General features: G+C 45.2%; 2 protein-coding genes across 3 annotated transcripts; one reads left to right on the plus strand and one right to left on the minus strand.

Annotated features, from left to right (window-relative positions):
* The first annotated feature begins 965 nt into the window (after positions 1 to 965).
* On the plus strand, positions 966 to 44206 carry Cep41 (centrosomal protein 41). Of its 2 annotated transcripts, XM_057788407.1 has the most exons (11): positions 966 to 1067; positions 13958 to 14021; positions 23602 to 23649; positions 27737 to 27798; positions 28994 to 29063; positions 34078 to 34222; positions 36250 to 36401; positions 36778 to 36845; positions 37643 to 37757; positions 38357 to 38572; positions 39224 to 44206. In XM_057788407.1, the coding sequence occupies exons 1-11, from the start codon at positions 1035 to 1037 to the stop codon at positions 39370 to 39372; spliced, it is 1122 nt and encodes a 373-aa protein (XP_057644390.1). In that variant the 5' UTR covers positions 966 to 1034; the 3' UTR covers positions 39373 to 44206. The 2 variants fall into 2 exon arrangements, with proteins under 2 accessions (XP_057644390.1, XP_057644399.1); XM_057788416.1 differs by lacking the exons at positions 27737 to 27798; positions 28994 to 29063.
* Positions 44207 to 48734: 4528 nt separating this feature from the next.
* Cpa1 (carboxypeptidase A1) lies at positions 48735 to 54603 on the minus strand. The gene is made up of 10 exons (XM_057780526.1): positions 54532 to 54603; positions 54045 to 54126; positions 53390 to 53623; positions 53060 to 53161; positions 52432 to 52533; positions 52175 to 52285; positions 51665 to 51755; positions 50994 to 51193; positions 50428 to 50512; positions 48735 to 48973 (listed from the first exon to the last, which is right to left on the minus strand). The coding sequence occupies exons 1-10, from the start codon at positions 54594 to 54596 to the stop codon at positions 48786 to 48788; spliced, it is 1260 nt and encodes a 419-aa protein (XP_057636509.1). The 5' UTR covers positions 54597 to 54603; the 3' UTR covers positions 48735 to 48785.
* Between the last annotated feature and the right edge of the window lie 3665 nt (positions 54604 to 58268).

A 58268-nucleotide genomic window follows, 5' to 3' on the forward strand; every position in this document is an offset into this window, starting at 1 on the left:
GTCATCTGCACAGACCCGGCCGCGGTTCGCGTGGGCGGTATTATTCACACAGCCAGTCAGTATGAACACCCCAATGTAACCCTTCTCTACTCCCGGGGGGGAAAAAAGACACAGAGCAGAGGACAAAGGGTTACTGTGCTGTTCCCTCCCTGTAAAAGGGAATAATAATTTTGATGGATTCGGTGGGACATTTAGGGGCCGAGTCAAACTGTGTGGGTAATTGTTTTGTAAAGGTGCTAGGACTTAATTTTCAGATCTGAAATGAGAACAGGTGGTGGTTGGTGGCAGGAGTCACAATGGTTTCCATGGCAACGGGATTGGGTTTTAGTCATCTCTCCCATCCTCCACAAAACGTACTGTAGCTTTCCTCATAAGGTGCTTATTAAATACTTGTTAAATGAATGATGAGCCACTGAACGGTGTGTGCTCTTTGCAATTAAGGCTGCCGTTCTTTAGCTAGACTAAAAGCTTTTAAAGCAACAATAATTACTGTGTTTACTCATGATATTTTGCATAATTTGCATAATAACTTTAACCTGAAAATAATAAACTGTGTACTCGTTCCAGTTGAACAACCATGGCTCATATCATGTCCTCTGTCGTAGAAGAAGTAGCCCCGAAGTTTGGTTAAAATGGCTATGCGGGGAAGGGGGACAACCTGGCCTGAATTTGTATTCTCACTTTGGCCTCAGGTCGGGCCCCTCGCCTCAGTTCTGCGCAGGCGCAGCCCCCTCCCCCCCCCCCCCTCCCGCGCGCCCTTCTTCCCGCTTTCAGGCTGGAGCTGGCCGGCAGGCCCCAGCACCGAAAACTGAGCTAGCGGGCGTCCCGCGTTGCCCTTGGCAACCATTGAGCGGCTTCTCGCTCTCCCTCGCCCAGCCGAAACAGTAAACAGAGCTTTTATTGGCTGGCCTGGACAGCCTGGCCAATCGGAAGAGAGGTTACAGGGAGGCGGCTGAGCGGGCTGTGGGGGTAGGAAGCTAGATTAGTAGCAAGACGTGAGGCTAGAACCCCGAGCGTGGTCGGTTGGAGCAGATATGTCTGCCCGGAGGCACATTGGGAATCCTGAGGTGAGGGCCAGGTCCGGACCCGAGAGCCGGAGGGGGCGGGCGCACCGGAAAAGGCGCCACGTGGGCAGGGACGAACAGCCGGCCACTTCCGCCGCCTGGAAGGCGGGAAGTAGCCAGCGTGAGGAGGGGGCCGAGCGCAGGGCCTGGGGCGGGGCAGGCCTAGGCCCTGCGTCTGGAAGCGCCCGAGGTGACAGGCGTGCTCCCCCTGCCCCCCAATGCTGACCTGACAGCAGTGTTGGAGGGTTGGAGGAGCCAAGTTCGTAAAGACACAGCCCCTGCCTTCAAAGAGTTTATAGTCAAGGAATGACACTTGCCAAACAAGTAAAAAATAAAAGACACGCCAGAAACATGCTGAGGGTCGGGATACAAGCTGACCAAGCCGTTGCAAAGGGAGCAAAATGGGATGCTTTCTATTGTACCTTTTACTGTATTCATCTCGTTTACCTTCCGTGCCCTTCTGCATTTATAATGTCACCCAGTATGATTTGACTCTTAGCAAACAAGTTCCAGACCTATAAAGAAAACAACCAAGTTCCACCCTTTTTGAGTTCAATCTAGAGATGGGAACTAAACTGGAATTGAGTATGATGATATTGGGGAAGATGTTAGAGGAAGATAAAACTCAGCTGAGTACGAGGAAGGTTCTGGAGTCGGAAGGGTCCAACACATCAAGGCTGTTCACTAGTCAGGTGAAGAGCTTGCTACTTAGCTCAGCACAAACAAAGCTAAGGAGAAATGAGCTCCCACCAAGCCTTTGTAGGAGTCTGTGGAGGCAAGTTGAGAGAGGCCTTCTGTGCCTTCAGACCAAACACCAGTTGCAGGTCTTTCTTGGCGAATGCCTGGTGTCCAGAGAAACTGTGACGTGTGCATTGGAGCGCCATGATAATAATATCTATTATTTTATGTTTTTGGTTTCTTGAGACGGGGTCTCACATGTAGAGCTGGCTGTCTTGGAACTTGCTCTGTAGACCAGGCTGGCCTCGAACTCACAGAGATCTATGCCTGCCTTTGACTCTCAAATGCTGGAATTAAAGGCGTGCGCCACCACCACTCAGCCTTGATAATAAATACTACACAGTGTCACTTCCGTTTTGGAATATAAAATATAAAATCCAGCTCGTTGAAGAAGAAAGTAGAATTAGCCATCACCAGAAGTTGGGGATGGGGATACAAAGAGATGCATAGACGCTGGTCACAGGATAGCAAGTTAGAACTAAAAATTCTGAGGCCTGTTATACAGCAGGATGGGGTGATGACTGTCTTTACTAACTTGATTTAATAATTCCAGTGTGTGCACATCTGTACTGTGTCCTGTAAATAAATTTAAACGTTGAATGAGAGGCATGTGATGGGGTGGGAGAGGCGGCTGTAGGGTGACAGCGTCCTCCTGCCTGTTGCTCAGAACTCAAGAAACTTTGAAGAAGTTTTGGTAGTGTGGTCAGATTTGCATGTTAGGCACAATCGCAGCCACACCGTGGAGGATGGAGTTAAGAAGGCCAAGGCAAGAAGCAGAGAGACTGAGGAGGTGACTCTGTTGATGTGTGTCTAAACAGGGGCTAGGAAGTAGGGACAGAATTAGGGAGACATATGAGGTGTGAACCCCTCCAGCAGGCATGATCACCCTCGAGAGAGGGCACAGAGGGCTAACTTGGATTCCCAGCTGGGACCACTCGTTGGCTCTCATTAACGAAGTCAGGGATCCAGGAGGAAGAGAATGTTGGGGCGGGGGTACAAACAGTTGCTGGGTTTATGGCCTTCCTTGAGTAGAGGGCAAGTTTCCAGGGATCAAGAAAAAGAATGCATAATTACTTTTGGAGCTAAAATGTAAGGCATGTCTAAAACTGTTTATATTCTACATTCACCTTTTGATTTTTCTTTTTCCTGCTTGAGAGTGTGGCTGAGGATAGAATTCTTGGTTGGAAACGTCAACATCTTGGAAGCACTGCTCAGTGGTCCAGCAGCCAGCGTTTCTGTAGGAACCTCCAAAGCCATCTTGTTGCTTTGTGACCTGTTTCTCCTTTCAGGAAGCCTCCCTTTATTCCCGATGTTAGGACATTTCACGAAAAGATCCTCGCTATGGTCTGTTTTCACTCACTTTGGTAAACACCAGAAACTGGTATCTTTCTAGTCTGTTGTTTTATTCTTGAGTTATTTTATTGTCGACTTCATTTTCTCTGCCCTTTTCTTGTATTCGTTGTTTTGAGATTAGACCCATGGTTCTGATTTTTTTTCACTTTTATCTCCTGTCTCTATATTTTTGTCTTTATGCTTTAAGAAATTTAACTTTATTTTCTAATTCTTATCTTGGTTGTAATGTCTGCTGTGGTGTGTGTGTGGGGGGGTATCTAGGTGTGTCTGTGTGTGTGAGAGAGAATCACTGTGTGTGTGTATGTGAGTTCATGTGTGTGGGTATGTGGGGGGCCCTGTATGTGTATGGGTGTGTGTGTATAGGTCAGCAACCTCAGGTACTCCTCTCAGATGCTGTTCACCTTGGGTTTCTTGCTGTTGTTGTTCTGGTTTGAGACAGTCTCTCCTTGACTTGGGACTCAGCACTGAGCTGGGCTAGTTGGGCAACACATCCCAGGGAATGGAAGCCAGGCCCTCATGCCTGGCCAGCCATCCTTTTAATGACTGAGATGTCTATGTCTCAGACCCCTGTCACTTGTAAGAGCCGGCTTTCACTGTGATGTCCCTTTTCAAAGCTTTGCAGAAAGGTGCTAACATCGTGAGAGAGGTCTGTGCCTTCCGCTGTGCTCCACGAGTACGCGAGAGCTAGAGTAGTCAAGTCCGCACGATTGTGCGTAGTTGTAGGCCGTCTCCGCACAGATGCAGGTCGGCATAGTCTAATGTGTGTCTGTGTAGAGCTGCAGTCACGGGGGAGAACGGTGGTGCCGCTGTAGCCCCTCCCAGTCCTGCCCCTCCCAGTCCTGCCCCTCCCAGTCCTGCCCCTCCCAGTCCTGCCCCTCCCAGTCCTGCCCTCATCCCTGGCAGCCACAAAGCGCTTGTCCATCTCTGTACTTCTGCCATCTTAAGAGTGCTATTTGAATAGAATCGCCCAATAGATAACCTTTCCAGGTGGCTTTTTCTACTTAGGATGATGTCCTTAAGACACATCGGGGTGAGCGTGCGTGCAGTCGATGCCTTAGTGATGAACAGTTCCTGTAGTTTGGATATTCAGTTTGTTCACTCATTAACTCGTTCACTCAACATAAGACGTTGTGGTTGCTTCCATTTTGGGACTATTAGAAATAAAGATACCTGTCTTTGGGTACAGCTTTTTGTGTGGGCATTAATTTTCATTTCTGTGAGATAAGTGGGGACCCAGTGGCTGAGTTGTATGGTAAGCATATGTTTAGTTTTAATAGAAAACACGATTTTCCAGAGAGGCCGTACTGTTTTCCATTCCTGTTACTAGTGAATGAGAGTCTTAGGTTCTGCAAAAACGTTGTTAACATCTGTTATTGTCATTGTTGTTACAGCTGCTCTCAGTAGGTACACAGTGGTATCTCATTGTGGGATTAAAAGAAAACCATTTGTGTGTGGAGTGCTTGTGTGCTATGGTATGTGTGTGGAGGGCAGGGGACAACCTGGAGGACTGGCTCTTCCTCCCACCGTGTGGTTGGCAGGCCTGGCACTGAGTGCCTTTACCTGTTGAGTCATCTCACCAGCCCTCATTGTGGTTTAGTTTGTATCTCCTGAATGGATACAAACTGGCAGTCTTTTCATGTGGTTATGTTATCATCTGTCATCTAGACAACTTCTTCAGCAAAATATCTTCCTGTCTTTTCCTTTTCTTTTCTTTCTTTTTCCTTTTAATTTTAAGATAGGTTCTCACAGCCAGGCAGTGGTGGCACACACCTTAAATCCCAGCATCAGGGAAGCAGAGGCAGGCAGATCTCCGTGAATTCGAGGCCAGCCTGGTGTACAAAGTGAGTTCCAGGACAGCCAGGACTGTTACACAGAGAAACCCTGTCTCAAAAAAACAAAACAAACAAACAAGCAAGCAAACAAACAAAAACAATAAAAAGATCGGGTCTCCCACTGGAGCCTGGACAAAGCTGAACTCACCTCACTTCAGCCTCAGCTTCGTGAGTGCTAGGAGTATAGGCAGGGCCTCTCCATGGGGCTTCCTGCTCTAACACTTGAGCCCTGTGTTTCCTTTTCTTGCCATTGTTGCTGACTGCATAGATACTGCTTTTTTTAGACAGCTGATAATAATTAGAATTTAAATTCCTTCCTGATTTTTGTTTTTCCTGGAGTTTCTGTCTGCCTTTACTTTGAGTCTACACTTCTTATGAATAATGTGTCTACAAATCATTATCGCTGCTTGTAATTGTTACTATCAAATTTTATTTTTAGTCTACTTTATATTTAGGAAAATTTCCTACACCACTATCACTATAATTTTTTTCATAATTATCATTTCCAAAACTTTCTCTCTACACATTTTATGTCGGGCGGCAAGGAGAGATTTATATTGTAATTTTATTTTACATAAATGTTGTATTGTACATATGGTGTTTTGACTTGCTTTTTCCCCCCACTTAACAGTATGTCTTGAAGCTCTGGGTGCCAGCTGATTCCATTTCTGGTGAGGACTGCCTTCACTTATAGATAAGCTACCTTCTTATGATGTCCTCACGGTGTATGTGAGGAAAGAGGCAGTTCCCTGGTGTCTCTTTTTAAAAAGTTGTCTTGTGATTTTTAAAAGTTTACTTGTGAAGTTGGGCATAGTGGCGCACACCTTTAATCCCAGCACTCAGGAGGCACAGGCAAGCAGATTTCTGTGAGTTCGAGGCTAGCTGGGTCCACATAGTGAGTTCCAGGGCAGTCAGGGCTACATAGTGAGACTCTGTCTTTAAAAAAATATTATTTATGGGTGTGGGTGTGGTATGTGAATGTGTACATGTTCATTCCTGTGCATGTGTGGTCAAAACTCGACATTTAGTGTCTTCCTCTGCTGCTTATTTTGTGAGACAGGGTCTCTCACTGACCTGGAGTTCCTGGGACAAGCTCTGCTGGCTGGTCAGTGAGCTCCGGGAATCTGCCTGTCCCCATCCTGTTGCCCAAGTCTCCCACTGCTGGGGCCACAGATACATGCCATCATGCCCAGCCTTTTATGTGAGTGCTAGGGATTGGAGCTCAAGTCTCTGGCTTGCATAGCAAGCACTTTACCACTGAGCCATCTCTTCAGCCACTGGTACTCTCTTTTTATAAGGACACTGATATTCTTAGACAAGGTAAGATGTTTTCAGATTTCTTTTAACCATCAGTTTTCGATTTATGTTTCTGTGTAGGCGATTTTAAAAGGTGATTGAGATATTGAAATTTTTTGTTTTTCATTAAGAGGCCCGCTGATGGGGAGCTACAGATGGTGACATTTACCAAGATGGGCAAGAAATAATTGCCTCTCTCGCGCAGTGGTGTGATGTGTGGGGGTGTGATTTGGAGAGCCAGCTCCCAAGAGCTTTCACCAGGCCTTATTCAGCCGCTCCTTCTAGCCCCACTGTGGGGATGCTGGAGGCGGCCCATTCTCCAGCAGTCCTAAGTCTGTCAAGTCATTTTCATTTGTTGATCTCTAGTGATATATGGAGCCAGCCACCTAATTACTCATTCCCTAGGGTCTGCCTTCTCCGTCACTAGCCTCTCTGTGGGTTTGAGAACTCTGGGGTTTGATTGCTGCCATTTCTCCCACTCTCTGGACTCGGCATTGTTTATATCCTTAAGATAGTTTTTAGTGAAGTCTTACTGAGGTTTTGGGAGGGAGTGAAGTTAGGTGCATCCATCCAGTCTGTTCTCTGTTCCAGTTTATCATCATCTACAATGATTTTATGGACGTGTTTTTCTGACATGCTTGTGAGAGCATAGGAACCTTAAGTCACCTGCACTGCTCTTGTCAGGCATGGTAGTTCACAGATACTTTTGAATAAATGAGTATATGTCTAAAGCTGAAAGGAGAAGCTAAGGGTAAAATTCCATCATTTGGAGATTAGAAGCCTATAAAAGGAAGTCTAAGTCTTTGAGTCACAGGGAGTCTATTGATTGAAGAGGTGGAATCCTGAAAAACACAGTAATTAGGGGGCTGACAGAGGAATGAGTCATGTATCAATGGAACATCAGGGGAGAGAGATATCACTGAAGCCAATTTCCGTAGGAACAAGTGTGCGTGTGCTTCATTATATCCTATCATGTGGTATAAAAGGATTGAGAAAGTTCAAGGAAAAATATCCATTATACTTGGCAAGTAGATTTCTGATGATGGGTAGCGGGCGTGAGAACTACAGTCATGTAGTGTGTGACAGTAAAGTTCAGACAGTGTGGACTTTGGCCATTGTTAGCCCTGAGAGACTTGGCAGAAGACGTAAGGATAGGGCACTACTCCCGGTATATGTTGGTTTGTTATGAATAGTGCCCTTATTTAGTGACTTGACAGGAGCCCTTCTGCCATTATCTCTTCTGGCTCTTAACTCTGCTACATGCTTATCTCATGAAAGTGCATGTGATTTTGCAGACAGCCTGAAGCTTGAGTTTTTTTCAAAAACTCCACTTACATGTATGTCCATCAGTGCTGTCTGTTGACCAGAGCTGATAATCTCCTACCAATGTCCTTTTCCATATGGACTGGACTTTCCCACACTTGGTGGCTGAGTTCTAAGAGCAAGCGGTCAAGAGAACCACTTTAACTATCGCAGCTTAGATGTCATACCCCAGGCTCACCTGAGTCTAGAGATGAGGGAAGGCCTAGGCCCCATCTCTCAGACAGCAGACAGTAAAACCACAGTCAAATGGGATGGGAGATTTTGACTCCATCTTGAAAAATACAGTTTGCCATAGGTAGTAGCTACTGAGAAAGTAGGTATTGTTGTACATGGAGTCTTGGACCAAGATGATTGTTTGATATTAACATAACTGGTCCAATTAAAACACCTATTTTAAAAGTTCCTCTTTGAAAAACCTATTTTAATATGTGATTACCTCAAACCAGTATTCACCCCCCTCCATTTGTGAATATAAAAGTAGGGTGGATCTGAACAAAATGTACAGTGTCTTTTAAAAAAAAATGAAGTGTGCCAAACAGCATGTGAGTCCTGTTTTGAGAGATGGGAAATCAGAAAAGCACCTGTGGTCCAGACAGTTTGCTGCTGCTAGTGTGTTTTGTTCAGTTGTAGTGTTACTTCAGAAAGATGCCATTGCGAACATCTCGTTAATCTTTCTTCTCCCACATTCATATCTTCACAAATCTGTATGTCGGGATGCAAAGAAGAAAACTGCTAAAATTCTGTCGTGATTGTGTGCCTCACACCTCGGTATCTTCACTGTGACCCATTGTTGAAAGGGCTAGTCCTCACTCCTAATCTATAGTCAGGCTTCTCCATTTGAAGCCTCACTCAAAAGCGTTACCTATGGCCCAGGATCCCACATCCTGATGGTTATTGAGGTTTTGGGGATTACATACTCCTTTGGAAACTTGGTGGATACCCAGGACCCTGGCAGAGACAATGCACACACACAGAATGTTTCACAGAGCTTCCTGGATTCATGGAAACTTACCAGTGAGCTCATGTGAAGACCCTGGCAGGAGTTCAGAGTCACAGTGGCTGATCGTTAAATGAGACGAAGTAGATAAAATGCTTAGTCAGATGTCAAACAACATAGGACGTGCTCACTAAATGAGAGGAGCGGTTGTCATTCTGCTGAGTTTCCACTTTCTTCAGCAAATAGGAACAGTTTGTTTTTCAAACATTCCCTTAAAATGGCTTTGCTATTAGAATTTATTTCCACTTGGAATACTTTTTCCATCCCTGTTATCTAGTACTCATTCTTCCAGGAAGTCTGCCTCTTCAATCCAGTGTCTGGGCTATCTTTTTTTCAGACTTCTAAGAGTCTTGAATGTTGAACTACTCTTATGGTACCAGAGTGTGCTTGGGCCTTCATGTTTGTGGGGTTTTTTTGTTTTGTTTTGGTTTTTGTATGTATGTATGTATGCATGTGTGTATTGAGTTGGGTTCCTACAGAGTGTGCATGGGCCCTCATGTATGTTTGGTTGGTTTTGTTTTTGTATGTGTGTTAGCATGTGTGTATTGAGTTGGATTCTTACAAGTTGTCCTAGAACTCACATCCTCCCCCCAACCCTCCAAAGGAGCTGGGTTGCAGGTGTCTGCCACTGTGCCCAGTTTCAGTGTATCTGGCAAACACTTCCTGCTGCTTTGTTGCACAAGGTTCTCTGACAGGTCCTGAATGGTGTTCAGGGTAGAGCCTCTTTCCCAAGATGGACTATTCAGGACATGGAGCCAAATGAAGCCTTCCCTCGTGGGGTTGCTCTGTGGTCATGGTGTTCGTCAGAGCCACAGGAAAGTGACTAAGATAATGCACCTTAAAGTGTCTTGGACACAGCTGCTCATTTCCAAAAGGCTGTAGTAATTTACAAACACTGACTTTCTCAACTTCCTGCCCACTCATGATGAGCTTTATTAAATCTTTATTTTAAATATGTATCAAAAACTGCCCCTTCCACCTGAACTCTGGGCCTCTGCCCATTTGTCTGTACACATCCTTAAATCTCTCCTTTAACCCCTCCCCCTCCCCCAAAATACATAAAAACAGCACCACAGAGAGGAGAGAGGCAGGGAGAGGAAAAGGGAAAGGAAAGAGAGTTCACCAGGACAAGCCTCCTTCCCCACCCCCATACGTTTACCTGCTGTTTCTGCTGCCGCCCCTCTTACTCTCCTATAATTGCTTCCATCTAGCCCCGTCAACAATGTCCTGATTTGTAAATCCAAATTTACTTTTCTGTTCTGTTAATTGACCTGGATTCTTGTTTGTCTGTTCTTGCTTGGCCTCTTGTTCTTGGATTTGACAGCTTTGTTCCATGTTGACTCCTTCCTTCTTCCTGTAAATCTTTTCTCCTAGTTTTTGTAATCCCCTTCCTTTGGCCTCTCCTGCATCCCAGCCAGGGCTCTTCCCCACCTGACTGTCAAGGTTGGGAAATGTCTTCCTAGTGCACACTGCTTCTAGAATGATTTTAGACAGTCCCCCTGGCTCCATAGCCTATATATGAATAATTCCCAAATTGTTTTTTAACCTAGTTTTCTCCTGATCTCGATGTCCATATAGTCAGCTGGACACTTCTATTTTTGATAACCTACAAACATCCCTGCTTAATATGTCCCCAAACTTCCTACATAATGTTTTTCCATATATGCTTCTCCTTTCACTACTTTTTCTAGGGGTTATGATGCTACTGCCCTCTTTTTATGGTGGTCCATAAGTAGCCATGTTGATTTTACATGTTAAAGATGGAGGGGCAGGCACTAGGCAGAGCTACAACCCCAGCTTCACATTGCAAAGATTTCTCGAAACCTTCTTCTTCTCTGTGCTGCCACTTTTATAAGGCTTTCTGTCCCCTCAGCTGAGCTTCTCAGCTGATTTTTGTGCCTCTTCTCTTGACTATGATCATATTCTCAATATTGTGCAGATAGATCATCCCAAAATGTAAATAAGCTCCACCACGCCTCCCTAAACCTTCAGTGACTCCCAGTCCTCTCCTCTTGGGCTTCTCAAGCTCCATACTATCGACATCTGGGCTGGCTCTTGTCATAGGATGTTACCCAGTCTCTCTTGCCTTTTCCTAGGAAACACCAGCAACACACCACCACCACCACCACGACTCAGTTGTAACAACCCAGATGTCTCCAGACCTTGATAAATGTCCCTGGGCACAGAGCTGGCAAAATCACACCTATTGGAAACCACTGATTGACAGGAGGCAAAATGCCTTAGGTTTTCTCGATAGAAGGTCCTCTGTGATCTGCCCACTCCCTGCCTCTCCAGTGCCGTTTTGTTCTCTCAGAGTCCCCAGTGCTTTCTTGAGATGTCACCTACACTTTGTCCTCACGTTTCACCTGGGCTTCTCTATTATTGGGGCCTCGTAGTGCCCACACGCCACTGTTTTCGCTACCCCGCCATGACCCTCAGAATTCAGCTCTCTCGGCAGCAGTTCTTGACTCTTGGCCTTGTTAAGGTACTAATCTCATGTGTCCCCATCCCCCTCCGTTCCCTCTCCTTGTCACATCGACACCAAATAGCCGCAGGGAGCAAGGGGTGATGGCCAGGCCTGTTTTTACCTCTGCATTCCTCAGAGGGACCTGCGTCTGCCAGGCCCTCAGTAGTAAATGTCCGTGGAATGAATGGCACTAAGTGTTTGTAGAAGGAATGAACAGTCTCTCTTGAACCGGCTTCTTGTCACAGGCCTTCCACTTCCCACCATTCCAGCCTGTGGATATCATGGAAACAAAGCCAGTTGGTCAGTAGGTCAAGAGGCAGCCATCCCCAAAGCAGGAGTTTTCAGATCCTAAGGCACTCCGCTGGCAATGTAGCACACAGAGCTTACTGTCCATGTAGGTCCTAGAAAGGACTAAGAAACTGGACAGAAATGAGAACTTGGGAAAGAAATCTGACATTTTTCTCCAGCGGCATATGGATTTCTCATTAGTCCATGTAAGGGAAAACCGGGGGTGGGGAGGCCTCCGCAGCTGCCCCTGTCCACACTCCCTCCCTCATCATTCTGCTGCCGCCACACCTGGTCCCCTGAGGCGCCCTCACGGCTCAGCTATGTGGCCGAGGGATGGACAAATATCCATGGTTCGGCAGAGACTAGCCTGGAATTTTTCAAAAGAAGCTTTGCTAGGAAACAAAACAAAAGTAAAAACAGGAAATAGGGTATAGAAATGATAAAAATATAGACTAGGGGGAAAAGTCCCTCAACTGAAGCTGAAGATAAGTGAAACGTGTGTGTGTGTGTGTGTGTGTGTTTGTGTGTGTGTGCTGGACTTGCTTCCCTGTTTAATTTTTCATGATATTGTCTGCCTCTGGGAACTTGGCCTCCTGTTTCTCTCTGTGTCTGTGTGCTGTTCTTTCTCTTAAGAACTGTCTCCATCTTCATCTAGGGAAGGTGTTGGAGCTGGCCTTGTTCCTTGCTCTTCTAGGCAGCCATCACTGGTCACAACAGGAAGCCAGTTTTCCACCATATTTCTGAGGCTCAGTCAGCTCAGTGATTGCAAACACTAGCAGCGGATCCGTGCTCAGTGTTCATAATAAAGGTTTTACTTGCCTGGTGTGAAATGAAAAACACAGACAACGTCATTGGCTTTTTAATAACATGAAGGAACTGACCTTTTTACCCTGAGGGCTTTTTTTTTTTAACCTTTTAGGTAATTGAAATAGCAGATGGTGGGGCTGGCGTATAGTGGTATAGTTTGGTTGCCTAGCATATGAGAGGCCCTGGGTTTGATCCTCAGTGTTAAAAAAAATAGCAGATAGATTATGTGTTATGCCATTTAAAAATTAATTAAAAAACAAATATACTTACCTAAAAAATAAAATGGCAAGTGGAAGTTGTCAGGATTTTGTGTACTTACTTGGCAAAATTTTAAAAACTTAAAAATGGATAATTCTCTGTAGGTACCCCCAGTTTTGTTTTTTTTTGTTTGTTTTGTTTTGTTTTTTAATTTCACTGTGTATGTGCACAAATGCGTGCATGTAGTGTTAAGGCCATAGGACAACCTTCCGGAGTTGGTCCTCTCCTGCCATGTGGGTCTTAGGGATGAATGCAGGTTATCGGGGTTGGTAGAAAGCACCTTTACCCACCAAGTCATCTCCTTGGTCATACTGCCCTCAGTTTTTAAAAATTCTTCTTGGGCTCTGATTGCATAAATCATAGGAATGCTAGGCTGTTTCTGTGCTTGTAGGCCATTCTGAAAGGTGTGATTTATTTCACAGTCTCCCCCCTCCCCCAACAGCATGCTTGTCCCTCGCTGTTAGCTAAGGCAAGTGATCCAGTCTTTCTAAGTTGGACATTCTCCCTTAGGAGCTAGGTAGTATAGTTCAGTCCTCAGACAAATAATCAGCGACTTAGCATGTACTGGGTCCCACAGACATGAGCAACGCATTGTCCCTGTCTTCAAGAAAATCCCGAACTAGAGGAAAAGATCTAATTGTGGAGGATGGGATGGGGTTCCATAATCTGCAGGCCAGGAGGAGAGTGTCTCTCTGCCGCAGGCAGCTTCACAGTGGACAAAAGTTTTGCCAAAGAGAAGTTGAGGAAAAGCACTCTTGGCAGTTATCTGCCTGAGCTGGTGACGTTAGGAGGGACAGTCCCTACCCATGTAACATGGGATAGTGTGCAGGAGGATGAAGGTCGGAAGGTCCCTGTCCCGAACACATGCTTTTCATATCCGTAGACTAGAAACAGGTCAGTGTAGACGCTCTTTATTCTGAGCTTGCCCTTCCTTACTGGCTTCTGCGTTCACCTCAGGGATTTTCTATGGGGGATTGTCTGCACTTGGATTCCAAGGGTTAACTACCAGAACATAGCACAACACACGGCAAATCTGACATAGACATCTCTGCCGACCGTAAGCTCACCCCGAGCCCACATGAGCCTCAGCTGCCACAGAGCAGATGCCATGGCAGTGACATCTGTGGAGCCCCAGAGAGCCTGCCAGCATCTGGAGCATCTGGATCCCGCCTGCCACACTGTAGGGAGCTGTGGTTAAGACCTAGGAGTGTCCAGAGGAGAAGGCCCTGAAGCCATCATAAAAAGAATGGCATTAAAAAGAGAACAGCATAGCTACTTCATTGGAAGATAACCTTCCTAAGTTTTTTTTTCTTAGTACACAGCACTCTGAGATTATTTTGATAAAATGTGGAAATGTTTTAATAGGAACAAGGTAACTACCTCCACTGGAGGAAATGTACTGCAAGCCCTTTCTGTAAGGGCTCTGACCCTCTGAACCTCGTTTGTCACTAGAACCTGAAATGTCAGCGTGTGTTCCTCTTCCCACCACAACCCTCACGGTAACCCCTTCCTTGTGAATTGTCTTCTGTTGTAGTACCTGACCAGACGGATACCACAGAACCCAAGGTATCAACATATCAAGTCAAGACTGGATACTGGTAAGTCACAATCAGAAACAAAATTGTAAAAATCTAATAGCTATTGATAGACAGGAAAGAGCCCATCAAACTGGGGTCAACCATAGCTGGAAGTTTCTTATTGTCTTGCCTGATGTTTTTGAAAGCTGTTTTTCTTGTTGCCAGTAAAATTTCACACTCACGTAATTTTAGTTATTGTTGCTTACCCCATTAAAATCATCTAAATCAAGAAAAGGAAATCATCGGAATTGAAGCCTTTGTTGAATAAGTTATAGGCCTTATGCTGAGTAAATACCAGGAGGTCACAGTCCATTTTGGAGCACCTTAAGTGTACTCCATCAAACTGACAGCAATAGATTATACATGTGCGTGTTTGTTCATTCCCGTGTTTGCACAGTGCTGACTGCATGTAAAAGTGTGGACTCCGCTAGATAGGAGGATGGCTGTGGGTTGTGGCTTTTGCAATTAGAGCACCGAGACTCAGGTGGAGGCTGACTGGCTTGAGAGAAACTAAAATGCCAGCGGAGAGTGAATTAGAGCTGCCCCTAGGTGAAAGCAGTTGCAAGAGAACCTTGCTAATTTCCATACTGTCCGAATCTCTCCCGAGTTCTGCTGATGCTGATGCCCAGATCTCAGTGGCTCTGCAGTCTTGTGAGGTTTGAGTTGCTTGTTTCTGTTCTCTTCAGCCTTTTCCTCGCAGTTCAGAATTTCTCTGCGGTGTCTGAAGCCACCTGAGGAGAGTGAAGGGGAGGGTCCCCTCCGTCTAAATCATCTTCCCTTTCTCCAGTCGCCTTCAGAATCATGCTCTTCCATTCTGCATTTCCTAACTAGCATAGATACAAATGTTTTCAGTACCAGATTTGCATGTACTATTTCTTTGAAGCATCTCCATGCTACACGGATATTTATTATTGCACATATTTTGTGTGATAGGCAAATGAAAATATTACTACTGTTCCAGAGGAGAAAATCATGACCTGGAGATTTTGTAATTTACTCAGATTTCAGTGAAGGAGATAAAAGCTAGGTCTTTGACAGGGTGAGGAAGTCAACACTGGAGAGTGGGTCCCAAGCCTGATGCTCTGGCTCTTAGACCTATTGTCCTGTGTACATCCCCCCCCCCCAGTGTTTCTTCTGCCACAGTATCCTCAACAACTCCAGCTTCACCTCAATAGCAAGTCATCCATCTTTCTGGAAGACTCACAGTGCTATAGTGTTGTAAGGGGCTCGTCTCTTTTGTTAAAAACCACTGTAAATAAATGAATTTCAGTCAAAATCTTTTTACCTCTGTACGTTTTTGTGCTACGGATCCCTAAGTGTCTTGGAATGGGCCATGTAGATCAGACGAGCCTTGAACTCACAGCGGTCTACCTATTACTGGAAATTAAAATTTTGTCTTTTAAAGGAATGGGAGTATAGCTCAGTGGTAGAGTGCAGGTCTAGCATTTGCTAGGCCTTGGGTTCTATTTCTTGTACCACAATAAACAAGCAAAATTTAAGAGCCCAGGTTTATTTCAGATATCTAGATTTATCTATACCTTCATAAAGTTTTTCTCATGGAAATAAGTAGGAATTTGTGCCACCCCTGTCTATCTCTTCAGTTTAATCCATAACAAAAATTTGACTTAATAATGGCATCTGAAATTAATTTTAATTTTTAATGTAATACATAGCATCTGATTTTGTAGTGCATATTAAATGCCAGAATCCTTTTATATCCCATGAGTTTTAAATTGCTTTTTGTTAATTAAGCTTCTTTATTTTGAAATAATTGTGGATGCAGATGCATTTGTAAGAAACAAGATGGAAATTCTGCATACTCTTTGCTAGTTTCTCCCCGCCTGCACTATTGCTATGGTGATAACAGCATCGACATGTGCAGCCAGGCTATGGGCTACTGCCGTCCTCACAAAGATTCCCATGTGGTCCTTTAGTAGCCCTGCCTCCTTTCCACTCCCATCCCTCTCTAATCTTCACAACTGCTGATTTTTCCAGTCTGTCATCCTGTCATTGTCTCTTCTGAGCGCCACATCTGTGGAGCTGTACCGCTTGCAGCATTGCGGATTGTGCTCTGCTGGTCTTCTGTTTCTTCTCCTTGCTTTTATCCGTGTGTATCCCTGGCGGGGGGAGGGAGAGTAAACACAGGGCCTTAAACTTGCTAGACTGCTGCTCTACCACAGAGCCATGCTGCCCAGCCTGGGTGGCTATTTTTCACTGGGCAGAATTCTCTGGAGCTTCAAGTTTGTTGTGGGCAGCAGCAGTGTGTTCTTTGTGTTATTGCCTAGTATTCCCTGGTATGGCTGTACTTGGCTTAATCACTTGCTAGTTGAAGGAAATTAGCACTGTTTCCAATTGGGGGATAGTTATAAAACAAAAGTAAAATAAAAAATAAAGTGTTGTAGGCATTCGTTTACAGATTATTTTTGTGTATGAGCAAGTCTTAGTGATTTTTTTTTTTTTTTTTTTTTTTTTTTTTTTGCCTAGAGGCAATTGCTAGGTCATAGTTTGTAGTTTGGTTTGATTCGGTTTGTTTTGTCTCTTTTTGAGACAGAGTCTCATGTGGCCCAGACTAGCCGCAGACTCCTTTTATAGATGGGCCTTGAACTCCTGATTTTCCTGCCTTTGCCTCCTGGTTGTAAGAGACTGTCAAACTATTTCCCAAAGTGGCTGTACCATTTCACACTCCCACCAGTAGGAGACGCGACCATTTTCTCCACATCTTCACTTGTATTTGGCGGCGGCGCCATCTTTTACTTTTCCCGCACTGATAAGGTTCGTAGTGGTAGTATAGCATTACAGTTAGACTCACCGCTAGCAAATGAGGACTCTCTGTTTGCATGTGCTTCTTTTCTGTCTGTCTGCTTTGCTGAAATGCCTATGCTGACCAGGTCACTTGCATTTTTGCCATTGAATTTCCAGTTTCTTCTAGATTCTAGACACTCACCCTTTGCGAGAGGCATGGTTTATAAGTATCCTTCCTCCATCTGTAGCTTGTCTTTTCCTCCTCCTGGCAATCTTTGAAGAAAAAAAAAAACCTTTTTATCTTGATGAGGTTCGCTTTTATCTGTTTCCTTTTAGTAATCATATTTCCAATCATCCACTTTAAGAACTCCCGACCTAAACTATATCCCAGAGACACTGTCACAATTTTTTTTCCTTAAAGTTTTTAGGTTTTACATTTAAGTCCATGATACATTTTGAACTGCTTTCATGTAGAGAGGGCTGACTGAGATGAAGATTAGCTTCCTAATTTAGGATCTCTGACTGCTCTGGCATCTTCATCTGTGTCAGCAGTCAGGAGAATATCTATACGGGTTTATTTACAGGTCCGTGTTTTGTCCCCGTGATCTGTCTGTGTAGCCTTTTGCCAATGCCACAGTCTTGATTAATGTGGCTGCATAGTAAACTGGATACCTAGAATTGATTAGCCTCATTATTCCCATTCTGTTTTTCTTTACAAAATTATATTAACTAGTTGAATTTCTTTGCTTTTCCATATAAATTTTAGAATAATTTTCTTTACATTTGTAAAAGGGCTGATTTTTGTTTTGTTTTGTTTTGGGTTTTTTGAGACAGAGTTTCTCTGTGTAACAGCTCTAGCTGTTCTGCAACACTTTGTAGACCAGGCTTTCCTCGAATACAGAGATCCACCTGCCTCTGCCTGCCGGGTGCTGGGATTAAAGGCGTGCACCACCACACTCTGCAAAAAGGCTGGTTTTTAATAGGAATTATTTATCAATTTGTAGAGAACATCTTGACTATGTTGAGAACTACTGGTCTTTTTCTGTTTCTGTGAATATGCCTATTCTGACCATTCATGTACATGGAGTTGTATGTGGCCTGTTGTGTCTGTCCCCTTCAACATAGTGTAATGTATCAAGGTTTATCCATGCCACAGCGTATGTCAGTACTTCGTTCCTTCTTATTGCCAAGGAATGGTCCATTGTACAGGTGTTCTGTTTGCTTCTCTGCTCAGCAGTTGATGGACATTTAGATTACTTATACTCTTTGGGCATGGTATGTCTAAGAACATTACATATGCAAGTTTTTCTGTACATATGTTTCTAGTTCTCTTGGATATTGAGGACTTGAATTACTGGTCATACGATACTTTTTTTTTTCTGAGAATATGCCAAACTTTTCTAACCAAACCACACCAGTTTACCTTGCCATCAGTAATTCAAGAGGGCTTTATCCCCTCCACATTTTCACCATTGCTTTGTCCACCATCATGGGCATGAAGTATCTTCTTGTGATTTTAATTTGTGTGTTTCTAATGACTAATGATGATGAACGCCTTTTTTGTGCACTTATTAGCACTTGTTTATTTTCTATGGAAAAATGTCTATTCGGATCATTTGTTCATTTTAAAACTGGTTATTTTTCCACATTTTAAGTTCTTTTGTTTATTCTGGATACTAGACTCTTAACAGAAATATGATCTTCAGATGTATGTTCCTATGCTGTGGTTTGTCTGGGGTTTTTGTGGGACTTAGCTGGAGGAATAAATTACATCTACCCATCTTTCCTAGAAGCAAAAGTCTCTCAAACTAGTTTTATAATAGCTTTTGGAAGAACCAACCGTGCCTTATTGCTTCAAACTCCCAAGTACTTTATAGTCAGTGTGGGAGAAAAATCCTATTCTAGCATTTGGTTTGTGTGTGTGTTTCACATTTAGCCATCAATCAACTTCAGGGAGAAATCTTTAATGTTTACATTTCCATGTATTTTTGTGACTTAACTCCCTGGTGTTCAAACCCTGTGGGTTATAGGCTAAGATGTACAGCCTGTCAGCTTTTGGGGGCTATCAAGGTCTATGGGAGCCCTAAACACATCATTTTGCCCAAAGGTTAGCATTGCCGTAGGTGAAAACGTTGAGGAGTCCTGCTTAAAAAAACACTAGAGGAACCTTAGAGCCCAAGCTGCAGGGAGAAGGTCTCACTGAGCACAGGGAGAAGGGCTCACTGAGCACAGGGAGAAGGACTCACTGAGCACAGGGAGAAGGGCTCACTGAGCACAGGGAGAAGGGCTCACTGAGCACAGGGTATGTTTAAGCTCTGTAGCCACAGCTGTGGAAATGGGCAGACTGAGTGGGCAGCTCCCATGTCCAGGCTAAATAGGTGAGCCTTTATTCTTTTCTTATCTTCTGGAGTCTGACCTCTTCCTCCTGAAGGAGGCTGTTTGGTCTCTGCTCCTGACTCCAGTTCTCGAGGAGACCTGCGCCCTGCAGTACAGCTGTGGCTGACAGCAGGGCTATGCTGAACTTCCAGTATTTCCTTTGTTTCAGAGGTGCCTAGGTATATCTCTTCAGCCCCTCCCATTGCCAGAATCTGCCTGGAGTGGGCTGGCTTCTGAGTTACTTTGCTCAGTCCCAGCTGCAGGACTCTGTTGCAAGCACCCTCTCTGGGTTTCTGTTCTGCAGCTCTGCTTCCTTAGGGGCCACTCTAAACCTCCCGCTCTTCCTGGGCTCGTCTCAGCTCTCCTGGTCGCTGCATTGTTGCCTCCCTTCTATTTTCACTGGAACTCTCGTTTCTTTAGCTTCCCTCTTCGACTTAGTCTTTTCTAGCATGATTTCTTTATTTTTGTGAATGTCACCTTCCTTTTGTTACATCTCAGAACTAATCACTCCCTTTTCTCTCTCTTAGTCACTCCTTTCGCTGATGATTCACTAATAGTTTTGATCTTAAGCACTCAAGCTCATTACAGGCTACGTGCGCTTCATTTTCATTTGGTATTTGATTTGTCTCTTACGTCAAAGGAAGGAATGTATGTGAAAGGCTTACAAACCAGAAAGCTGTAGGCCCACGTGTAACTGATCTGGGCTAACAAAGGATCACTGTGCCTCTTTTCATGCTTCCTGCCCCTTCTGAGCCAAAAGAACTTCTCCATAGAGGAGGGAGATACTGAAGAAAAACATAAAGCCGTGGAGCTGTCTCTTAGCAACTGAATTCCTGCCTTATAAATCTTGCCCTCTCTAGATTACTGCTGCTCAGAATCATTTGCTTTTGTTACATGCTCAGTACAAATAACGTTATTAAATTATAGGAACACAATGGAGGAAAAAATCAAAGCAGTGAGTCACTCCGTGAATCGATTGTACTCTGTCTTTGCACGGGGCTACTGATAGAATTGAGTTGTTTCTTTCTCTTGATTCAAATTGTAGAACTCTTGTTAGATATCTTTCATTGCAACTTCAGTGGTAAACAAGGTAGAAGCTAAATATCACCTTAGGCATTTTTAGGCTGCCTGAGTCGATGGCTCATATGTGTACTCTGTTGCGTAATTGTGTATCATTCAAGTTGCATGTCATCTAAAGGAAATCAGGAGATCGGACATATATGAAACGCAAGGCAAATCAGGGTGTGATGATTTACATTACAAAATAACTTTCTCTAAGGACTTTTCAAATGATAGAGTTTTGTAGTATGTTTATCCAGCTAATGTCTTTTTAGTGTCTCCTACACTAGAACAGAGGAATAAAGATTTTATGTGTGGATATGCACAGATAAATAGCCCTGGGCTTTCTGTAGAAGACGGTAGATAAGGCAGTCTAGTCAGTGATGTATGCTTTGTTAGAGGCAAGCCGCTTGCTGTAGGAGTGAGGGGAGGGAAAGGCCACACTTCCTGCGAGGAAGCCAGTGCAGGGACTAGAAAATGAAGGCTAGCAGAGCTCAAGGTTAGCCATGAAGACCGCCGCGCTGAAAGTCAGCAAGCTGCTGGCATCTTCCCTCCTAGAGCTGGGAACTCAAATCCAGTATTGGGCAGTGGACAGCCGCTCAGCTTTTATTTTGCTTCATTTGGCTTTTTAATTAATTAGTCTTATTTAGGAAAATTTGGCAACAATACTGGATTTCAAAAAGTCTTAAAAGATTGGCTCTCTGATAGCTTTTCAGGCTCCTTTGGTATAAAAAGACATGCTTATAAATAAATGGCCTATGGAGTTTGTCCATTTCCAGTCATTTTGTTGCAATTAGATGTATTAAGACAAAGCCCCTATTTGACACACCACTATAAAATGCATGATAAAATGCCACTTTTCATACTTATTCAAACCATTTACAAGGGGCCAGTGGAGTCTTCCTACTGTCTCTGTCTGCAGCTGAAGCAGAATAGAAACCCTCTGCTCTTTCTCCTCCATACCGGGGGAAGAGTGGATGCCTATAAAGAAAACAGCCTTTTGTTACTTGTCCTCTTAGATTTGGTCATAATTTTGTCAAGTATTTGTAGAAACAAACGCAAGAGGTTTTTGGTTTTCTGGCTTCAGTATGAAAAGCAAAGGTGGTGAAGCCCTTGCTCTGCCGGAGGCTCTGCCGGAGCCTGCTGCGTAAGACGAGGTGGCTGTGCAAACCCGCAGGAAGTGTGGGTAGTGCAGAGATTAATTTTCAGGGCGGGCTATCGCTTAGTGGTAGAGCACTTACTTAGTACATCTGTGGCCGTAGATTCAATCTCCAGCACTGCAGAAATTTAAAAAAAATACATACATTCATATATAAATTTTAGATACTTTGTTAATATAAACAGTATTAGTTGTGACTACAATATTTTAATAAGAAATTAAATCAATGGAGCTAGCTGTTGTTTTCCATTCCTCAAGAAATTTGTAGCATCAAAATGATCCTGTGCTCAAAGAAGGAACACAAGTTATAATGCATTTCAAACCGCAGGAGGACTTGATTGTCACTTAAGGTAGACTCCTTGCCTAGCATGCAGGAAGCCTGGGGCTCAATCTCCACTACCAGTTACAATAAAACAGCAGTGGAAAAGCCAGGTGGTTCTGTGAATCGTACTAGAAACTGGGAGGGTGGGAATGCTAATCCTCGAATAATTGGTGAGTTGCTGCATTGCTGGGCACATTGATGAGGGTTTTTTTTTTTTCCTCCCAGTCTTCTGACTAAATCGCCTGAAGCTCCCCCTAAACCTAAAGAAACCTAAAGAAACTGTGGCTCCAACCACACACGGTGTAGGAGACACAGGAAGGGACCCATCACTGGGGCTCTTGTGTGGAGTGTTTTAAGGATCAAGTCTATAAGATGCTGAACAGCAAACTAATTGGCGTTTTCTTCAAAACCTCGGTGTGTTGACTGGCAAGTCCACACTTGCGCTCAGAGCTGCAGTAGGGAAGAGGGTGGGGACCCAGAGGAATTGATGGTCTATGCTGTGGAATTCCTGGGTCAGTTTGCAGGTCAAAGGCTTGTTTTAGACATTTAAGGAGTATTGGCTCTTTCTTTCTCTCCCTCTGTGTATCCTCCCCACAAAAGAAGGAAGAAAGCTTTGACCCAAGAAAGAAAAACCCAAAGCTCTTAAAACACATTGTATTTGGCTCTTGTCTGGTTCTTGGGGACTTGGGAGGGTCTTCTGAAACATAGTCAGGGCCCCTTGAGCTGGCTTCAAGCCTCCTTAACAGCCCCGATTTCTCCCTGAGATTCTGGAAGGATACCATCTGAGTTTAGGGGTGCACTGCACCCTTCCTATCCTGATAGTGTGTGTCCTAAGATAAAAACAGACAAAAGTAACAATAATAACTAAAAATAAACCTAAAGTAGTGAGTGTTTATTCTATGCTGAATTCATGGTAAATTTTTGATAACAAATTAAGTATGGTGTTATTTTGAAAATACATTTGGGGGTTTAAAAAGGGACTTTTTTTTTCTCTCAGTCTCTGACCCAGACATGAAGAAAGTTCAGAATTAATGTCATTCATTAAAAGCGTTACTTTTATCTGAAGTTAGGCTGAATCTCAAGGTCTAAAGAGGAACAAAACTGTAGAAATGAGAAATTATTTTTAATGTTTTTCATTTACCATCTTTAGGTGTAAGATAGAACTTGCCATGTTGAATCAAATCAAATTGCAGCACACTCGGTTTAAAGAATAATAATAGCCCTGGCTGGAAAGCTAGAATTTAATTCATTTGGAAACCAAATGATCATGGACTGGCTTTAAAGCCTGAAAATGCTCCAAACCACCTTGGCTAGGGCTGAGTACTGTAGAACCAGACCATAAAACACGAGGGCCGGGCGTGCTCCGTGGCGCACACCAGCACACCAAGTCCGTGGTGGATACTAGTGCCCAGATTGTGTGGTCTGGTTCAGGCTGCAGCGTCAGCATGAATACTGGAATACACGGTGCGGGGAGGGGAAGCCACAGAGACAAAGTGGAGTGGAAAGAGTCGCTTGGGCAGCCACAGAGGCAGATTTTAGACATTCAACAATGATTGCTTCTTTCTTGTTTTCCTCTGTATATCTAACCACAAATGGCTTTGGGGGATATGAGGAGGAAGAAACCTCTGACTCTAAAAGGGTAATGCAAGGGAATGAAGGCTGTAAACGGTCATCTGTGTTGCCTGAGACTGGGCACTGGTTGGGACAGTACACCTGGACCAGAGCAATAAACACCCTGGACCAGAGTATTTCCCTGGTTCGTTTCTTTAGCTGATGCCGCATAATCTACAAGGCTGTTTACCACGTGTGGCTCATTTGCCTGTTGTCCCGTGTTCTCTGATAACAGGACAGAGGAACTGGGGGGTGCTCACTCTCAGCCTGATTCACGATGATACCCATTTCCCAACAGTAAAGCATATCTAAGATGTGTCTTCTCTTTCTAGGTAACAGTATGACCAAATACATTGAGAAGCTAGAAGAGATTAAAAAAAGTGAGTACCACTCTTGATGGCTTGGGAGAAATGATGGAACTCTGTAGGCATCTGTCAGCTGGCCGCCACACTCTACAGCTGCCATGCATGGAGGCTGTGGGGGTCAGGTGAGCCTGCTGGTGCTTGGAGACACCAGGCACCCCCCTGTCTGCTCAAAGTCCATCCTGTAGGGAATTTTCATGTTAGAACCCAGGCTTCTGGTTCCGTCATACTACAGTGGTTCTGGTCTTTTATTCTAGTGCTCGGTCTTCTTATTTGGTCCATATCTGAGATAGGGTAATAACAGCTCTATTCATAATGGTCTTATAAGTATTCATTGGCGAATGTTCGTGAAGGACTAGGAGGTCTGAGGAAGCCGACTTGTCCTCAGTGCTCCACATTAGCCATTCATTGCAGTCTGTTTTTTTTTTTTTTTTAATTAAAAACCATATTTCATGCAGATCCCTTTAGAAGCTAATCTTCTGCAGAGCTATCTGGCTGGTAACTGAATGCATTGCCCTCACACAGAATCGTTGTTTTTTAATCTGTATCCAAAAACCAGTCGATAGGAAATGTACATGCTGAGGCCAGAATTAAAGAAGATGTTTTCTAAGATGGATTCTCTTGTGTTAAGTAGGAGAAGTCAGGGCCAGGGTATTTGGCTGATAGGAAGAGGCTCATGCATCTTCTTGGGAGAGAAATTACAATTCTGAAATACATCAGAACTGGTTTTTTTTTTTTTTTGGTTTTTTTGTTTGTTTGTTTGTTTATTTTTGACACAACAGATCTTTTTAAGTTAAAAAGATGGTGTCCCATTTGAATTGTGCAGTATAGGGAAACCCACAGTAGATGTGGCCATGGGCAGCTTTCTACCCTCTTTATTTGCTGCAGTTGACTAGAAGACCCAGGTCTATAGACATCCTATATATTCAATATTATTATTGAGTATATAGTCAATATTAAATAATAAATACAATATCACCAGATCATTCTTTCTCATTTTACATGATGTCAGTTATCTATCTTAATATATACATGCTAAATTTCTGAACTATGAACGAAATCTTGTTCACTCACCGATACTGCTGTCGTTCTCAGCACACGGCCTGCTTCAGTTGGGGTCTGTGGCCTCTTTCAGCTCCCTTCCATTTGAAGCGAGTTGTCAGCTCACATGTCCATACCAGGATCTAGTCTGCTCAGATCATCTAAACCTTGCTTTAAAACATTTATTAAGAGTACAATGTGGCTTCCAGAGCCTCTGAACTTTAATAGAGACCGCACAGAACCGTTCTTGGAACTGAACCCTTGAACATACTCCTTCCTTCCTTCCTTAGAAGTCGTGGGCTTCCTCTCCTCTCCATCTGATGCTTTGTGCTCATCCCCAAAGAAACACTTTAGACTCTGGTTTGGCGCCTGCATTTCAGAAGCTGCCCCACCCCACTTTCTGTTGCAAGTGTTCTCTTGGTCTGCGTGGAGGAGAACGCTGCCTTGTCCCTTGTCATCCTAGACCCAGCTCTCTGCCGGCCTCACCTCAGATGCCGCGTCTGTCTGTGAAGTCACAAACCTTGTTCTGTTACTTTCTTTTATTTGTCTTCCTCTGTGAGTTCAACCTCCTTTTCTTTGCTAATAGCACATTTTAACAGAACCCTGGAAATGCAGAAGGCCTTTGTAACCTGAACATTCTTTGCGCCGTACCTGGGGAAAGCGATGCTCTCTGCTATTGACCATTGACAAAGCCTATTCTTGGGGCCCGGTGGTCAGATGGCACTAGCTGGGCCTAGTGTGAGACATCCTAGATAGTCGGCTCTCTGTCCTTCCAGTGGCTCAAGTGTGAGACATCCTAGATAGTCGGCTCTCTGTCCTTCAGTGACTCAAGAGAGGCCAGCTCGGCCCCTGGACTCACTGGAGAAGCCGAGCCTGATAGTGTGTCTGAGCTGGGATAGTCTGTCTCCTGCAGAGTCCGAGAGGAGCCCAAGTAGTAGAAGCTCCATTCTTAAAGCTGTGCTCGCTCTTGCGAGGACAGACGGACAGAGTTGTCCAAGTCGTCTTTTTTTATACAGCTTAAAACTCCACATAAGACTTTGGCTTGATCTTTTATCTCTGAGCAATAATGTCAGAAAGTCCTGTGGATGGCTCTCCTCCTAAACCAGAACCAGGTATGTCGTGCCCAGGCTGCAGTATGTGGTGGGTTCTGAGGGCTTATCCAAAAGATATTCTACATGCTACGGCAAAGCTTGCTATTTGTGTGGTACCATCTCTGTTTAGCCACAGGGGATTTTAGTGTGCACATGTTTTACTTACAGGTATTTCAAGCTATGTAACAATACCAAAGAAATACCAATGGATAGATGTCAAAATACAAGCTCTTTGAAAGCTATTGGCTTTTTTATTGTCTAATTTATCGCTATTTTAGTTTACAAAAAATTTCTTTAGGTGGGCAGGCTGGTGTTGAGGGCACTACTATAGCAGTTCCCTTGTTCTTGGGAGGACTCTACTAAGCCTGCTGGGGTGTGCAACCAGGCACATTTATTAGCTTACTTTATTCAGTAGAAGCTACTCTAAGAACTTTCTAGAAATAATAGTTTACTTGCCAAATTGCTCTCTTCAAGACATTTTTAAAAAGAGAAGTTTTAATTCCCTGAAAGAAAGAGCTGTAATATATTTAACAGATGGTTAGTTTTTAAGGTATTATTATTTCCTGACTCTAATTATTAAAATATTTGGTAAATCAAGCTTAGATTAACCTCCAAAGTAACCATCCAGTTTGTGCTGAGTTTTTTGGGGAATTCATGGAACTGATTAGTAACACCAAGTAAATAATCTTAAACACCTTTAATCCTTTCCTTTGTTGCTAGGAGTCTTGATGTATGAGACATTCTGTGAAGGCCTTGGCAATTATCCAGCTAACCTTTAGTAATTCTTAAATAATGAGGCAGTCTTTAAGGAGCCCTGGGCACCAGTGTAAAAACCATGAACAGGAAGGAAGGATAAAGGCGGGCAGAGTTCAACAATGCAAGCTTTAAAATTAGCATCATTGTTAGAAAATTTTCAGGAAGTGAGCTTCTGGGGAGAATCTTCAGAGCAGATATTGGAAAGTGAGATTCTCTGGTTTTTAATGTTTGTCCGATGTGTTCTGAAGATATCTTTTTCTTTGTGTGAAGACAAGATCTTGCTATTCTTTCAGGCTGGTCTTGAACTTGGGAACTCCTGTCTCTGCCTCCCAGTTGCTGGGATTACAGAATGTTCTAGCATGCCTGACTCACACAAAGAGCTATTGATGGTCAGTGGTGGTGCACGTCTTCAGTACCAGCACTCACAAGGCAAAAGCAGGCAGATCTCTGAGTTCGAGGCCAGCCTGGTCTACAGAATGAGTTCCAGGACAGCCAGGGCTACACAGAGAAACCCTGTCTCGAAAAACAAAAACCAAAACAACAACAGCAAACCAAAAATAGCAAAGAGCCATTGCTGTAACTGTAGAAGCACCCCCCACCATTTGAGTTATATTTCAAAACTATAAAGATGATGCTGAGTAAATACAGATTATTTAGTTTGGTTTTTATTTGATTTTATTTTCATTTTGGTAAAAACATAATTTACCACCAAGCCGTTTTTAAGTGCGCAGTTTCTACAGTTGTGCTGTGTGTCCTGTTGTGCAGCAGACTCCAGAACTGTCCTTGTACAAAACTGGCTGACTTGAGTCTTTAAAGAAACACTAAGTCATGCAGCCCAATCATCACCTCGCACCCAGCACCCGCCTCACCAGTTGTGTGGCCCGAGGCAACTCGGAGTCTTCATCATAGTCTGTTAAATGTGGACGGTTATCCCTTCCTTTGTTCTAAAAAGGACTTGAGGCAGCTGCCACGAATGCACACCACATAATATGGCCGTAGTGGAGACAACTTAGTGGAAGGAGAGCTCTCCAGGTGGCCAAGCACAGGGGTGCGCTGAAAACCCCACCTTGCCTCCCTGAGCACCCTTCGAAGATCAGATCTTGTAAGAAAGTACACTCAGAACTTGAAAGTGACACCATAGAACTTGATAACTAGAACGAATAGCCCAGAGCCCACAGTGAACCCTCACAAGTGCGTGTCGTATTCTGCTTTTTCAGATTATAGATACAAAAAAGATGAACTTTTCAAGAGACTGAAAGTTACCACCTTTGCCCAGCTGGTAAGTTTGTTGATCTTTTATTGGACTAAAGGCGAGTCTGTACTGTTCTATATGAGCATTCTGGGCATCTCGGGGTCTTCTTGCAAGGAGAAGCTTCTGGCCCTTCCTATTTCACCATAAGGGGATGAATTGGTGTCTATGGGGGTGATGTTCACAAAAGGATGGCATGAAATTTTTCTCTTTAATAGGGGTTCCATGAAATAAATACATCTGCATTCTATTTTTAATGATCAGAGTTGTGATTTAAGTTTTTATTATACTTTGTACACTTAACATTTAGAATCTAACATTTTCAATTCTAGATTGTTTGAATTTTTTTTTAAATAAATGACTCCCTTTTTGTGTCTCTGAATTTTCTGAACTGCTCTGCTGTGAGCTATTTCTTTACTTCAAGCAAGGCATTTTCTCCCTTCACTGAAAAATAATGGACAAGGTGTCTCTGTGACCCCCAAACAAGAGGTTTGTTGATGCAAGTTAGATTTCGGGCTCTATGGACAATGCTTTAAAAATCGTCACTGTGTTAAGACAGACAATCTGTAATCAGCATATTCATAATTCCTTTTATTTCCCAATTGTATGTTGTTATAAGTCAGTATCATGTTTTCAAGTAACACTATGCTGTGCTGACTCTGTCTCTATACATGTAAACTCTTTTTTGTTTTTTTTGTTTTTTTTTTTTTTTGGATTTTTCGAGACAGGGTTTCTCCGTAGCTTTTGGTTCCTGTCCTGGAACTACCTCTTGTAGACCAGGCTGGCCTCGAACTCACAGAGATCCGCCTGCCTCTGCCTCCCTAGTGCTGGGATTAAAGGCGTGCGCCGCCGCCACCACTACCCGGCACACGTAAACTCTTATCATGTCTCCCATCTGAACTGATCCCTTGGAGTTTCTGTATTGATACTATGACGCATCTTGTTTGTTTCTTGTGTCGTTTGTGTGTAAAGTTTTGAGTGAGTTTCTGTTTTTTGGTTTTTGGGTTTTTTTTTGTTTCTTCTGGAACATTCATTCATGGTGTAATTAGCACCCTGATGATTAAGAGGCCTGAAATCAGTAAGATTTGCCAGTCAGGACACTACAGCTGCTTCAAACAAGATGGCTTTGATGTTTGGAGTTGCCCAGTCTTTTTTAAAAGACAGAACCACCTGTGTTTAAAGCAAAACTATGTGCACATCAACACATTTCGTTCTTTTCTATCAGGTCATTCAAGTTGCTTCCCTGTCAGATCAAACACTGGAAGTGACAGCTGAGGAGATTCAAAGGCTTGAAGGTAATAAGAATTGAGGATGTCAGAAACTAGCAGGTTGGCCCGAGGTGAAAGTCCTCACCCTGTACGTGTATCGGTGTGTTTACAGGGAATTGGGCCATTGATACAGCTGTTTGCAGTCAGTTACTCACAGAGAAATGCTATCTGGTGCCCTAATTATTCTCATTTCTTTAAAAAACAAACAAACAAACAAAAAAGTTTTTTCTGACACACAATTTCAATGTTTTAGATGTTTGAATACACGACTTCCTTTTTTTCCAGAAACTATTTCTAATGTCTTGTGCATATGCACAGGTTACAGAAGTCAGTGGTAAGAGACTAGAAAGCTGAGAAAACACCTCTGCTCCCATGGGGTTTGTAGCTGTGCGTGGACACACAGAAGTGTGTGTGTGTGTGTGTGTGTGTGGTGTGTGTGTGATGGAAGAATGCTGCGGTGCTGAAAGTTACGTGTGGTAGGAGTCATTGCGGAAGGCAGCAACCATTTGTTACACACGAATTTTATTGTTTAATATTCTCAAAAATGGGAAGGAAGGAAGGTACATTTCAGAGATAAGAAGCCTGAGCATCAGGAGATACGCCCCGATGGCATGTCTAGTAAAGAGTGGACCTGGGATTCCACTCTAAATCTCCAGTAGTGTTCTTCTCATTGTACCACCAAGGGACTCTGCAGAGTTCCTTTGAAGATACGTGAGATGCCACGGGAGTTCTCAGGAAGGAAGGATGTTTTCCAGTTAGACAGAACCAGGCTTCCTGAAGGTATCTGAACTAGGTAGGCCTCAAAGGGGCAGGCACAGTTATGGGGGAGAGGAGCCTAAGCAAGGCATGGACATGAAAGGACAGTGTGAATGCCAGGAATCTGGTAATCCAGGCTGGTTTTGGTCTTCGGGGACGAGTAGACACTGGGTGGAAGATAAGGCCAGAAAGATAAGCAGGCTCCAGATTTCCTTGCTTAAATACCAACTGGAAAACAAAACCCGTTTAGTTGTACACTCATGAAAGGAATACACAGACTTCGGGTCTTGATTTTATCCTGAAGTACCCTGCAATCAATGCGTGCCTGTTTACTAAAGAGGAATGTGTTTGTTAAGGTTGATGTAGGCCAGGAATTTAACTTCTGATTTCAAGACAAGGTTCTCAGGAAGTCTGAGCACACTGGTTTTGTGCAACTCAACTGTCATTTTACTGGGCTGGTTTTTGTTAGGGAGGATAAAGAGAATCTGAAAACGACAGGATTTATCTTTGACAGATGCCTCTCACCCAGCAGAGAAATAAGGGTTCATTGTAACCGAGGTAATTGAGTCTCCTCATACAAGCGCTCCCAATTTTAACCAGGTTATAGGAGCACCTAGATTCGGCCTTTAATTCATTGTTGAGATTGCCGCACCAGAACATAAGCGCACATGCAATTTTCTCCTCTGAGATGAATTTGCACAGCAAAATAGGCTCTGGTAAAATAGGACGCCATAATGTGTGAGTAACATTAGTGTTTTTCTAGAGCTCTACACGGATAATAGCTCAGTCAGGAGTGCCTACATAACAAGCTGTGTCTGAATATTTGTTGGTTACCTTTGAAGAATGCAAAACCCTCCTTTTACAATGTTAATGCTTTTTCCTGACTTAAAAATGTTTCAGGATGGCAAAAATATATAAAAAAAAAATGATAATAATGAGTGTCAATATTTGGGTCCATTTTTCTGCATCTTCCTCCTTACAGTGCATGCTCTCTGTGTGTAGCTTTGCTCTGTGCAGCTCTAAATTAACTTTTTTTTCATGCATATTTTCCAATGTCATTAAACAGACTTCAAAAACATGACTTTAAAAATTCTGTTCCTGTATATATCTATCTTTGGGACATACCTTAACTATCCTACTGTTGAGCATGGCGGTTTTTATGTGCTGTGTCACTGTGATGAAATGACACCACATTGTACATGTAAACAGGCATGTGAGTCTCATTGTTCCTTGCGGTTGAGTCACTACAGATGGTCGAAGGTGAAACCACTCCCACACCATCGCAGTGTGGCTGTGACCTACATGCATTCCTGTCAGGAGTGAATGGGAACACCTTGCCGCTAAAATGGAATAAATACCCCTTAGAAACTACTTGCTCGTGCAGTGGATAAAAAAATTGTATCTAATCATTTTATTTTTTAATTTCTTTGTTAATGAAATTGAGCTGTGTATATATGCATGTGCATGTCCCCACATACATTCATTTACTGGGCCTCTGCCTTTTAAAAATATTTTTGTATGTTGTTTCCTATTTTATTTTTCTAAAACAATGCCCATCATTTTTATTGATTTGGTGAGCACTATGGATAATTTATATCTTTATATAACAGTAACAAATATAATACTGAAAATGATGAGAAAGAACTCCTTGCTTATTTATAATTAATTAATGAGACCAGAATTAAGGACTGACATGTTTGGCTGGGGGGTAGTCAATCAGGAACATGCCAGAAGTGGTACCTCTTCGTTGAGGGCTTCATTGAGACCCAGAATAAAATTTTGCATGAGACTAAGGGGCCTAAAAGGTTTGAATAGATCTTTATAGTTGTAGTTATATTTCTAAGGGAATGTTTAATCACTGCAGTTATTCCATGTTTTCTAATCAGTGTATAAGAAAGATGTTCTATGTGGTTATTAGCATTTAAATCATAACCTCAGATTATTGTTTGTCCATGTCATTCTAGTATTTGTTTGAAGTTTCTAGGCATATTATATCATATACAAATTAAATTTTAGTCTTTTTTAGTAGTTAAGCCTCTTCTATTTCTTCCTTCACTGTATTTGTTAGAACAGAAAATCCTCTAATGTCATTGTCTCATTCCCATTCTATATTCTTAGAGATTATTGAAGGCCCAGAGAGCTTTGGTATATGGGAACTGTATTTATTCAAATTTAGTATATTAAAAACCAATTTTGTTTGTTTTTCAAGAAAGGGTTTCTCTGTGTTGCCATGGCTGTCCCGGAACTCTCTCTGTAGATCAGGCTGACCTCGAACTCACAGAGTTCCGCCTGCCTCTACCTCCTGAGTGCTGGGATTAAAGGCGTGCGCTGCCACTACCCAGCCAGGTATGTTTAAATTTTAACCTGAGAATTTAAGTAATATTTATTGCCAAATATAAAAATATCAATCTTAATCCCGTCACACGGGCTCACACCCAGGGCTGTGTGCATACTAAACACATGCTCTTCCACTGGGTTTTATCCCCGACCCATAAAAACATACTTTTATATTTTAAAAAAAGTCATTAAATTTCCAACCCAGAATTTTACCAAGTGGCTTTAAGTATTTTGTGTCTTTCATGTCTGTTTTAATAGACAACAGCTGATTCTGATATCTGCTTTTTGCTTTCAGTCAGTGCAATGTGCTGTTTGGATTGAAGTCTGTGAAGCAAATCTGACTCACATGGACCTGTAGTTAGTTGGCAGAGGGAGGGGTATTTCACTAACCCTTTCAGTCAGCTGTTTCTACTTCTTTTGATACTACATAAAACCCATCAGCTGGTTCATCCTCTCTCCCTCTTTCCCTTTCTTCCTTCTCTCTGCTCCCCCTGTCCTTCCTTATTCTCCATCCTTTCCCTTCTTTCTAGCCTAGCTTCAAACTCCCAGTCCTCCTGCTGATCACAGGCACGGCCAGCCTGCTTGGCCAGTTGTTTCTTAAGGGTTTGCTGCATCTGACTTCTGACCCACTTCAGTGGACTGGTATGCTCTGTTGTGTTAAAGCCCTTTGGTCGGCCTCTCCTGCCTGTGCACAGCCTCACGCCGTGCACTGCTTGTTTGTCCAATGTCATTTCACTGACATGGAAATCAGATGTGTCCAATGTGTGTTGGAGGGCTCTTCATGCTTCACCTCCAGGTGCCAAACACAGATTCCAAAAGTCTGGGTTTTCTTCAAAATTTAGCCACTGACAAGAAATACCATCAACTGTTTTCTTTAAAAGAATTCTCCCTCAATTCATCATTGAGACAATGTCTCCAAATGCACAAGTAAGGACTCAGATTTTCTTGCAAAGAAAAGATGCCTGCAACAAAAATATCTGGCTCAGCTACAGCCTAGCAAGCATTCTAATCCTTACCCCTGACATTTCCTCATACATGGGTATCTAGAAAACCCCCCTGGCATCACACAGACTACTCAAAGGCAAACACCTACACTAGAATCAGTTTGCTCTTCTTTCTGAGCTGGGGTCTTACCCTGTAGCTCTGGCTGGCCTGGGACTCACTGGCTCAGACATTTCAGTCTTCTCGCCTCAGCCTCCCAAGCGCTAAGATTGCAGCCGTGAGTCACCACACCGGTTCAAGGTGAGAGGTAATGGGAATGATTAATCATTGTTTTATGAGGGACACGCTTTAGTATTTACTGCGAGAGCATGTGCAACAGGGACAACTGTGCCTGCTAATAAGTGTGGAGCCGCTTCCTGATGTTTCCCGAGTGCTGGAGTTTTCACTGTCCTCTTTGTGCCAGCAGAGCAAACATAAATACAGCCAAAAAGTGACAGGGGCTTTGAACTTAGCTCAGCTGGTAAAACACTTGCCTACCAAGTTCAGGGCACTGGGTTCTGTCCTCAACTGAGGTGGGGGTGGGGACAGGTGACATCTTAGGAAATAGCTTTCACTTAGTATTCAATATGAAAGGGTCTTGAGGAACTCCTGGGGTTTATTTCACTGCATTTTGAGAGCTCCCCGTGTTACAACTTTTAGAATAACTCATCAATAGTGATACAGTTGTTTTTTGCTTTGTATCAATGGAGATACCTAATAAGTAAATTCCAATACTGAGATTGCATTTGGTTACTTCTTTTTAAATTTTTTAAAGATCTTCATTTATTTGTGGGTGTGCGTGAGTGGGCACACGCGTGCAGCAGTGCACATGTGGAGGTAATTATTGAGTCTCTCCTTTCACTGTGTGGTTTCCAGGGATCAAACTCATGTCATCAGACTTGATGGCAAGCGTCTACACCCACTGAGTTGTTTAACCCGCCCTGTATTTCTTCATTGCAAATTTTAGACAATGATTCTACAACTTCAGAGGCTGATGCTGAAATTGCTGCCAAGACCAATGGAAAAGGGAGCCCTGGGGAGCAGTCACCCAGTCCTGTCCAGTTCATCAACAGCACTGGAGCAGGGGACTCCAGCCGCTCCACTCTCCAGAGGTACCTGTGTTGGATCCGAGCATTTACTCTGTGTTCTTCTGGCCCATTTCAGTGATTGGCGTATCTGAAACAGAACTGGCAGCAGTGACGTCCTACATTTTAATCCCAGCCCTTTACATTCTTCCTTTTTAACTAAGTGTTACCTGAGCCCTTTTCACTTCTTACTGGACTCATGTGAGAGAGGATTAATAGGTGTGTATTATCTTTCACTTCTTGGTTCCATTCTTCTCATCCCTTCTACATGTGGGCTAGTTAGGGACTATCTTTTTCAGGTGTTATGTTTCTATTCTGAGTATGAATTTTGCCCTGTCTACTGAAGCTTATATTGTCCTATATAGAATAACAAAGACTCAGTGCCACAAAATGCCCTGGCATGGAACAAGCATAGAGGAGAATGACAATAGCCACTGGAGTTTATTCTGAAACTGCCCCTGGCTCATCGTTTTTGTTTACAAGGACCTTACTCCATGCATTACTTCTCACAAATATTAGCTGTGGATTGTGAGACTGGTGCTGGTTTTCAGCATGTATCCATCCCATCTCCTCACAAAACACTTCTGCCAGGGAAATTTCTAGCAAAAGAAGTGCCATCGTTGGTTGTTGTCATTTCATAGCTGTATTTGTGAAAGGGCTATATAAAAATGCACTCATTTTTATAGCTATAGAAAGAAGATATAGGTGGGGCTGGAGAGATGGCTCAGCAGTTAAGAGCACTTGTTGCTCTTGAAGAGGACCTGGGTTCAGCTCCCAGTATCCGTATTGCAGCTCAAAACCAAATTCTGACCTCTGAGAGCTCCTGCAAACATAAGGTGTGCACACACGCAAACACACACACATACCCAGGTGCACAGAGATTGAAAAAGAAGAGATATGGGCCACCAGTGCTTCCTCAGAGCATGCAGGTTGGTATCAAATAGGTTTTCTTCTCCTTTGCCTCATTGAAGTATGCACTGTAGAGCCACAGTGTTTACTGGATATAAATGCAGATAGTGAAGTCCTGCGATGGTAGAGGAGCTAGGCAACATGCTGATCTCTGACTGAGCGGCTCCTTACCATGTCCTGCCTGCATCTTCTTACTTCCTTACAGATCCTTGGCCGTTTTGTTCGTGGTCCCTGGTCTTCTTAGTCCTCTGCTGTCCTGCCATGTTTTCCTTATGACATTAAGATGGCAGCTCAGCCCGTGTTTAATGACCGTGGAAGCAGCACTGTCAGTGACGAACCCCTTATTTCAATCCCGTCTCTTCCCTTGTCTCATTATATGAATGCCACTAGCTCTAAAAGCCTCTTCAGGCTCATCATCATCCTGTATAAATTGGAAGTAAGTGCAGATAACTATTGAAAATAGGGTTCAGTGTCCACATTGGGTAGGCCGATGTGTAAGGACATCCACGCATCACTTAATGATAGGACGTTCCGAGAAATGTGTCATTAGGTGATTTTTCCATGGTGGAGCATCAGGAGTGTACTTTAACAAACTGAAATGGCTCCCCATCACTCTGCAGAGTCATCTTATGGGGCTGCTATTATATTCTGCCCACGTTTGACTGGAATGTCTTCACATGGTCCCAGACATAAAACAATATTGGTACTTTATATTGTACTTAATATACATAAAAATATTTTGCATTTCTGTTGTCCTGCAAGCCATTTTCTCTGTCCATGTATTCTGCTTTCTTAATCCTTACTCTGATCCTGTTAGATAGCTGTCGCCTCTTTCTGTGTGTGTCTCCTTTGCAGCTGAAGGCAGCATGTGCCCTACACTTTCTACCCCTCTGCCTCTAGCATTCTCTGCGGGTAATGGTGAATCCACACCAGCCCCTTCTTGGGGTCCAGTGTTGTAGAGTAGCATCCGCACAGCCCTGCTGCCTTCTGGAAAGAACTGAGGCGCTCTGCCCATTTGGTTTTTCTTGGGGGTACCCGTTGAGAAGACAAGGAACCCTCATCTCCCCATTCTGAAGAGACACATTTGACTTTTCAACCTCTGACCCCTGACTAGTTTCTGATGACCTATTGTTTTCCGCTTACAGCGTCATCAGTGGCGTTGGGGAACTGGATGTAGACAAAGGGCTAGTGAAAAAAGAAGCGCCCAGTGGGAAAGACAAGCCTTATCCGGACTGCCCCTTCCTGCTGCTAGACGTGCGTGACAGAGACGCTTATCAGCACTGCCACATCGTCGGGGGTAAGAAGAGGGGTGGTGGAGCCCCTCCGTCCCAGGAGCAGGGCCCAGCCTCGTTCCAGTGGAAGTGGGACGCTAGCACAGGTCAGCTGTCAGGGAAACCCTTGGAGTGAGCACCACATGTCCTCTGAGAGAGGCTGACCGTGTTCTCTGGGGCTCACAGGCCCAGCGCACAGTGCACTGAGCAGGGAAGCCGTTCCTCCTTTGTTCATGGCGCCCTTTCTCTCTCCATGTCTTTCGTGGAGTACTTAGGTATATTTAGGTTTATGGCTCACTGACTTTGAAATATATATTCACCTCTTAGGCTGTACGTCAGCTGGGAAGTAGGGCCAGATTGTAAGAGAGCTCTAGGCTTCCTAATCTTGTTCTTCTCTTGTAGCTTACAGTTACCCAATTGCAACTCTGTCCAGGACAATGAACCCCTATTCAAACGATATACTTGAGTATGTATCCTTTGCTGCATTTTAAGGAGATGGTTGTTATCGGGATTTTAAGACTCAAACTTATCATGAACCATGTTCTTAGTGTGAAAACTGCAAAGGACCCTTGACTCTCACCAGGTCAGCACGTTTTAGATTTCAGATTCCTAGCCGCTACTGGGTGTCCTAACTATTAAGACAGATTCTTTGCAGTTATGCCTCCGTGTGCCAGAAGCCACTAGGTTCAGGGTGTCCTAAGACTCTGCCTCCTCTAGAAAGCTGCCCACATTGAACTTAAGAGTAAATATGTTTATATTTTCGTTTTTCTTTTAAAATTTTTAATTTTTTTCAGTCATAAAAATCATACAAGTAGAAAATACTGAAAATGTTAAAAAAAAAAAGAAAAGAAAAGAAAATATCCTATTATCAGATAATTGAGTAGCAACTCTTGTCACAATGCTGGGATATTTTGTTCTATTTTCTATATGTGTATGTGAAATTTGTCTTCACAAAATTGAAGTCAAACTGTACCAGATGTCATTCACATCTGTAATTTCCCATGCTAATGGAAGCTGTTGGTAAGCTCCATTTTTGACAGTATGTAATATCTCCTTGTCAGATCTACTTCCTAAACTGCCCCTTTATTGTGGGCTTTCGGTGGTTCTATTGTGTCATGGTGAGGAAGCCTTCGGTGGATGTGTTGGACATAGAAATCTCAAGTGGAAGCTGTAATCTTTCCTCTCCAGTATTGTAAGGTGAAAAGTGTGCGGCTCGTGCTGTCAGGACTAGGTCATGCTAGTTCCAAAACCTTAACTCACCTCACGGAAAAATGCTCACGGCAAGATCATCATTATGTACGATGACGACGAGAGGCTGGCGAGCCAGGCGGCCACCACCATGTGTGAACGCGGCTTTGAAAACCTCTTCATGCTCTCTGGGGGTGAGCAAAGCTTCAGTCTCCTCTCACATCCCGCCCTGCACTCAGCAGCCCTTCGGGCCCACACTGTTGCCTTCCAGTGCTCAGTGATGAGAGGGACCTTAGCCTGGGAAGACAGAAAGCCGCGCTGTCTGAAGGAGCCAGGGGTCATGTGAAGCATCCTCTGCTTCTGTCAGCACGTCTGTGTGGGTTTGTTTCGGGGGTGGGGGCTGGGGGCTTCATTTTCTTCACTGTAGGTTTTGTTGATTTGAAGCTTTGATGGTTTTTGAGACAGGGTCTTGCTCCATAGACCAGGCTCGCCTCAAACTCTTAATCTTCCTGCATCAGCATCCTGACTGCTAGGATTACAGGCATGGCCTCCAGGCCTAGCTAGCACATGGTTTTAATTCCTGAGATAACAGCATTATTGCAGGGTTCTGTAAGAATGCTAAACCCGAGCAGATGATTTCCTATGGAATTCTCAGCTGACATTTCTAGTTTATGTGTTGACCCAGCAGTGAAGGACTCGGTGATGAAGGGCTGGAAGACACACAGGCCTCTCTAGCGTTGCTGGGGCCTCACTATGTTAATCCTGCTTTTTCTTATGTTCTCCTGCATCTTAGGTCTGAAAGTCTTAGCTCAGAAATTCCCAGAAGGACTGGTCACTGGTTCCCTGCCAGCTTCTTGCCAGCAGGCCCTCCCTCTTGGTTCTGCCCGGAAGCGATCCAACCCCAAAATGCCACCCCTGCCAGCTGAGAACAAGTGGAGATTTACCCCAGAAGACTTAAAAAAGATAGAATGTTATCTGGAAGCGGACCAGGGGCTGACAGGCAATCACAGTAAGAGATTCTGACCTCTGTTTTTGGTGGAGCTTGACTTGTGCACCTTTGACTGTCCCCTCATCACAGAAAAAGCAGCACCATTATATCCCTGCTTTTAAAGCACTTGAGGTTCTGTGTGTGATACAGGTACTAGTAGGGGTCACCGGGGATGGCAAAGATTCGGCATTGAGGACAAATGTGGAGAGTCAGCCGCAGAACGTGTATCTGAGGCATAGTATGGGCGTCGAGATTCCTTCTTTGGAGGTCTGTCCTTCCTTCTCTGCTTCTGGGTTTGCTTAAAGGCCTACCCAAAGATGCCTGCTCTGTCTTCTGCCTTTGCCTGCTGTTTCCTCTTCCCTCTCCACAATTCCCCTCACCCTGTATACCCATCTTTACCAAGGAAGGAGTGAGAAACAGTCCAGATTTGTGGAGGATAGTGAAGGGGAAAAAAATAGACTGTGTGGCTTCTCTCCACCCCTCCCCCTTCCCCAACATCAAGTTGATCTCAGGGATGAGAAATAGATCATCACTGGCCCACAGTAGATTCTGTGGAGGCTTCATTAGCATAAAAGTGGTCATAGACTAAGCATCATTAGCTTAAAAGTGTTCTTGGCCCATTGTCCCTGGAACCCCTCTTGCATCTCTGTCCCTCTTTTTTGCTCCTTTCAGGCCGAATGAACCAGAATAACTCTGCCGGAAGAGACTTGAAGGTGCCTGCTGGCCGCAGTGGTCAGAACCTGCCTACCGGGGGTCCTGCTAGCCACTCAAACCCCCGCACACTCAACAGTGGTCACCTGCAAGGCAAACCCTGGAAGTGAAGACCTTGTGCCGTTTAGTCAAATAAATGTCCCCTCCTTTTGGAACCCCCAGCACTCCCAACTCGGTCATTTCAGAACTGCTATAGAGAAAAGCCACACTACCTGGGCCAGACCAGGCCCACCTCTTCCTGTCTGCAGCTTCCCCTTCCTTCACTCAGGAAGGATTTTGACAGATGACCACAAAAACCAGAGGCTTGACCGGCTCTAGTGCACTCCCCATTGTTTACAGGATATTCATGTCTTTTGAAATTGAATAGGAAAAAAGAAAGATACTGTCTGTTAAATAAGGTCCAGCCTGTTTGGTCTGTAAGCAGTGTTGTTTTGTAAATAATTTAGTCACATCTGCTGGCTTCCAGGCCAGCATTTTCATTCTCTGTTGATTTCATGAAAGATTCTCCAGGTGGGCCTGCCCTTGGCGCCTGTCCCCCCGGGGCGGGGGGGGGGTGGTGCAGATGAGTTTCGGTGCCTGCAGCCCACAGGCCCCACACTGGGCCAGGTGGCTGGCTGAGTCACTTCATCTACTTGCTGCAGGCTCTGTGCCCTGCAGGCTCTGTGTGTGCTGCAGGCTCTGCTGGGAATTTGAGGCTGAGGGGTCTGTGAGCAAAGTTCCATCTTACTGGTTTATCAGAGAGGCTCTGTCAAAATGATCCCCTTGTTAAATGGTTTCTGAGACCGGGAAGGTGTGTGTTCAGTTGTCCTCACACCAGAAGGAGGCCCTAGTAGACGGAGGTCCCAGCATCCTACAGGGCTGTGCTAAGAGCCCTGGGAGGCCACCACAGCAGGCCCCCTCCATTGTGAGCCTTATTTCAATTAAAATTTCCCATTGTCTAATTTGAGTCCAGCTGTGTTAGATGGATAGCAATCACAGTCATGTGAGAGCATCAGCTCCTCTCAGACAAGGGGAACACACAGGTGAGGAGGACGCAGGAGTCCTTTGTCAGAGCTGACAACCCCTCAAGGCCTTGCTTAAAAATACAGTATTAGTCTAATTGAGTAATTAGTGCAATTTCCTGCTTGCTTTTCATTCTCACGACTGAGCTGTGATTAGGAGGCTGTGATTATAGATTCTGGTTCTGGCCGGAATTTTGAATTGGCATTAATTGAATTGCTAGCTGACTGACATCCATTCTCTTTAATTGCGGGAACAAAAGACCTCAGGTAAGGATGAGGCGCATGAAGTCACGGGAAGAAGAGCCCTGTTAATTTTTATGGTCTGTGATCGGAGCTGTGATAAGGGACTAAGGAATAAATTGTGCTCTTTGTCATGGCAACCAGCTTCTGAAAAGCCAACTGAAAATTGCCTATGCTTAGGTGGTTACAGCTGCTGGTAAGATTTGCCTTAACAGTACTATTTTCTAACCACTAAAGAAAAAAAGAAAAAAGGAAAAGAGGAAAAGGCCCACAGTATTTCTAGCATGAGGCCTGTGTTTGTAAGAGAAATAAACGTAATAAATATCTCATGGAGACATATGGAAAAATAACTCAGTCAGCCCAGCTCTGTTTCAGAATGTGTTTATTCTTCTCTACTTGATTTCCAAAGTGCAACGTTTTCCAATGCTTTAGAAATCAAACAAACCAGGGATATTGTTCAGATGTCAAGCCGTGCCCAATTTTCCACAAGATTCGAGAATCTTGAACAAAACTCAGCCAACGTACACATAGCTTTAATGAGAAGCCTGTCATGTTTCCCCATAAATTTATTGCCTGAGAACTTAGTTCAGCCTTTTGCTAATGCCAAAATGCACTGGCTTTTTATTTTCTTTGCAGAATAGATAGAAAAATGCAATTTTTTCCACATTCGACTTTCCCCTAGCATGGACAAGAGTTTCAGTCATCTTTGACATTCCTAAGGAAGTATTTTCCTCGGCGGCAAAGTTCTGGTTTGCCGCTTTACACGGGCTAGTCAGGAGGGCAGACCTCCTGACCCAATTCCGATTTGAAAGTAAAGGGCAGTTTCCTCTCGTTCCTCTCCTGCATTCCCACCAATGGACGGTAGTGTTGGGAAGTATTGTGTGGCCGTGCAAAGCTGGCTTAGCTGGCTTAGTCAGCCTCGCTGCATTCGCTGGCGTGGTCCATGTGCTTCTTCTCCACAGCACTTTGCCCCATTGGCAGAGCCCGATCTGAATCTGCACTCAGTGTTACTCTCCGACGCTGTTGCTTCCTGACATTCTGCTTTACCAGTTTCTTCATTAGATTATTTGACATGTATTATTTAAATGATCATTGATACTTTGTGCAATTATGAATGTTGAAGATTAAAGAACGTAGTTACTAATTTGTCGTTTGCTATTAATGTGCTGAAACCTGCCAACTTCTCTCTTCCTCTGTCAGAATGATTTGGGGGAGCCCCAAGAGACTAGAGTGATTTGAAAGCGTACCTCTTTTTACTGCATTTCCCAGAAAGGCGTATGCTCTTTGCATCAATGAATCTGGAAATCATTCCAGTTTAGAGCAAGAGAGCATAGCTTTCTAGTCAGGAGCCTGTGTTTTTCCTGGAACTCGGGCAGGGACAGATTGCTACCTTGGACGACTGTCTTACGGCTTTCGTGCCGTTGTGTTGGGGGCTGGCTTGTTCCCCTGTCTGGAGGTTTGTGCACTTCGTGAGGAAGCTCCTTGATAATGTATGATGGCCTTCCCTCTACCCAGTATCTCAGAGGGGATATGGATTTAAGAAAGAGAGGCCATTAAGGGGTACTTATTTAAGAGGCCAGGCAGGAAGGAAGCCAGGAAACAAAGGAGGGAAGATAGAAAAGAGGCAGGAAGTGGCCTGAGAGCGAGGAAGGAAAAAGCTACACTGTTCATTCAAAAGCGGGAACATCCTGGGCTGTAACATCAGGCTGGGTCTATTGAAATCTGTGGCATGAGTAAATAGCCTAAAAGTAATTTTCTTTTTCTCTTTCTCTCTCTCTCTGTGGTGGAAAGCCAAAGCCGACAGTCATATTGGACTTGATATAAACAGGAATTAGAATAAATAATGTCCGTTAGTTCCTCAGGGAGTTTTTCCTGTGGTGCTGTTTAAATTATACAGAACTTAAGACATTAAGCTACTCAAAAGCAAACAGAACAAAACAAAACCCCCCTCTTCTCTGATTCCCTTGTGGGGTATAAGTTGTCAGAATCCTGGGCTGGAAGAAGTATGTCAGTGATTTTTCATGTTGCTTTTCATTCCTGCCAGCTTGTTTACTGGCTGAGAATCTGTCTTTTCTGTTGTCTGACATGTTTAAGGGAATAACTAATTTCAGTCCACCTGGACGTAAATCCACGATGACCTCTTCCAGCTCAAGCCTGAAGGTAAGCAGCCATTAAGAACATTTGACACACTGTTGAATGTCTTTAGTGTGCATGTATGGTCTTCACAATTCTTTCAAATATCCAAGTCCCGTAACGTCTCTCTCCAAAACAAACCCAGAACCATGTGGATTATAATTCATCAATTAAATTATGTGAACATGTTGAGTACTTATACGTAATTCAATTATTTTTTTATAAACAAGGATATTTCTCATGGAAAAAGCAATGAACAAGGCCCAATGTGCTTCCCAATGTTCAAAATAAATTTGGGTGGTTGAATTTTTCTAAACTTGTAGTAATTATTGAAATCAGGGGCTGGGGATGGTTCACTGGGTAAACATGAGAATCTGAGCTGAGATCCCTAGTACCTACATAAAAGGCAGAAACAGAAGGATCCCAGGGACTTGCCAAGTCACTGAGGTCCAGGTTTGGTGGGAGACCCCATCTCATAAAGTAAGGGAGAGAACAACTAAGGAAGATCTCTAGCCTGCATGCACACACATGAACACATCTGCACGGACATGTTTACATACATACACCACAAACAAAAATTACTGACATTATTATGGCGTCCTTAAGTTGGACCCCAAGTCAGATACAGCATTTTAAAAATGTACCAGTAAAAGTTTATCTAGCCTGAATTCTTTTGTTTTATTTTATTTTTTTTCTGAGCTATATATTTTCCTCCACTCCCATCCCTTCCTCCCCCCTCCCTTTCTACCCTCTCCCATGGTCCCCACACTCCTAATTTACTCAGGAGATCTTGTCTTTTTCTACTTCCCATGTAGATTAGATCCATGTATGTCTCTCTTAGGGTCCTCATTGTTGTCTAGGTTCTCTGGGGTTGTGAATTGTAGACTGGTTTTTCTTTGCTTTATGTCTAAAAGCCACTTATGAGTGAGTAGATATGATATTTGTCTTTCTGGGTCTGGGCTACCTCACTCAATATGATGTTTTCTAGATCCATCCATTTGCCACCCAGCCTGAATTCTTGAAAGAACAGGATTCATCACACAGTTTATGTGAGTTCACAAACCTCTTCATGGGTTCCACTGGTCCCCTCATGGCCTCATTCTGGTGCTGATGTAGAAGCCCAAGTCCCTTCACCTGTACAGCGTCCTGACTCCTGGTAAATTGTATCATAAACAGAGGTCACTTACTTAGGGGCCATTGATGGCTGGACCACATTTTTACAAGAAAATCAACATGACTTCCCTTTGAAATTTAGACAAGAAGCTCTCCCAGGGTCTGCTTCACCGACTCTGTGGCAGTGGTCCTTAAGTAAATAAACTCTCAGGACTGTGCCTGGTTGGGGCGTGGTGGCCACTCTGCTCTTCTGGAGACCCAGAGAGCTCATTATGTCTTGTCTCCTGTGCAGCTTCCTCTTCTCCAGGCATTTGCAGCCACGGCTTTTCTCCCCTCTCCAGAAGGTACCCAGAGAGCCGGCCTGTGAGCTATTTTGCCTGTTTTCACTGTTCTTTTAGTAGCCTTCACAATTCATCATTACAGGTAACCTGCACTGCCTCCACCTAAAGGGTTGTTTCCCCTTGTGTTTCAAAACTGAGAAATCCCAGATAATGCCAGCTGTTCTTTGTTAGGCAGCACACATGGGTTTCTCTGGTGTGTTTTGACGTGTTCTGTATTCCCAGCAGTCCAGTGCGGTGGCACCCCCACTGTCAGAAGAGGAGACGGGGGTTGGACAGCTAACACTGTAATACTGACTGGATGAGAAGCTGGGACCCGACGCAAGAGTCACAGCTCCCAAGCAAAACCCGTGGGTTCTCGCTTTGGCTTCTCAGGACAGACTCAGCCGTGCTCTTTCTTCCTGGGTGATTCCTCAGTTTACCCATGGAAATGTAACTTCTACTTGGCTTTTGGCTGCCCTTCCCCTTCATCAGTGTAGTGTACCCTTGTTCTGAAAACTGCCTTCTACCTATGCAAGACTCAACGGAGCTCATGTAATAGCGGCTCCCGGGAACAGTTTCTCATCTCCACTGCCCGTGTCCTGTCTCCGATAACAGCGTCTTTGGAGGTTTTTTGTTTGCTTGTTTATTTGTTCACAGACATGTCATGAGCTTTCACTTACGGAATGAGAGTTACAAAACTTGAACCAACTGTAGAAGGGGAATGTAGGCAATGCCCCTCACAGACTGAACTGTTCCCATAATAAAGCCTGCTGATATGATTGGCGTCTGATCTCTCCTTCTTTGATAATATTTCTGGTTTAGGCTGACACAGGTCTCAAGAACTGGCCAGTGGCCCCAGGCCTATGTTTCATGGGGAAACAGAGACACAGCTCCTTGCTGCAGCCCGAGTCAGCAGAAGCCTGACTTCACCGTGTTCTTCTCAAGCTGCTGTGCTTAAGAGGGGACTTTTAATTTTCTCCTTTTACTTTGGCAATAAACACTTGGCTGTCTCCATCTCTGGGGTTTTTAGATGATGCTCACAGTTTGAGTTGCCAAATGAATGCGGATCCTGAAAGCTTTGGGGAAGAATTCATTACTCTTTGACGGGTTCTCAGGTTTGATGATGCTCCGTGCTTTTCCCAGAGCTCTTCTTGGCCCGGACACTGCAAACACTGTGGCTGTTCATCACAAGTTCCTCCAGGCAACATCTGGGGCTTAGCATGTTCACAAAATGATGTTTCCCCAGCCCTCCAAGCGGGAGCCCCTGAGTACCTTCCAATCCACCCAGTCCCTCTTGCTCCTGCAGAACGGTTGCCAGGTGATGAATAACTGCACTGGGGAGGGATAGGTGAAGTCATTTCTGGACTGTAGTCAATAACACTTTAGCTTCAGGCCGAAGCCAGAAAACTAAATACCCCTATCTAAGTGTTAATTCAAAAGACTACCTGAAGAGTTCTCGTGAAGAAGCAATGGCCCCTGGGCTTCACTGAGAACCACCTGTAATGGCCTAAGAGAGACATGAAATGAGTTCACTTGAAATAAAGCCCTAAGAGGAGCCCTGGAGACTTGACATTAACATAATACAATCCCAAGATTGCGATGGGAACTGAATGTGAGCAGAAAGAGCTGTTGGGAGTCTCCGCCAGAGCTACAGCGAAGGACTTAAAATATGTCCCAACTGGGACCCTGTATAGTCCCAGCCTTGTTTGTAACACAGGTATCCGGAATATAAATCTAAATATAAACCAGGGAAAGTTAGTGAAATGTGATACTCTTGGCCCAGAGGGTTGGAGTTTAGACAAATTACCTAAAAAGAGCTGAGCAAAGACTAAGGTGGCCATTCTAATGTTTGATGCTGGTAAGTTGGCGTTAAGTAACTTCACATAGAGGTTTCTCACCTGGTGCGCTTCAGCTAGCCCTCCCTCGCCACCCATTGCAGGAAACTGGAAAGTATAGAGAAGAACCACCACCTCTACCCAGGGCACCACAGTTGTTCCTGGGGGTGTGTCCTGTGTGTGTGTGTGTGTGTGTGTGTGTGTGTGTGCGTGTGTGTGTTTTAGACAAAATGATATTTCTAACGTACTATTTTGTAGCTAACTTTGTACAGAAACAACTATTGGTATATAAATCATATATCCTGCAACTCAGCTCTTTGAAGAATGCAACCATTTTAGTAAATTTACAGAACTATTCAACCGTCAACATGATCCAGTTTTAAACATTTCCACCTTGTAGCCAACCTCTTCCCCTTAATGCGCGGCGAACAGTGTCTCCAGGTGAACACAGACCTGTGTGGTCTCATGACACCCTGCCGTGTGGCTGTGGCACACCAGTACCAACACCGATCCTTATGAAGGCTCCTTTTGACGCACTTGGCTCCTTTGCTGTTCCAATCTTGAGATACAGTCCAAATATTTTCATAAATTCCTCCAAATGGATTTGCCCCGTCAAAGAGGTACTATATTTAACTCTAAAAGTCAAATTGCCAAATGCACAGACAGTTCTCTTCCCCCCAGCAGCACAGGGTTGTGTTTATTTCCTCATGCCCTTGATAGTGCTACGTGGCCAGTCTTTGTTGTCCAGCTATCTGATGAAAGAAATATGTTTTCCTTTAATATACAAGAATTCACTGAGGATCAGTATCTTTCATGTTTTATTGGCTTTTTTTTATCTCTTCTTTGAGGAGATAGCTGCTTGTCTTTTGAAATGTTAGTTCTTTTCCTTCAGTCTTTTTGATTTACTTTTATGCCCTCAAGGTTATTAACACTTATCTTCATTTAAGATGTACTAGTTTCTAAAATTGTTATAGTTTTATAAGTTTATATAATTTGTACCTATGGATTTGTAACTCAGTGAATAGCATAAAGCTCTTCTCACATCTGAATATCTTTAAGTGTTAATAAGTGCCATAGCTTGCCGGGAGATGGTGGCACACGCCTTTAGTCCAAGCACTCAGGAAGCAGAGACAGGTGTATCTCTGTGAGTTCGAGGCCACCCTGGTATGCAAAGCAAGTTCTAGGACAGCCAGGGCTACACAGAGAGTCAATATTTATCTGTCTGTCCCTTCTCCTCCTCCTCCTCCTCCTCCTCCTCCTCCTCTTCCTCCTCCTCCTCCTCCTTCTTCCTCCCTCTCTCTCTTTCTCTCTCTCTCTCTCCCTCCCTCCCTCCCTCCCTCAATAAAAGTAAGAGCTCTCTGAACAATTACTAGGTACCTGTATTCTAAACTCTGTGGATGTTGGAGATAGAAAGCCCCTTACTAGCAGGGAGGACATGGTTTATTTTAAATTAAGGAGTTATTTTAAAATAAGTCATCGTCCTAACCCAATATTATTTTTAACTAGTCTTTATTAAGCTGGTGACCAAACTCGCCATTACAGTACAGCTCTGGCTCGTCTACAGTCTTGTCACATGGCTGAAAGGGAAATACTTTTCAAAAGATAAAGAGTCTTACCAAATCTTCAGTCCAAAATACCTTTTTATTGTTGTTTGAGACAGGGTCTTTCTAAGTAGCCTGAGGCTGGGTCCAAACTCAAATCCCCCTGCCTCTGCCTCCCTTGTGCTGGAATTGCAGGACTGTGCCACCGTGCCTGGCTGGGACGACCTTGTCACCTTGTCTCCCAGTCTCTTAGTACGCAGACATTTATGTGTAATCAGCGTTGTTCTAATTTTTAGAATATTTGGTAGGAAAAAAAACAGTATTAAAATAGAACTCTAAGATAAAAGGCTTTTTGACCTTCAAGCCATTTTCTGTGGAAAAGACAAGACTTGACTCTGGTGCTCGAAGCATCTTGAAATCTAAGTGACAGGAAGAGGGACAAGACCCCGGCCTCGCCCCAGCCTGTCTACCTGCACCCTTTGGTATCACACTAAGGTCCACAGAGGAAACCAAGGTCAAGTCCTGCTTTACAGAAGGTGGGTAAGTCCCTGTATTGTGACGCCAGCCAGTAAATGTGCCGCCACAGGCCTGAGGGTCTCCATGCCGAGGGAGGTCAGCTTTTTGGTGAGGGGTAGGACAGGAAAATGGGCAGGTGGGGGACAGAAACAAGAGGCAGCAGAGGTGGCACGCTGGGGACCTCATGGAGGGTTTGGCAAACAAAATATCAGCTGCCTTCCATCCTTCCAGGCAGTGTCCCCGTACACGGCAGCTGATAAGTGTCCTGGGCTGGGCATTCAATCTTTATCTTCAGTAAATTATTTCATTTCTCCTCAATGTTTTCTTCCAATGTAATTCTGTAGTGAGAGGTCTACAGTTTGCTTCTAGTAATCTCTTTGACTCACCTGCAACATCACCTTTGGACAGCTGTGGCCACCAGGACTATTCTATTCCATACTCTGGGCTACTGCTTTTGAACATGAATGGCTACCATCAGCTAGACTGTTGCACATGCTAAATTCCTCTTCACCACGGGGTGCCAGGCATTTGGTTAGCAAGCTGGGGTTGTTGCCTGTACTATGCTAGGAACAGACCACCCCACTGCTCTTGAATGCAACTTCGTGGGACTCTGGAATGCAGACGAATTTAGGGGTCATGAGTTCATCCACCTACAACATTTCCCTCCAGACCGGCAGGAACTAAATCACTTTTGCCTCAGCTAAAAAAGCGATCCCTCCATGTGCATCCCACACTGCAAGGTTCTTTTTCTTGTACAATCCAACTTTATTGGGTTGCCCGGAAGGGGCTAGGGAGAGAGGAGAGGCTGGGGGTAAAGGGCTACTTTAGTAGAGGTGTTTTGAGGTGTGGTCAATGATGGTCAGAAGGGCCAGCCACGTCTCCTCAGCTGTGGGGATGATCTGGGAGGCAGGCAGCAAGAAGCCTCTGAGCCCAGTGTCCCGCAGCTCAAAGGTGAAAGAATACTTGATGCCCTGGTTGTAGGCCCAGTCGATAGTGTTCCCACTGGCTTGATCTGGGGCAGGAACAAAGACAAGAGGTGAGTGTAAGGGTTGATCAGCCTTACAGGTATCTACATGGACTGGGTTAGTACCCAAAGTACAGGCCTTTTGTGATGCCAAATAGAGTCTGTGTCTTCTGGGGACTGTAACTGACACACAGTGAGGCTTCCAGGAAACCCCTGCTGGGTCTAAACCCAAGAGACCAACATCCAGCAGTAGTTGTCCTGTTCACTGGGGGGCTGCCAAAAGTCTGTGTAATCACAAAAGCCTATCTGAAAACTATCTTCACCCAACAGTCACCTCAGTGACACCTCTAAATATTACAGAGCCCCATGCGTGGGTGACCAGGAATTGATCTCCTGGGACTCTGGCCTGCAGAGGAAAGTGCAAAGAGTCTTCGGCAAGGCAAAGCCTCCTGTCTGTCTGTCTTCTGCAGGGAGAATCTCCCAGGTTTGCAGTATACACTGGCTGACAAAACTGCTTTTGTTGAACTGGGCTGTGGGAAAGGGAGGCGGGCTGCAAATCAGAATTTCACCGCAGAACACTAAATGCAGCAAAACCGTTGGACGCAGATTAGAAACCATCTCCAAAGAAAGCCTGAGATCCCAAACAAGTTCTGCTTTGGGTAAGATTGCAGCCCATTCCCCACCTAAGACCTGGGCCCCCTGGCGAGAGCGCATGCGGAGCGGGTGGAGCCGGTGTGCAGCTCTCTCACCTTGGCACCTGGGTCCCGCTTTGCTTGCCAGGCAAAAATTTTGATGCACAAAACTCCCCAAACACCCCACCCCACATCACACAGCACAGCCTTTACTCTAGAAAGTTCTTCTGCCTGAAGGCCTATTACCTAGACAGATGGCCTGTCCTGGCTTTTCTTCATTTCCTTCGCCACCAGCCCAAATTCCTCACTGTCTACAAGTCTGCCCCTTACCCTGGTATTCGGCCTCCACCCTAGTACTCCTGATGCCCCAGGGCTGCTCGCACTGTCTTCCTGCTTCTCTCACCAAATCCACTGTGGCTTCTAAGCACAGGGCCAGTCTCCCTGCCTAGAATGTGTTTGCTCCCCTTATTCGCAGCCATACTCCAAGCACGCAGACAAGGCCTGGGGCAGAGCAGGTGCTGAGTAAACACACTGACTGTATTCCCAGTGTGCGTAGCAAAAACCCTCCCGGGGGCACCTCGTGTATTGTGGAAGGAAGGGGTGGAAAGGCGTTTCTTAAACAGAATTTTATGGTGGCCTATAAATCCCATCAGAATTCCACCTCATCCGTGCAGGGATCCAGATGGAACCTTGAGATAAGAGGACAATGTGCTCAGAGGAGCTTACTAAACAGTGTCAGGAAAGACGGGGTTCATAGCAAGAGACTGCACTGCCCACCCTCCGGAAGGGTTCAGCCAGCAACTCCCAGATCTGAGTACCCTAGGCAAGAGGAGCCAGCTCCTGCTGGTTCCTGGGCCACCAGTAACTTACAGATTGTATCAATGACGCTGCCATACTTGTACTTGGTCCCATACAGAGATGTCAAGGCCGTCACGGCAGACTTAGCTAGCTCATCCTGGAAAAAAGATCCAGCAGTGCCAGTCAGGGCCAGGCTAGCCCAAGTTACTGTCAGGGTGACCCAGGAATGGGTACCAGCATAATCAGGCCCCTGACGGAGGACATGGAGCCTGCCCCTCAGGTCAGCCCTAGAATATGACAGCAGTGTGATCCCCCTGTCTCCACTCCAGTCACACCACAGCTCCAGGTGGAGTCCACAGGTTCAGGGTCCAGCCTTGCCTCTTGCTCAGTCATGTGACAGAAGTGACAACCACACCGTGCTTCTGTTTCCCAGCAAACGAAGCAGGTCTACCTTGCCCGTCAACACAAACCATCCTGCCAGACGTCCCAAATCATCAGGAGACTATGGGGAAAGTGGGGGGCACTGGGTACATTGGTAGGCCCTTATCCCTTCATCACTCTGAGGGGTGAAACCCAGGTTCCTAAAAGTGAGGGCACGGAAGGAGCCCGGACAAAAGGCAATCGGGGTTATCACCCACCAGCTCATCCTTGTCGGCTGCTGAGTCCGATTTGTAGCCATAAGGATAGAGAAGGAGCTGGGAGTAGCTGTGGATGGAGATGAAGGCCTTGATTTTTCCATGGCTTTTCACAAAGTCCACGATGGACTTGACCTCTACCTCAGAGTTGGCGGACTTGCCGTGGTAAGTGTCTGAGCAGGGGTTGCTGCTTGCTCCGGACACTGTGGGAGGGCAGAGGGCACCGCTTCAGGACCAAGTGGCAAGGCCTCCGCTACGGCCATGGCTTCCGGTACATTTCATGGAGTTATGTTCAAGTGGGGTGCAGGGAGGCCCCCCTGGCTTGAGGAACAACCAGCCTTCAGGTCATCTGGGGCCCCACCTCCTTTACTACCCAGGTATGGGTAAAGCAGAAACCAGTTTATACAGGGGCATGGCCAAGGAGATCAAGAGTTGATACTAAGTTCTCGTCTCCAAGAGAAGCTCTCAGACCCAAATTCCATCTAGAAGGAACTTTCTCCCTACAAACAAGGGCCCAAGTCACTGAGTGCCACCTCCAACCCAGAGAACCCTCAGCAGAGCTAAGAGCCCACACGCTTCTTCACTGCTAGGTCAAGGAAGAGGTAGGGAACCAACCAGAAAAAAGAGAGCAAGAAGCCATGTCTGTCCCATCCCCTGCCCCACAGAAGTCTTACACCCGAAGCCAGCATCCCAGTTCCTGTTGGGGTCCGCCCCAACGCAGAGGGAGCCCTGTATGCGTGATCGAGTCTTGCGCCACATGCGGTTCTGAGGAAGGAAAGAGGATGAGCCAGGGGTCAGCAATGCTACGACGCTGGCTGTGACATCTACCACAGAATAAAAGCTGCTGTGGAAATCGAGACCAGGGCTGGGGCAAGGGTCTATGCCGAGGACAGCATTGGCTTCCCCATACATTTGACAGTGTCGAGAGGTGTTCTGTGTTGCTGGGACTGAAGGAGAGTTGCAGTGGAAGTAAAGAGGCTATTCAATACCTGCCACACACAGATAGTCCCAACAGCAAAGAGTCATCAATCTAAGATGACAATCGTGCCCTAGACTGACGGTTCCAGTTCTATGAGGGCAAGCCTGATTGCCCTTCCTCCATGGGGGTAGGGGTGGGGGGGTGGTCTACTCATGGGGCTCAAAGGTACATCCTGCTGTCCTAGGGAACAAGAGGTAGTCTGTACCGTTTTGTGGGTATATACAAAACCATCAGGGTTGGTGACAATCTCCAGGAAGATGTCCATTTTTTCAAGAATGGCCTTGAGGGTTGCATCCTTTTCATAGTCTGTAGTGATCTGGTGGGAGGAGGAGGTAGAGGTCGGCCATGTTGGTACAATGGACACATTCCCTGGCCTCCCTTTGTGGTCATTGCTTCTGAGGTGCAGTCTCCTATGGTCTGTGAACACCAGTTCCCCAGCAAGCAAGAGCCCCCAAGACTTACCTTTTTGGCGAACCAGACCCCACTAGCCTGGGTGACCCATTCCCGGGAGTGGATGCCGGTGTCAATCCAGGCGGCTGGCTGATCGGCTCCTCCAGTGCTGAACTGAAGAGGAGGCAGGGAAATGGGCAAAAGGCAACTTTCCATCCAGGCCTCAGTTCATCCCCTGCAAAGGAACCCGCCTGGACCCGAAGCCACCATCTCTCTGTATACCTAACGTTGAGGGAGGCTGTCTTGGGGACCATCCATTATGGATTTATAGGGTCAGGGGCCAGACAGCGACCCTACAGAGCTTGGCTTCCTGACTTCCAAGCCCTGACCCTATCCCGATGCTCCGACAGTCCACTGTGGAAGATCACCAGGGAAACACTTTATCAGCCCAGACACCACAATACTTCTCATATGGCAACACTTGATTGGTAACACTCTGGTGACCTCAAACTTTGTCTATGTGCATGACCACCTAGGCCGGCATGGACGCTCAGACCTTCCCAAGTGTCTGCACAGGGATTGTGTAGAGCAACATTCCATTACATGTCTAGGAGACTTGATCTACACCCTTATATGGAGGTTCACAGGGTAGGGGGCGTTTTTACATGTGTGCCCTTGTCTACATGGGGGCCTCTCTTACCTTCAGGACATAAATGGGGCGGCCTTCATAAGTGTTGCCAATATGGATCTTGCTTACAAGCTGTGGGTTCTCTGTCACCAGCTGATCTATGAATTCATAGATCTGAGGTGGGAAAGAAGAAAAAGAGAGACAGAGGGACTTAATGGCTTCTGGGAACCCAGACGCCTCCCTCAGCAGCCCCGTCAGGCTGTGTTGTCATAACTGACCACAGTGGCCACACAGAAACACTAGGGGTTACCCACAGCAGACCAGCCTTGACTTTGGCCTGCATTCTGCCACCATGAAGAAAAGTATGGAGCTATGGATAGAATCGTCCAGAGCGGTCTTCACCTCATCCAGTGTGTGGTAGGTGGCGTAGTTGAAGGTATCGGTCGTCAGGGCCCTGGTCCGGAAGGCAGACATCTGCTTCTGTTCCTCATCCAGCAGTGACTGAACATCTTCAATCATGATTTCATAGCTAATATCATGAGACTCCAAGAAGACTTTGACAGACTGGACGCTGGGGAAGGGCACTCGGACATCGATGGGGAGTCCAGGCCGGGCAGGGTCCCGCCAGAAGTCCAACTAGGAAGGACAGGAGCCAGTACTGTTAGAGTGGGCTGGAGGCACCAACCAGGGCCTTAGAGTGGGAGATCTGGAGAAGGAACGTTGACACGAGGAGCTCCACGTAGCTGGGGGTGACGCATGGGCACTGGGAGCAGAAAAAGAATGGGGAAGCTTGGGAAGTGGACAAAGTCCAGTGTGGTCAGGAAATGGTCAGAATGGAGAGGCTTTGAGGGAACAAGGCAGACAGAGGAAGTGGGAAAGGGGTCTTGGAATGTCATCAGATTCTCAAGGGCACCAAGATCTGGATCTGGGCTCTGAAGTCATTTCTCAACAGGCCTGTCTCATGGCTCTTTACTGGGAGGCTAGACAGACATGGGAAGCAGTGGGGACCCGAGGTGCTCCTGTGGATTCCCAGGGAGCCCCGCACGGCATCTCTAACCTGCAAATGCTCCAAGCTCTCCAGCTCCTTCACTTTCTGCACCTGGGCTTCATCAGCTGCAGAGATCCGGAGAACCTGGTGCCTGGGTAGAGCAGAAGGGGCCCTGAGAACTGGAGGTACCCCAACACTTCCCAGGCTGGGCTCATAGAGACAAAGGGAGGTCTGAGCAATAGGAGACCTGAACTTCCTCGCGTCTTTTCTCCCTGTCTTTGAAAGCTGCTAGACGTCTGTGCTGGCCCCATCACAATTTAGACTGGTTTCCCAACCAGACCTCTCCCACCTAAAAATTCCTTCTCAGCGCTCAACTTCTTTCAGGACCCAGAAGAAGCTGGGCTCTTCTGAGCCCTGCCCTCCCCATCAGGTCTCAGACTCAGGGTGCTGTCAGTCTGTCTTCTCTGGCTGTGTGTCTGTCTGCCCCTTCCAGACACCGACTTGGGGAGCCCTTTCATCACCCTCCAAGACACCGCCTTCCTCCCCACATCCCTACCCCACAAAGATCTCAGTGCCAAAAACTGCCTCCAGCAGCACACTCAAAATCAGTAGCCTCCGCATGTTGAGAAGGTCGGGCGGGCTGAGGCCCGGCCTGAGGTCAGAGGCCTTTTAAACGCTGACAGAGGTCCCTGCAGACTGTCCCTCACACCTGGACCCAGTCCCACGGGGAGGGAGAAGTGGGAGTTCCAAACCGTGCTGCCTAATCGCTCTTCCTGATAATGTGGCAGGGAACAAGGCAGGTGGAGTGATAAGCTCAGCTTCCACCCTTGACCGTGAGGGTCAGCTGGGCCTGAAGTCTCCAGCTGGGACTACTCGTCCAGCTTCCAACAGCCCCAGATACCTTATTGTTAGCACACTCCATCAAAAACAAGAACAGACATATTTGCATTTTTCCACAGGATTTATTGGATAGCAATAAATGCCCAGGTTGCATCATTGGCTTCAATTTACCAACTATGGATTTCACTTGATATTCACGGCCATTGGCAAACACAGAGTCTTCCTGGTTGCTGATATTAGCTCTGTGATCACACATTACATTTCACACGATACTAGAGAGATTCCCCCAAAGAGTTAAAGGGCTTCTGGATCCAGAGGGGCCTTAGTAAAGGCAGGATCGGATGCAGGTGGTGAGATAAGATATTGACGTAGCTAACACTGTTACAGAGCTGTTCAGGCAAAGGGCTGCCAAGCGCTGAGCTGCATCAAGGTCCTGAGCTAGCTCTAAGCTTTCTGAGTCTAAATGATGAAAGGGAGGTTGGCCGTGTCAAGCAAGGAGATCACATTGAACAGGAAATCCAGAAAGAGACTCAATAGTTTGTTTCCTGCCCATACCATATCGCATGTCCGTGATGATCAGGTAATGGCCATGAGTACCATCCCCACCCACCCCCCAGTATTTGGTGTCCATCTTTATGCATGGCCCAGGTGAAGGGGTTGTATCGTTCGCTGTTGTGTTTGATAAGTTCATAATCCCGTTTTTGTTGGGGTTTTTTTTTTCTGATAGCTTTGAAATACCCATGAGGCCAGCTGTTCCTGATTTAAGTTGGTAAAGTTCTAGGTGGTGATATTTTGTGTAAATAAGTTATTTTTCAGCCTGCGTCTTATGACTTGTGACAGACAGGTGAAGGCTGCGTACAGATACGAACAAAATGCCAACGCATCCTGCCTCATAATGGGCACCTTGCTGGGTTTGGGTCGGTTGTATGTTTGTGCCTGCGGAGGCCCGAGTATCATCTCAGTGCTGTACCTTAGGGCACACCTTTGCTCATTATTTTTAATCTGTTTATATTCTTTTTCCTCCCTCAAAGGTTGGAGCTCAGCTGGGCCTAGTTCCAGGGAGGGCCAACTAATTCCGTTTTTTTTCCCCATTCGAGATTTAAGTTGCTTTTCTGCTACCTACGACCAAAATGAAAATACTTCAAAGGAGTTCTCTAACTTCAGAAGAGAAAAAAATGCCCGGGAGGGTGTGCCCACTGAGTGGGTGACCATGATGATCTCTGTGGGCCCTCTAGTTGGGACAGGGAAAAACTCCAGGACTCCTGGATTTCTTTTTCACTTTAAAATCAAGCCATGGAAACATGCTTAGGAATGGTGAAGAGAACTCTGTCAGGACCGTGGGGCAGTCAGAAGTCACTAAGGGTGGCCAGGGCAGTGTAGGTTGGGGCCACACATTTTCCTAAGGCTTTGATGTAGCTTGACCTTGTGTGGGAGTTTGGGATAAGGTCCCATCCACACCCTGCTTCAGTTTTGCCTTAAACTGCTCTGTGAAGCCCATGTGTTACCAAGCTGTCCCTGTACAATGGCTAGTGGCATGTATTTCTTTAAGTGAGGACAGACCTTATGTCTGGAGTAAGGGCCCTCTGAAGGGAGACATTCCAATGTCTAGGGGTCTTTAGGGAATGTCACATCAAAGCCCAAATTTTTGCTTATGACAAAGAAATAGGTAGGGGTGCACTCCCATGAAAAGTTGGGGTGACAGAGTGCTTCTACTGAGTCTAAAGGAGGGTCAGGGACTCTTGTCCCCAGCATCAGAAGCTCAGAGAGAGCAGATGTGATGTGTTTCCTCATGAAGGACTGGAACGTCAACACCACATCCGGCTTTCCTGTTTTCTATAGTGTACTTCCCGTTTGCATCCCAAGTCCAGTTTTATGAACATTTCCCCTGTGGTCTTCCCTCTGCTTCAGGAAGTCGAGGGAGGTGGGCTAGGGGATGGGGAAAAGGATGAGAACCACAGAGCCTAGCTATGCTTGGTAAAACAGAAGGCCAATTGCAGACCAGGGCAAAAAGCTAGCAAGATGCTGACCCAGACCAAGGGTTTTGAGGCTGTACCATTATTTCTGAGGGCAGTGGCTAATACTCACTTTGGAAGGCTGAGTAGGTTTGAGTTGTTCACTATTAGCCTGTCTCTCGTGCTGAAGATGGGGCAGGCCTGGCCCAATTCAGTCAGTTTATGGGTGTGGGAAGGCAAGGAAAAAAGAGGCTGGCAGTGTGGCACTAACCAGGGACCCTTGGAAAAGAGGGACGGTTGGTGGCAGATCTCATCATGGCTGTAGCCTAGGAAATGGATGTCGCCTGGGGACATTTTACAGGCACCACCTCAACCCTTGTTCCAACAATCCTGGGACCACGCTGGGATCAGAAGTGGCGTGACGGCAGAGAAAGTTCTACTGGGAAAATGGAGAATGGATGTGGTGTACAGATCTGTACAGTTGTCTGCCTCTCTGGTTCTCAGACTCAGAGTCTTTGGGACAATTTTCAGACAATGGTAACATGTTCCATGGCTCCATGTGGTCTGGCCTGCCTGTGGCATGCCTCTCTTCCTGTTCTGCACAGACCCCCTGGTTTTTCTCGATGGCCCCTCCAGGCTGACTCAGAAGCACTTCAAGGCCCAGTGTTCCCTGGACTCCCTCGCGCCTGCCCCTTCTGATGGCCCCAGCCTTCCTGCTTTTCTAAAGGAGTATTTGAAATCTTAGCTTTTTTTTCTGTAGTCGGTTTCTCTGCATTCCTGTCTCTCTGGAATGGTCAGAGGGGAGAGGAAGAGGCTGGGAATGGAAACAGCACCTGGCAGCCCTCCTGAATAGGGGGCTTTGGCCCTTCACCCTGGGCCTCTGCCACTGGCCAGCCTCACACGAGCCGCGCACATTCCAAACTGAAGGGCGGGTTTGTTTTCTTAAGAAAGCAATAACTGTGCACATTCACTGTGGTTCTTATGGTTTTCCATATATATAATCGCTCTTTCTCCTTCAGTTTTTTCAATTTTTTTCACTTTCAAATAAATGCTCATAAATTTTATGGGTGAAAAGGACGAAAAAACATACCTAAAAGGAATAGCTTGTTGGAAAAAGGAAGAAAGGGAGGGAAAGATGTAGAAAAACCAAGGTTCTGTTTAGCTTTACATAGTCAAGAAAACGGGAGGGGGGCATTTCAGGTTTAAGAGAAATCTTAAGAGAATTTTTCTAGCCCCATAGCGTCTGAGTCTTAAGCTCTTGGTCAATGCACTTAGGCCCTGGCCATTACCTCCCTGATCTTGCTGGGACCTGGTGGGACCTCAGTCCTAGGCAAAGCAACCACCAGCTGACACCACACCACCTCCTGGAGTTAATCGTCTCTCAGCCATGAGGGTCATGTGACCCTTGTGCAAACCTCATGATGCAGAAGCTTCAGTCTTCGTGAAGTCTATGAAGCCCCAGGATGAAGGGGATGGGTTAGAACATCTGGAAACTTCTAGG

The sequence above is a fragment of the Chionomys nivalis genome, chromosome 1 (assembly GCF_950005125.1).
Source record: "Chionomys nivalis chromosome 1, mChiNiv1.1, whole genome shotgun sequence".
Taxonomy (NCBI): Eukaryota; Metazoa; Chordata; class Mammalia; order Rodentia; family Cricetidae; genus Chionomys; species Chionomys nivalis.

Coding starts and splice junctions, on each gene's coding strand:
- Cep41 (XM_057788407.1), top strand. CDS start 1,035: ATGTCTGCCCGGAGGCACATTGGGAATCCTGAG. Junction 1,068..13,957: donor GGCACATTGGGAATCCTGAG/GTGAGGGCCAGG, acceptor CTTCTGTTGTAG/TACCTGACCAGACGGATACC. Junction 37,758..38,356: donor CCTCTTCATGCTCTCTGGGG/GTGAGCAAAGCT, acceptor CCTGCATCTTAG/GTCTGAAAGTCTTAGCTCAG.
- Cpa1 (XM_057780526.1), bottom strand. CDS start 54,596: ATGCGGAGGCTACTGATTTTGAGTGTGCTGCTGGAGGCAGTTTTTGGC. Junction 53,162..53,389: donor CCTACCACACACTGGATGAG/GTGAAGACCGCT, acceptor TTCCCACCTCAG/ATCTATGAATTCATAGATCA. Junction 51,756..52,174: donor TTGTATATACCCACAAAACG/GTACAGACTACC, acceptor TTCCTTCCTCAG/AACCGCATGTGGCGCAAGAC.